This window comes from Dermacentor silvarum, chromosome 5, assembly GCF_013339745.2.
Source record: "Dermacentor silvarum isolate Dsil-2018 chromosome 5, BIME_Dsil_1.4, whole genome shotgun sequence".
Taxonomy (NCBI): Eukaryota; Metazoa; Arthropoda; class Arachnida; order Ixodida; family Ixodidae; genus Dermacentor; species Dermacentor silvarum.
In genome coordinates, this window is record NC_051158.1 from 65,609,200 (window position 1) to 65,681,288 (window position 72,089).

Consider the following 72,089-nt stretch of genomic DNA (forward strand, 5'->3'; position numbering starts at 1 on the left):
CCCGCAGTAATTCACGGCATATGAGGTGCATGCGCAGTGGTCCTAACACGTACGAAGCAAAAATAGAACTATTTAAACTCGCAAATAATCAGAGAGTTATGGCCGGAAATATATTCTACTGCGTCAGTACGTTATCTCTGTACGTCTCGTACCTTCGGCAGGGGTGCAAACGGGTTGTGAGATGGCGTGTAGTGTGTTTTTTATAAAAGCATTGAGACTGAATGAAAAAACTACAGTTCTTCTGCCAGTTGTTTCCTCGTGTTCTTCCTGAGAATGCCTTTGCACCTTCTTTTCTCATCATCTTTTCTACCCATCACTGTCGGCCAGTCAGGAGTTGCCAACGGGAAAGTTACTCTGCTAACCTCACCCCCTTTCATCCCTCCTTTTTTCTCCATCTTTCCCACTCTCAAAAGTATGGCGCAAAGAGAAAGTGCGAAATGGTTGAACGAGCTGTTTAAATGTTGTTGTTCAAGTCTAGTGAACGCAAAAAATAAAAGTTAGATGAAGGTGACAAACGGCGTTTTCAACATAAATACAAGTTGAGCGAGGCAGTTGAGCGCAGATGCTTATAATAGGCGAGTTACATACATCGGGTTTGAGGACGCTGGACAAAAAAAAAAAAAGAAAAAAAAAACATTTTGTGACGGGTTCGAGTCAGCAGACCCGTTCTTCTACTTCGAAGTAATGACTGTTTTCTTGGCTATTAAAAAAAAAGGGGGGGGGGGGGGGGGCAAGAAAGCAAGATCTGCAGCTCACATGCGCTGATGATGTTAGGTTTACTTACAAGCGTAGAATACTTGAAGCCCGTCATTTCCGAAGCCTTGTGGCAGAAAGATAGGTTCAGAAGCCATGATTTCGCGCACTTCGAATAATGACATTACTCCCGCTCATAGCACTCACCGAAGTCGCCGCCTAGCGCCGAAGTAAATTCTCTCCATTCCCCTCACCTCCGCCATCGGGTCTGACAGGAATGCGACGCGGTGACGTAATACGTAAAAGAAACAGCAAAGAGTAAACAAAACGAGAATTCACGAGTTACTCTCTCCGTCACAATACAGCTGCCGCCTCCGGTCCAGTACACGAAAGGAACCGACGGCGCGTGTCACGAGCTCGAAACAATAAATAAAAAAACAACAAAAATAGGCCTCCTCCTTCGCCTCTCCCACAGGCGTACCTGATCAATGGGTCCCCCACGAACTTCACCCCTCCCTCCCCCCCTATACACAATAAGATCGATGAGTCGCGGGCCACCGAATCACAATAGCCAACTACCCCCCCCCCCCCTTCCCACCGCCCTCCCCCCCCTTCCCATTTCATTCGCTTCACGACACACTCCGCCCGTATCTCGGCTGCTGTCGAGACGGGGACTTCGGACAGCGGGAAATGGAGAGGGGGTTCTTGGGGGAGGTAGGGGGAGGGGTGCAGGTTATCCCACCACCGTTCTCCGCGCGGCCATTCAAAAACGACCGAGGGAGCTCCGCAATGTCCTCTATACGTTGAGTGGGCTAACTCTCAACTCCGGATGTGACAGTTCACTGGAGCTATTATACCTCGAGACGCACTAATTCCGTTCAACACTGGCGAAACTCCGTGGGTGTGCGCTGGCACGGCTGCCTACGGCATGCTGAAAAGTTAAAGGGGGAATAAAGAGAAATAGTGAAAGAGTTTAGACTGCTAAAGCATCGTTGCTAAACTATGTTCGCATTCGTTTGGGGGAAAGGTTTCATTACTTGTGCAGAAACCTATCAGAAATTGCAAAAAAAAAGAACAATAAAGAAACTCCGAACGCCCATCAAGTGCATATGTGTCGTCAAAGATTTTAGAGGTTTCGGTTTTCACAAACAAGCTTTTTTCCCTGTTTGAACACCACTTTGGTCGGCATTGTGTTTTTTTTGTCTGTTTCCCAATATTAATCTACTTGCCGACAAGACGCGATGTCGTACAATTATTTATTGCACTTGTGGAAATACATAAGAAGAAACTTCTGTTTCTTGTATCTCGCGCTGCAACTTCAGCGCCAGTACGTCATTGTAGGGACTCTGATTTCGAAGTATTTTTTCGTGCTTTATCTTTCTCTCTCTCCTCTTATTTTTTGTTTACGCCATTCGATGCGTTTGCTAAAGCATGGTTTAGCAAACTGGACATGGGTATATCGGCGCCTGCCTTTTCGTGTGTGTCTCCCTCTCCCTCTCGTATTCGGTAGGTTTTGGCGCCCGAATTGTTCCAGAAACTTGCGACGTAATGTACTTGTGTCGATAAGAATGCAATGTACTTCTTCTTTACGAACAAACTGTTAACTACACCCGAGTAGGCGAGCTGGTGCTGGAATTTCAGGACGGCCTCCTCACCGCTCTTTTGGTTCCCGCGTTTTTTTTAGGTGAACCAAGCATTCTGTTGTGCTGAGAGTGACCACTTCGCTATTGCAAAACTGCAGTTTACTAATGCAACCTATCATAATTGTCACTTCGCGTTAATTTGAAATCTATGAAAAAAAGACACAGTTTCACAACAAAGGAAATTGGGACAAATTATTCACATTTGTTATTGGCCCCGGAGAGTACGTTTGTAGAAAAAAAATTGCGATTCAGGAAGAACCTCATTAAAATATAACAAATTTCTGAATTTTCGGACTATCTACCATTGAAAAAACAGTGAAGGTTTCATCAGGGAAGTACTCGACTTCTTATTTATTTATTTATGTATTTATTTATTTATTTATTTATTTATTTATTTATTTATTTATTTATTTATTTATTTATTGGGTTGACAATAGATGATTGACTTGATGCTAGCGACTAAAGTGGATGCCACTTGGTCACCTGACTAGGCCACTGTGATAGTTCTCGATGTGTCACCGTAAGATAAGTGCACAGTCTTTTTCTGCTTCGTGTATAGTTTTAAGAAGTACAGGTATTATGTCACAAGTAGAGTAATATACGTATCCTTCACTGCTTATTTGCACAAATAACAGCTGTCCAGTCGTGCTCAAAAGCCTTAATGCTTGAGAGGTGATGATATAAGAATGAGAATGATGATGATAATGATGATAATAATGAGTTTTGTCGAGTTATGCGAACATAGTTCAGATGAGACTTCATTTAGTGTGATAGAAATCAAGAAAACATGGAAAATGTCATAACATTTGAAGCACAGACACTAAGACCAACAATGCAACAGTTGCTAATTTCTAAATTACGTAAAGAGCAAGAGCTTAGATCATCTACGATGCATGAAGTCAGCATGTAAACTTTCAAGGTGTGTGAGGCTGCTGTGCATAAGTTCTTTGCACAAGTTATGCACAAATTGTATTCACGCACTAGCAGTATGTTGCAGAAGCACGTGTGAAATGTGTGTCTCGTATGTGCTTACCACTCTAAATATGTTTTTTTTAAACAGCGGAGCTGTTTATGCCGAGCGTAATCTGTCTGTCGTAGACAGAAAACTCCGCGGAGCGATGACGTGATGGCGCATGTGCGCGCTCGCTTCACCCGACACAGACACGGCTCCACCGAGCTACAGCCACCTGCGTGCTACTGCGCATGCGCCGTGACGTCATCCCTGCACGTCTGCGCTCGCCGCCCGTACACTGTGCATAGCTTTCACCCCACTTCCTCTACGAGTTCGCCACCAGCTGCGCACTACAGCGCATGCAACGCGAGTCAGACATGACGCCATGGCCAACTGTGCATGCGCTCCTTCGTTTCGTATGAAAGCCGGTGCGCGGCGGCGGCACGCCAGAGGTAGACATGGGGCAACCAAGGAAGGTTCGCATATCCGAGGAAGAAGCCGCTTACCAAGAATCGCGGCACGCTGCTAAGCGAGATTGCCAGCTTCGACGCCGATTGGACCCAGCACGGTTAGCTGTAGATGCTGCTGCAAAACGACGACTTGGCATTACTTCGGATAACTTAGCAACACTTCGTATAGCCAGGACCAGCTAGGAACCGATGAGCTCCGCTGTGTCTTTAGCGTTGCACTACTATAGTGCAAGCTAGCCCGATTTTTTTGGTGCTGTTGGGTTTTCAAAGCTGTGCAAATTTTAAGGTATCCTTAATTGGCAATATTTTTATATTTTACAACTGCCACAAAAGCATCCATAAATCAAGACATTCCCAATAGTAAATGTTATTTCCTTTATTTTTATGCCACACATTTAATTTCACGTTGCTGAGGTCGTTAGGTTTCTAGTGTTCTAGCGTACTTGAACAGGGCAAATAGGTGATGGGACGAACAACTTTATCTGGCATTGGCCCGTGTGTAAAGCTACTGCATCCGCCGTGGTGGATTAGCGACTATGGTGTTGCGCTGCTAAGCACGAGGTCGCGGGATCAAATCCCGGCCGCAACTGTCGCATTTCGATGGGGGCGATTTGCAAAAACGCCAATTTTGGTGCATTGGGGCACGTTAAAGATCCCTTGGCGGTTAAAATTAATCCGGAGTCCCCCACTACGGCGTGCCTCGTAATCACATCGTGGTTTTGGCACGTAAAACCACAGAATTCGTTCATAAAGCTACTGCAGCAGTTTACACACTTCAGTTAGCGCAGTTTCTGACTACATATTTTGTGAAGTGGCCCTTCTGTCAATTGACTAACGCGGCTAGGTTTAGAGATGAGTCACGAAGCAAGTACAACCGAAAGAAGACAATGAACACATTGCAGACTTGCAAATTATGAATATATGAATCCATCAATCAGCGTTTTTGTATTTTCCGGCGAATTATTAATTATAGATGTTTATTTTCGGGTGCAAATTGCACGTAACATGACTTAGCGCGAAAGAAATTATATGGCGCGAAATAGAGAAAACCATTCAGCAAAAAATCTGGTACGAAAACGATTTCTCAACGGGTATTGGACAGCAATGGAAGGATAAGGCATGGTACAATGTTGGGCCGTGTATACATGGAAAGTGAAGCCATACATGCTAGAAAAATATGGACCGAACATGTAATATATACAAAAACAAGTACAATATACAATAAATGTGACACACCATAGAACAACAGCGAAAAACAAACTGAGAAATACTGCAGTTTGGTTCTAAGACTAGAATACATACATAGTATAATGGGGTATACACTCAATTGCGAGAGGTCCAATGAAGAAAGAGAGATAAAAAAATCACCGCCCCTTCCACTCTGTGAAGATGCACAAACAGCGAAGCTGTGCTAGTTACACCGACTGTTGCGAGTGTTACATGTGCATGTGTTGCACGGAGGGCAATTGCGTAAACACAAGTAAACACAGATCTACAACATGTACTAATATAGTATTGAAACGTTGCGATGTGAGAATAGGCAGCGTCTTCCGACGCTACTCGACGAGTGCCCAGTTCTCTGGTCGAAACTTGCTCAGCCGCCGCCAGAGGCATCGGATGCAGTCACGGACACCGCGCGCCTTCGGCGCGAACGCGGGCAATCGCGGACGGCGTCGGCAGCAGTTCTGCGCGTCATCCGAAAGAGCGCGCCGCAGAGAAACACCTTCTCTTATCGCCACTCCTCCTCGCGCCCAGCGCGGCCGCTTATTGGTCGCCTCTTCCTTCCAGCGCGCGCTCCTCATTGGTCGCCTCCTCCCTCAGCCCGCCTCTCCTCCACTGCTAGTAACGTGACCTGCCTTCCCCCGGCGCGGCTCTCATCCTCTCCTGGTCACGTGACCTGCGTGACGCCGGAAAGACGGTGAAGGGTGGACTAAGAGCAGCTTTGCTGTTAAAAAACGAAGGAAATGGGTCTATTGAACGCATCGAATAATTAGAACGCGAAGACAAGCTCATGCGCTAGATTTTAGAGGCACTAGCAAGGGACTAGTTTTGTGAGCTGCATTTTATCATCCAAGCGTTAAGATGCTCCAGCAACTAGAATTTGATTGAACTTCTATTGCCACTCACATTAGCTACGTGCGCTTGATATTACGCGTCATTATGCATACCATGAAAATATATGTTCCGAGGACTCGCCTATAATAGTCCCATTTTTATACAGGCAAAGAAATGCTCGCTGCTTTTATACAAAACATGGCACTCCAGCCTGCAGCATGGTGATGCTACTAGCTCTGTCTCGCCAAAGACGTTGCAACGCCAACCCATTATCATCCAATCACAAGTGGCATTCCGTCATGGCATTCCGGCTCGTTGGAACTGCGGTAACACTCCACAGAGCTTCGGCAGCGGTCTCGCTCAGTTAGCTAGTCGACGACGCAGCTTAAACCCCGGTCGCGGGGTGACGGAAGTCGAGGACGGGGACACGGGTGGGAAATGTGACGCAGGGCTCGGAAAAAAGAAAGACGCGTTCTGTCCAAGCGAAATACACAGATGACCAGCGACTGGGGGCAGATTGAACGGAACCGAGAAACAGCTACTACGGGTGGGCACCAAGGGGGGCGGAAGTAAGTGACTGCGGCTATAATGCCGGACAGGCAGGCATACTCCCTCGAAAGCGATAACCCTCGGCCGCCGCCTCTTAGTTTTGTTCTTTCACTTCTCTTCTGTCCGCGCAGTGCGATGAGCGTCGGCTGTGGGGCCCATTGTGGGACCTGCCACTTGCGATTACAAGACGGGCATTCATCTCATCGCTGGACGGCGCGTGGCTTGGCGCTGTTGTCGCCGGTCCCCATGGCTATGGCATTGTGAGCGCACCCCCACGCCCCTGCACCTCCCCCCCTCCCTCCTTACCGTTCTCCCTTGCATTCACGTAGACGGGGAGGGGAGCAGACGACAGGTTTTCGCAAGCAGACGACCAGGGCTTTGCGCAAGCAGACGATGCAGACAACAGCCTGCGTGAGGCGGTCAATACACGTTGCCGGCGGGTGCACGAGGAATATTGCTCCGGCGAGCAACGTTTACGAAATGTGATATATAGCTAGTCCGGAACGTATACGAAGAGATTAAGCCACTGAGTAGTTCAACCTTGCGAGAGGAATGGGCTGCTTGCATGCTTGCCATTTGTGCGTGACAGTGCCGAACAGTTATTGCAGAAGTGGATTGGAACAGAAGGCGTGCTTGAGCAAAGCAATCGACAGTTGAACACCGTATTGAGAAACGAGGCAACAGGCGACGCTGTGAGCGGCGTCTCATTCTCCTTTACGCAACAACCACTTGAGAGCGGTTGCTAATACCGATATTGAACGAAAAGTTGCAGCTGTGCGCGACCTGTCTTGGGTATTTATTCGCAAGTGTGCGCTTGCGTCTTCGCAGAAGCAGTTCGTGCCCAGTTTTGTTTATACCGCATAGTTTCCATTATGCTGCTTTATTTGTCGGGTAACTCCGAGTGCACACCGTTTAAACGGCGTTAGTCGCTTAACCTCAACTAAGGTGTCGATGGGTGCTGTTGGCAGCAACAGTAGCAGCAGTGACAACTGCAACAACAGCAATTCTGCATACCTTGGAGATCGTCCCAATGAATTTACCAGTGGGAGTGGCCAATGATAAAATTTACGTTTCGTTAAATAACCACACACAGAAGCATATACACATTCTGCAGGCGATAAATCAAGTCGCACTAGTCTTGCAAAAACTAACTAACTAACCAGATAAATAAATAAGTAAAGTGGTAGATCTAATGCGCATGTCGGAATCAACGTTAACGAAGCTTTCTCGAAGCGTTTCAATTAAATGTTATGCAATGAAACACATGACGCGCGCCGGCTTCGCAAATGCAGCGCACACGTTAGAAGCCATACTTTACTTGGATGGAAACATTCGTCAAGCGGTTGTTCAAACACCACATAACTTTATTGTATGCATATGACTGTCTGTATTCAAGTACAATGAAACACATAATAATATCCAATGCGCCCCGCATACGTCCAAACTTTAATGTCGTGTAATGTTTACGTTTATGGGCTACATTGTTCGTAAGTAACGAAGTGCAACAACAGTCCACATGGGTGCATAATGAGATACGACGATGCACAACCGTCACTAGGGCGACGAAGGCGTCCAGGGAAGAATGAATAAGCACAGAATACTGGGGGAGTTTTTCACGTTTGTGAAAGGTGAAGGCGAAAGCCTGCCCGCTGTGGAAAAAGACGACAACGAACGCACGAGCAGTGACATGAGCGCCTCGCAGTGACCACGTGACGTGTGTAATCAGGCACGCACTGGGCACACCTTTAGTAAGCCAGAACCGTGGAGCAGCCGTGGCTTCAAGGAAGTGTGCTCGTCTCGCACCACGGAGGCCCGGGCTTGATTTCCCCCCAGACCGAAATGTAACAAACTTTCTTTTCAAAGCCACTAATTTACTTTGTTTACAGGAACCTCGCTGAGAAGTATGACGTCAATCCGAGTATTTTTAGACGTGTTCTTGCTCTTAGCGGCGTCGGCTAGTTTTCGTCACGGCGAAGTTTCGCTAAGGTCACTGCAAAGTCACTGCAAGGTCACCGCCAAGGGCACCTCCAACACAGACAACTAAGGCTTTCGCCTTAATACAATGAAGGCTTTTGGGCCGCTTGTATCGCAGTGGCACATACCCAATGATCCTTGAATGGGAGATGGGTGATAGATGGATGAACAACTTTATTAGTGTCCTTTAGGGCGCGTGCTAGCGCGCAGCGGGCCGCTCTCACGTCGGGACAGAGAGGCCGAGCCTCTCCGCTGCGTCGCGGGCCCGTTGGACAGCCCATAACTGTTCTTCGAGGTTGGGGCTGCGTAGAACCGCATCCCAGCGAGAAGTAGTGTTGCTTTCATCGCCGCGTAACGCGGGACACCGCCAGAGCATGTGAGGTAAGCTCGCTAAGTCATTGCATAGTGCACATGCATTTGTTGTCTGAATTTCGGGGTACATTTTGTGAAGAAGTAGGGGGTTTGGGTATGCCCCCGTCGTAGAAGCCTTAGTGTTAAAGCCTGAGGTCTATTGAGTTTACAATGCGGGAGGGGGTAGATCCTACGAGCCAAGTAAAAGTGCTTAGTAATTTCGTTGTACGAGGAAGGAGAGTCACGATTGTCAGTACTCCCAACGTCACGCTGCCCGGTACTCGTAGCTACGCGGTTGATAATCCCTCGCGCAGCATTGTGTGCCGACTCATTGAGGTTGAGCGGGGCACCCTCGATCTGTCCCATGTGGGCTGGAAACCAGATCACTGTGTGTGGCTTGATCTGCTTGCTTCCTAGTATCCCTAGGGCCAGCTCGGATATGGTTCCTTTGGCAAATGCTCGAACGGCTGATCTCGAGTCACTGTAGATTGATGTCCTCTTGTCGTCCAATAAGGCCATCGCTATTGCAGCCTGCTCTGCGATCTCAGAGGTCGTCTTCCGAATCGAGATTGAGTTCGTGACTTGACTTTCATGGTCTACGCTAACCGCAGCGAAGGCCTGTCCGTCGGCGTAGCGCACTGCGGCTACGAAACTGTTCTCCGAAGCCCGTTCACGAGCCTTTTCCAGGAGGGCCTTCGCGAGCACCCGACGTCTTCCCACGTTGTGTTCCGGATGGACGTTTCGTGGGATCGGGGCGACAGTGATGCGGTCCCGCTGCTTTCGAGGGATGCTGCAGAACTGAATGGGGGAGGCAAAATGTAATATAGGATAAGCAACGAAGGCGTTACGCGTGATGAACTATTAAAGGGAGAGGTCTGTACACATTAGATATACTGGAGCCGAGAGTATACTCGTATGTACTTATACGTTTAATGTAGTATATTGTAGTATATGTAGTGTATTGGACAAGGCAAGATGTATACACTGAAAGATAAGCAGGGTAATATCATCAGCAATTTTGATGACATAGTTTTATAATAGCAGCGGAAGAATTCTATACTCACCTGTACAGTTCCCAGAGCAGCCAAGCTGCGTTCATTCGAAGCAGTGACAGAGACTCTTTCTGTAACTAGCAATGAAGTTAGAAGGGCCTTGCAAGACATGACCAGGGGAAAAACTCCTGGAGAAGACGGAATAACCGTCGATTTATTCAAAGATGGAGGAGATCATCATCATCATCATCAGCCTATATTTTATGTCCACTGCAGGACGAAGGCCTCTCCCTGCGATCTCCAATTACCCCTGTCTTGCGCTAGCGTTTTCCAACTTGCGCCTGCAAATTTCCTGACTTCATCACCCCACCTAGTTTCCTGCCGTCCTCGACTGCGTTTATCTTCTCTTGGTATCCATTCTGTAACCCTAACGGTCCACCGGTTATCCATCCTACGCATTACATGACCTGCCCAGCTCCATTTCTTCCGCTTAATGTCAACTAGAATATCGGCTATCCCCGTTTGTTCTCTGATCCACACCGCTCTCTTCCTGTCTCTTAACGTTAGTCCTAAGATTTTTCGTTCCATCGCTCTTTGTGCGGTCATTAACTTGTTCTCGAGCTTCTTTGTTAACCTCCAAGTTTCTGCCCCATATGTTAGCACCGGTAAAATGCAATGATTGTACACTTTTCTCTTCAACGACAGTGGTAAGCTCCCAGTCAGGATTTGGTAATGCCTGCCGTATGCACTTCAACCTAATTTTATTCTTCTGTAAATTTCCTTCTCATGATCAGCGTCCCCTGTGAGTAATGGACCTAGATAAACGTACTCATTTACAGACTCTAGTGGCTGACTGGCGATCTTGAATTCTTGTTCCCTTCCCAGGCTATTGAACATTATTTTTGTCTTCTGCATAGTCATCTTCAACTCAATTCTTACACTTTCTCGATTAAGGTCATCAATAATTTGCTGTAATTTGTCCCCATTGTTGCTGAATAGGACAATGTCACCTGCAAACCGAAGGTTGCTGAGATATTAGCCGTTGATCTTCACTCCTAAGCCTTCCCAGTCTAAGACCTTGAATACTTCTAAGCATGCAGTGAATAGCATTGGAGAGATTGTGTCTCCTTGCCTGACCCCTTTCTTGATAGGTAACTTTCTACTTTTCTTGTGGAGAACCAAGGTAGCTGTGGAATCCTTGTAGATGTTTGCTAAGATATTCACGTATGCCTCCTGTACTCCTTGATTACGCAATGCCTCTATGACTGCTGGTATCTCTACTGAATCAAATGCCTTTTCATAATCTATGAAAGCCATGTAGAGAGGTTGATTGTACTCCGCAGATTTCTCGATTACCTGATTTATGACATGGATATGACCCATCGTAGAACATCCCTTCCTGAAGCCAGCCTGTTCTCTTGGTTGGCTGAAGTCAAGTGTTGCCCTGATTTTATTGGAAATTATCTTGGTGAATATTTTATACAATACTGAAAGCAAGCTAATGGGTCTATAATTCTTCCGTTCTTTAACGTCTCCCTTCTTATGAATTAGTATAATGTTGGCGTTCTTCCAGCTCTCTGGTACACATGAAGTTGAGAGGCATTGCGTATAAAGGGCCGCAAGCTTTTCAAGCATGATATCTCCTCCATCTTTGATTAAATCTACTGTTATTCCATCTTCTCCAGCAGCTTTTCCCCTGGTCATGTCTTTCAAGGCCCTTCTAACTTCAGCGCTAGTTATAGAAGGAGCCTCTGTATCCGGTTCATCACTATCTTGAATGAAAGTAGCTTGGCTGTTTTGGGCACTGTACAGGTCAGTATAGAATTCTTCCGCTGCTTTTAGTATGTCATCGAAATTGCTGATGATATTACCATGTTTATCTTTCAGTGCATACATCTTGCCTTGTCCTATGCCAAGCTTTCTTCTTACTGATTTAATGCTGCGTCCATATTTTACGGCTTCCTCAATCTTTCCCACGTTATAATTTCAAATATCCCTCACTTTTTTCTTGTTGATTAGTTTTGACAGTTCAGCGAATTCTATCTGATCTCTTGAGTTGGACATTGTCATCTTCTGTCGTTTCTTTATTAGGTCCTTTGTTTCTTGGGAGAGCTTACCTACTGGTTGCCTTGGTGCCCTACCTCCCACTTCAACTGCTGCTTCTGAGATCAACCTAGTTATGGTTTCCTTCATTACCTCTATGTTGTCTTTATCTTCCTTTTCTAAAGCTGCATATTTGTTTGCAAGCACCAGCCTGAATTGGTCTGCTTTTACCCTTACTGCCTCTAGGTTGGCCTGTTTCCTCTTGACCAATTTTACTCTCTCTCTCTTCAAATTGAGAGAAATCCTAGACCTCACTAACCTATGGTCACTGCACTTAACCTTACCTAACACTTCTACATCCTGCACTATGCTTGGATCGGAGATATCATGCTTTAAAAGCTTGCGGCCCTTTATACGCAATGCCTCACGACTTCAAGTGTACCAGAGCTGGAAGAACGCCAACATTATACTAATCCATAAGAAGGGAGACGTTAAAGAACTGAAGAATTATAGACCCATTAGCTTGCTTTCAGTATTGTATAAAATATTCACCAAGAGAATTTCCAATAGAATCAGGGCAACACTTCACTTAGTCAACCAAGAGGATAGGTTGACTACAGAAAGGGATATTCTACGATGGATCATATCCATGTCATAAATCAGGAAATCGAGAAATCTGCGGAGTACAATCAACCTCTCTATAAGGCTTTCATAGATTATGAAAAGTTATTTGATTGAGTAGAGATACGATCAGTCATAGAGGCATTGCGTAATCAAGGAGTCCAGGAAGCATACGTGAAAATCTTGGCAAATATCTACAAAGATTCCACAGCCCATTTGGCTCTCCACAAGAAAAGTAGAAAGTTGCCTATCAAGAAAGGGGTCAGGTAAGGAGACACCATCTCTCCAATGCTATTCACTGCAGGCTTAGAACAAATATTCAAGTTCTTAGAGTGGGAAGGCTTAGGAGTGAGGATCAACGGTGAATATCTCAGAAACCTTCGTTTGCAGATGACATTGTCCTATTCAGCAACAATGGGGATGAATTACAACGAATGATTGATGACCTTAAGCGAGAAAGTGTAAAAGTGGGGTTGAAGATTAATATGCAGAAGACAAAGATAATGTTCAATAGCCTGGCAAGGGAACAAGATTTCAGGATCGCCAGTCAGCCTCTAGAGTCTGTAGAGGAGTACGTTTATCTAGGTCAATTACTCCCAGGAGACCCTGATCATGAGAAGGAAATTTACAGAAGAATAAAATTGGGTTGGAGTGCACACGGCAGGTACTACCAAATCCTGACTGGGAGCTTACCACTTTTGTTGAAAAGAAACGTGTACAATCATTGCATTCTACCGGTGCTAACATATGGGGAAGAAACTTGGACGGTAACAAAGAATCTCGGGAACAAGTTAAGGACCGCACAAAGAGCGATGGAACGAAAAATGGTAGGCCTAACGTTAGGAGACAGGAAGAGAGCGGTGTGGATCAGAGAGCAAATATGAATAGCCGATATTCTAGTTGACATTAAGCGGAAGAAATGGAGCTGGGAGGCCATGTAATGCGTAGGATGGATAACCGGTGCACCATTAGAGTTACAGAATGGATACCAAGAGAAGGGAAGCGCAGTCGCGGACGGCAGAAAACTATGTGGGGTGATGAAGTCGGGAAATTTGCAGGCGCAAGTTGGAATCAGCTAGCGCAAGACAGGTGCAATTGGAGATCGGAGGGAGAGGCCTTCGTCCTGCAGTGGACATAAATACAGCCTGATGATGATGATCATTAGTAACTGAAGAAGATAGGTAGCGCTTACTGGAACTACTTTGTTGCTCGTAATTCCGGGCTACAGCGTAGGCCGGAGCACTCGATGGCACAGACACGGTTTTAATGCGATTGACATTCTTAGCCTATTCGCGCACATTGGCAAGCTGCTGCTGCCTGCTATCTCGCCCCCCGAAACACTCACTTGGGGTACGCTGTTATCAGTACATATCGTACTGATAACAGCGAGAACGTGCGCTCTTCTGAAAAACTAGTTTCACGCCTGAAAATGGCGCCTATGCAATCGCCACTGTAGCCCATTCGAGCTCAAAATAGGCAGAACGCCAATTTTACAGTGCCAGCGGGACATAACTGGCGGGGGTTGGGAAGCCGCGCTCAGTGAATCTTTCACTATTGCGTCAGAAAGCGTAGATGCTGCGCCGCGTGGGTGTATTCACGCGATTGACATTCTTATCCTACTTCCCCCCGCTAGACATTTTAAATAAAGGGGTCTTTATATTGTTTGAATGCTAATTGCATTAACGTTGACCGTCATCGCCAAATGATTGCCCAGCCCGCCGAGCGTTGCAGGTCACGTGATCTGCTCCAAGTGCTAGGGTAAGCATGCCAGGGTGAGTGGAGTAGGATGACACCTTGTTGCGCGTTGTCCTTCTCGCTCGGCCATTGTTGGTGGTCACGTGATGCTGATAGTTTTGGGGGGACGGTACAATTGAAGTGTTGAAGGGAGCGGCATCTCGGAACGTTCTCAGCGGGCCGAGCATTTCGTTTCCGGCGCTCCCTTATCATGCGAGCCTATCGAGCGCGAGTGCTCGAGGTCATCGAGTGAACTCAGTTCACACGTGGACATGTACGTGACACCGCGCGTTTTTAGAGTTCGTAAGCGAACGATTTCTGCCAATTATACCGCCCATAAAACTACGAGCCTTGCTCGGTGTACATTCTGATGCTTCTTTATCGCTGTTAAGGCTCATACCAGAACGAAACTGCCACGTATTTTTGGGCTTCACGTTTTTACCGAGACACGCTAGACCTCCTTGGCTATAAGAAAAAAAATGAATAATTGAAAACCGAAACGTCCTCGAAACAATTTAAAATCGCCCGTCTACGCGCTCGACTTCGATTCCGCGAGACGCAGTAACGACAACAGCTATACAGCAAAGCAGGGACAAAGCTCTTCCGCATACAGAGCACCTTCGGGAAAAAAATTAAAGAAAAAGCAAACGAAAGTTGCCGAGGTGACAGTTATTCGCCTCAATTCACGCCTCACTCTGGTACGTGCAGGGGCAGCGGGAAAATAAGTGGCCACCCACGTAGATTCCTTCTGTCTCGCCATTATCACTGCCGGACTTTCTCGCGAGAATTGGATTTCGCTTTTCTCCTCTTCGGGGCGAGACAAAAGGAACAGCTCAGCCAACCCCCCGCCCCAACATTGAGGGGGCTGCACTACACTACATACGCTGCTCGAGATTGCGAGGAAATGGGTAATTGAGGAACGCCCGACTTATTTTCTTCCTTTTAACGACCGCGTAAGTGCCTTCGCGAGCTTTATTTCTCCTACCCCGCGCTTTCATCGATTCAACTCGAGTACCACCGCGCGACACTTTAGCGCTTTCCCACCGCGATCGTTCTGTAAGCTTTTGAAGTCTATTGTTCTTCGTCATCTTCACTGTTTCTTTCTTTCTTTTGGTTGTTGCCTTCGCAACGGGTCAGAAATTTACAGCGCTTAGTTCGGAGAACTGTCGCGATGTAAAGGTTCGAGAAACCTAAACAAAAGATTGACAAGGACGAGTGTACAAAGCTGAGCTGACAGAATCGACGAACACTGTGCGGCTGTGCGGCGGAAATGTGTCCGCAATTTCGTTGAAAAAAAAAATTGTGATGTCTATTAAGTCTATGGGGCCGTCGAAAATCGCCGTTAAGTCCGGAAGCTCCTTTAATACTCCACGAGAGATTCATGGCACGAGTGTCCTCCAAAGTCCGTTGAAGTGGCGATTCAGCCAAGTCGGGAAAGCAGCCTCATGAGGGCCTGTTCAGCAGTATTGCTGCATTAGTGAACAAGTGCTCTAGCGTTAAAGATTAGAAGCAAAAGTAGGAAAACCCGGATGTGGATGCTTATATAAACGTAAGCCAGATTACGTGCGTCCAGCGCTGTCTACCATGCGGTTTGTACGGTGCTGACTATTCGACTCGCTGTGTTTGCTCACCACGTATGACTTTCTTGATTGCTGTCAGTGTGGTGTGAAACAAACCTGGCAACCCAGCAGCTATTGCGTGGCGCTGCTGAACTAGGACTCGTTGGTTGGGTTCCGCGGTGGTCATGGTTTAATGGATGCGAAATGAGTGAAAGCGCGTGTATTATGGTTTTGGTTCACGCTAAAGAATCCCAGGTGGTGAAAGTCATTCTTGAGTGCCCAACTACTGTGTGTCTCATAATCATGTCGTGGATATGGCAGGTAAAGCCGCTGAAATTATTTATTAGAATTTCCCTACCTTGTAAGACAATGTTATTCTCACGTTTTTGTTTGTTTATTTGTCTCGTGATTATGAACCAAATATGGCTCTTAACTTCCCGTCACGAAGTTTTTATTTTAGAATACGAATTTCTACACGAACGTGAAGAACGAACTTTTAACCGAATCTGTTTTTGTGTAAATACAGAAGTCGAGGCAGATTGATTGCTATATTAATTAGTTTATATTTACTAATTCATTATTTCATTGCCGGCTTTCGCTTTCCAGAATTTACTTAATTGCGTATTCAGTGTTCTGCAATTTCTATATTAGCTGACAACTTCAGAATACAGGTGAAAATACACCGCATTTCAACTCGAACGGATCGCACATATATCGCTAGCCAATTCTTTTTTTTAAATGCGAACCATTTCTTGCCGGCGGCTCTGTCCATCCGTCCCGCTTCCCACACCCTCACAGCGCATGCGCGTCCCCTCGCCCTCTCTCTCCTCTCCTACTCTCCCCCCTTTCTCTCCTCTAGGAATCCGGAGCGGCGCGCACGACAGGTGGTGCGACAGCTGCATACTCCGCTGGGGGCGCCACGGTAGTTCCGCGGTGTGAAAATGACGGCGCGCGCACGCCTCATTATCTCTCCTGTGCAGCGCCGCGATGAGCGCTCGGGCCGCTGCCGCGAAAACATCTCCCACTCAAGCTAACCATCTCCCCGCTGCTTCGCATCCACTCATGGTTCCCTTTAGCGGGAGATGGAGTAATTTTTTTCTCTCTCATTTTCGTTTGTCACAGCGGAGGTGGACTTCTCTCAATACCAGTGAACCTAGGAACCCCCTTTTAGAACGTGGTGGCGCAGATTACAAATGCACTGCGGTTTTGTGAGCTGATGTTATAACGAATTCATTGACTGCCACCTGGTATAGGAGCCGAGTTGTTGCCCCAATAGTGTCACTCCCTCTAACAGCTCCTGCTTAAATCAGCTGGTTTAAGTTACACTTCCCACATTACGAGGTGGAAGTCGTGGGTTCGTTTCCCCAGCCAGGGGCGCTATAACGTAAAATTATTCCAAACTGCTTTGATTCCAATTTCTGTAATCAGCCTCCACGATTGATCAAAACATTTTCGGGCCACTCCCAACTTCGCCTGTCTGTCACGCGACGTCACGAAAACCGCGATAGCTCCCCATCTGATATCACGTGTACACACTAATTATGCATGTATAAACCGCACAAAAGAAAAATAATCATTCCTGATTCGACGGCTTTTCACCATTAGCCCTCTGCTATTGGTCCACTGTTTTCTGGCTAAGCCCACTTCACCTGTCTGTCACGCGCCCTCACAAAACTGCGAAAACTCACCACGTCCAAGTGACGTGTACGCGAAAAAAAATGCATTAATATGCCGAACAAAACTGAAAGTTTTTCTGAATAGCCACAGACTGCCCCGTTCCGAAAGGAATAGAAGATGGCTGCCCGCCGATCACTCAGGCCTCGCTACTCGCACCTAGCTGCCGGTGAGCATGTATATATTTGCGCATGGCAAACCTTTTTGCGTGGAAGTAAAACGTTATCGGAGCCCTTTCGGCATGAATACGACAACGCTCTGCCAACTCTATCTTGCTAAAGATCCGTTTTAACGGCATTTTTATCCTTCCGTTTCACGCCGCCGCGATTATCGACCAGCCACTGCCAGTTAAGTTAGGCGAAGCGGACCAATTGGAGAAGCCGCCACCACCCTCTTCATGCGGTTATCTATTTTCACTGTGCTGGCTCAGGCCCCATCGAAACCCTCTCCACTAGTGCGGGTTGCCCCTTTTTATTTATTTATTTATTTTCCCAACTCCGGGGCAAAGAAAAAGCCACTAGTGCGTGCTCCTCGCCTCTTGTCAGCCAATTACATAAGAAAAACCGCTGAGTGTAGACAATGTTATTGGTTTTGAAAGCGAACAAAGGTGACCTCCTATAAACGAGGAGAGTGTTTAATTGGGTTGTTCAGACAACGCTCCGGGTAACCGCCCGATGCTTGCGTCGGTAGTTACGTAAATTTGACGTCAGGATTTTGGAATCAAAACAGTTTGGAATCATTTTACGTTATAGCGCCCAGACCCGCCGGGGTGGCTCAGTCAGCTAAGGCGTTGCGCTGCTGAGCACGAGGTCGCGGGATCGAATCCCGGCCCCGGCGGCCGCATTTCGATGGAGGCGAAATGCAGAAACGCCCGTGTGCTTGCGTTGAAGTGCACGTTAAAGAACCCCAGGTGGTCAAAATTAATCCGGAGCCCTCCACTACGGCGTGCCTCATAATCAGAACTGGTTTTGGCACGTAAAACCCCAGAGAGAAGAAGAAAGAAGACGTTATAGCGCCCCAGGTAGAATATTCCTTCAGCGTTGAAGCGTCTTTTCCTTCTTTTTTTTTTTCTAGAAACATGTTTGGGCTACCAACACTACAAATATTCGCAATTTTACGGACGATATGTGCATAAAAAAGTTAAATAAATGTGTTTAAAAATATAGAAACACTCCGTTAAAATATGAAAGGTGCTTCCGTTTTAAGTTTTAATTACATTTCACATGTAATAAAACAGTGGATGCTCTGTTCGGGACGAACCAGATAGAAGAGCTTATTTGTGTGATGAGAACATCCCTATTATTCTTTCCAGTGAGATACGTGTGGGCATGTTCAACGACGTCCCGATACTTTACTTGTTCTTTTTTCACAACTTCACATATTTTCCCTCGACGCTTCTGTGAAAACGAGAACGTGAAATAAGTCTGCAGTATAGAGCCAGTTGGTGACGTATAGTTCTCGTATAAATATATATACACAATCATAACTACTTTCATATCTTCTAGAATGAATGACATTATATTCACGACAACTTTCTTGCTTGTTGTTTTACCTACGTCACCATCATCATCGTTTTCATCGTCAACATCATAATCAGTGTAATCTACATCCACTACACAATGAAGGCCTCTCCCAGGATTCTCCTCCAAGTACCCTTGTGTAGAATAAACTGACTATATTCAAATTTTCTAATTTTATGACACCACTTAATTTTCTGACTGTCCAAGACTACACTTCTTTAACCTTGGCGACCATAAGTAACACTAATAGCCAACCTGTTATCTGCTCTACACCGTACATAGCCTGCCCACCTCGACTATTTCCTCCTAATGTGAGCTGGGTTGACTGTTGCTGTGTTTTCTCGTTATGAGGAAGTATCGTTTAACACGATTGTCATGTTCATATACCATCTACAAGTCACCCAACCGACCATTTCTTTCTACAAGTGGTTACAAGATACCCAGATTCCAGATACGCCAAACCCGTCTCAAGTCCGCTAAGAAGACCTTTTCTTCGAAAATAGCAGTGCGTGAGGAGGCTAACTGCACCGCTCGACGTCTACAGCCTCCACAAATCAGTGACCCTGTGGAACTGAAATCATAGTCGCCACTGTAGTTCAAGGGTTATCACGTTGCACCGAGGGGCCTGGAGTCACGGGTTCGATCATGGCCGCAGCCACGGCATCGTTCCAATTGCGGCGGAGGCCTCCACTACGGTGTCCCTGATAACTCACTGTGCAGTTTCGGAGCTTCAGCACGTTACACCTCCCTCTTTCAACGCGCACACGCAAAAGAAAAGAAAAACACAAAATCATGTCGGATAAAGTAATGCAGCAGATCGAACGAGTTGGAATCTATATACAGCGACACACACGCCCGCACGCACACACACACACACACTAGCGAGTACGACGGACGCCTTGAACGCATCATTGTTTCAGAGGCCGCATGCGCATACCTGCATAGCGCAATTAAAGTCCATTCGGCCCGCAAGTGTTCACTTGCTCATTAGCACGCAGTCGCGGATGCGCGAGTGCGAGCTGTCCGTCAGAAAAATCATTAAATACGGCTCGACCAGAACATACAGACGTTGTAGCGTCGGATTGTAATTTGAATATACGAGAAACATAATTCACTTGCCGGGAAGCCTGATAAGCAGCCAGGGATACTTGAACGCCATCGCGTTCCACTCTTAAAGGCGAAGCTTAAGCGTCCTCCACATTTTTTCCTCCCCGCACGGTCCCGTATAGGCGAGCGCCATGTTGTGGTGCTGCAAGGAGTCCAGCGGGACGCCCGTGCTCCACTGTGATTGGTTGGAACACTTGGCAAGGGAACAGCCAGGCCGCTACGCCTATGGTCACGAAACGTTTCGCTTTTAAAATCGGGACAATAAGAGAGGACAGCAATAGGCGCTGACTGTAGCAAGGAGTTCGTTTATTATGCAACTGCAATATATATATATATATATATATATATATATATATATATATATATATATATGCCGAAATGAACCACGACTGCAAATACAAAGGAAAGCTTACTTGCAGTTCTTCACCGACATGGTTTTCTGCGAGATTCTGCGCGAAAAGCGAATCGCACCTCAAGCAAGCAGGCTTTTTTCTAATCTTTTCTTTTTTATTATTTTTCTCCCCGAAAAGAACAACGCCGAGTGTTCACGTGTTCGCCTTCCTCCGCCAATATAACGGCGCCACGAAAGCGGACCTTGTCGTTTTCGGTTGCGGTCGTTCTTCTCAATCCTGTGAAGCACTCCGCTTCAAAGTGTGAAAAAGGTTAACCGCTCAATATCGAAAAAAAAAGAGGAACGAGAGAAAATGCCAGAACGAAAGCGGTGAACTAGGTGCACGCTCGAAAGCGCCACGCGCAGGGGGCAAGCGCCCGAGCGATGCCCAATAGCGGAAATCACGAGGAATCTCGAAACCTCGTCACGTTCGCGTGAATCTCGCGCTGCGCTGCTGAGATTGCTCGACAGCGGCATGCTTTTGGAGCCATCATTTTTTTTTTCGTTCGAATTTTTTGCCACGTTGAACAACGGTGCGTCGATGCGATTCGGATTTCGCTTAAGTGGGCTTGCCCTGTAGCGTTCCTGGCTTCACTGTAAGGTCGTTTTTGGTGGCTTTATTTTTCAATGTTCCCTGAAAGTTGTTTTGTTTATTGTACTTTTGCAGAGGCTGGGTCGGGGGGGGGGGGGGGGAGTGAGAGAGAAAGCAGAAACAAGCAAGCAAAATAGCGTTCGCTGTTCTAAAAAAAGTTATAACAGAGGTGTGAAGTGGGAATTGATATATCAAGGGCCTGATTTATTGATGTTTTCTTTTTTGATTTCGGTATGTGGTGATGAAATTGCAGTGACAGTACGTAATAGTTTGGAGCCAGCTTTGCGCCTAGTTACTTGAAGTGACATTCAAGATACCTAGCCTGTCTGTGAGCGTATCACTGCTCACAGGATGCCGAAATACCAGAGAAACAGACGTGCACAGCAATTCTGGTGACGTCATTTGCCGGTACTGACGTAAAGTACTGCGCGAACAACTTGATTTGCAACGATCGTGTGCTACCTACCCATCTGCCGGTAAAACACGCCAGGAGCAAACTTGATCATCTTAAAGGATACTTCATTTTCCTTCTTTTCTTTTTTCCTTTCAGCGAAAAGAGAGACTCCGCGCAACTAAGTTTCCAAATCATTATGCTTGAAGAAAGCGTCGTTAGATGGCCCTACGAGCATTGCTACTGCCGTATATGTCTTCAGTTTTCACATATTACGTAAACAGCAATGCATTTGCGGAGATTGTTAGTTTATCATGTCGATCGATTTGTGACCATCGGGGATTTTGCTTTTAGTCCATGGTCATTGGCTAATCCAGGTGCAGCGCACGTGACGCAGTGAATAGCCCACTTACTACAATCGCCACCTTCAGGTGCTCCAGTTTTGCAAGCCCAGTCAGGTTGGTCGTTATGACGACATCCTTGGTTAGGCTGCGAAAAATTTCAAGTTGCCATTGCGCTAACCGTTGCGCGACCCGATGTAGGAGCACAACAGATCACCGAGCGAGCCAGAGCGAGAGCCATAACGCCGCTATGTCCTGATCCCACGTGACCACTTTCTGTGCCATGACGTCACGAAGCATGCACCTCCTGGGAAACAAAACTAAAACTTGTTTGTAGAAAAGCTATCATAGTCAATTTTAGGGTTGTCTGAGGCCGTTTTAGGGTTGCACTAAACCCTTCTGAACTTCTAGAAGTCGAAATCCTCCTAGAGTTTCGACGTCCAGTACCTTAACCTAACGAAAAAAAAAAGGTCATTGTAGTACGTTTGATATTACTCGTGTGTTGCTTTGGCACAATAGACCCCATAATATCGCGTTATCTTTTTTATTATTTATTAGTCACACCTAATGGAAGTGACGAACCTCGATAAGATCAGCCGCGACCGAACCTTTCGGTGCGGAATGCTTTGCTCATACCGGGCGCAACGAATTATACATTTCCGAATTAGAAACCGCAAGTGGGTGTGGCTGTACGTTCACAACTCAGACATATTTTAGTTAACGATGACGTAGAACGTAGGTTCGAGACAACGAACGTTTCATTTCATCAGTAAACCTGCAGCTACACGTGGCGAACGTATATTTTGGTGTTACGAGAGCGTACAAGACCCCTGCACTCGGTTAGAAACAGCGAACACTAGATTTCCGAAAACGGGCCAGCAGTTCTGACGAACGTGCGTCTGTGGAATCGCCAAAATCTTCGTTCGTTACATGGACACGTTCGATGTACATGTAGCTATGGCCCCGCATAAGAAGCTCCAGGCCGCTGACGGTGAGATGAGCCGTTCCCTCACCAGACGTGCTCGAAACGTGCCTCCGAGGACCGCGTCTCGAAGTAAATCTAGCCAAGACCAAAACAAAAGCTTACGGAGGCCACACGAGCAGGGTGCGAGTAGCAGGCCAATCCCCGTTCCGACGCATACACGGCAACTGTGGTTTCGAGACGCGTTTTATATCGAATGAGAATCGACGGTTGCCCCGCACTTTCTGCGGCATCGTTTACTTTTCCAGTCAATCCCACTGAACCCATCCTCGTCACTTGAATGCCCCAGTCGAAGAAGGCGAAACACGCCTGTCTTGTTTTTGCGAAACAAAAGAAGCTGGGGGGGGGGACGAGGATGGCCCCGCGGGCAGCAGACTTGGGAGTGAGAGCTGCGTGTTATGGGAGGCTCCGCCGCGGCCGGGAAAATCCAGCTTCCCCCCTCCCCGCGTTTCGGATTGGACTTTGGCTATAGGCTTGGATTCGCTCGAGTGAGGTCGGGACGGTCAGAGGATTCCTACTCCCATGGGAAGGTGGGGGGGTTGCGCGTGGTCGAAAGAGAACAAACGCCGGGACGGAAGATCGGCGCTTGCTTCGGAGAGAGGGAGAGAGAGACAGAGAGGGGAAAGCCGGGTCGACTGATATTGGCCACGCTAAGGCAACATTGAAACTCTCGACAATCCCCCAGGGGATTTCTTCAGGAAACGAGAAAAACCCGCCAAGTCTAGACGCATGCTGTATCTCTTTCTTTTTTTCTTCTCTGTTTTGCAGCTTCTCGAGGACCTCCGCTCACGTCCCGAGCTGTGGGCGCATACGCGAGGAGGCACGCGGTCTTACGTTCTGAATCCAAAAGTCGGTACGCATTCTCGCTTCAAGTTCCGCAGCCCGGCTTGGTTTGTTTGTCGTCTGCTACGCCGCGAGCCGGAATCGTCTGCGTGCAGCCCTTCCAGCCTCTTTAGCGGCACTGCGCATCTTTTCGATTCTGCCGTCTGCTTGCATAAGCCAGGCTAGTGGTCGGCTACGAAGCCGGCTTCCGTGGCGTGGCAGACGATAAGTAGGTGTTTATGAAAGCAGGACACGAGCCGAGTTCAACGGCTGACCCGTGTTTGAACGCGTTTTCGGAGACGGCGGCCGATTTTCGGGGGAAGAAGAAGAAAATATCCCCTCCACTTCACGCTCACTGTAACCTTAGCGGCGCCGTTGCTAAAAAAAAATGATACCAGATAAAACAAACGTTACGTGGTTGTGAGCTCTTCATATTTTGTAGGTCGCCGTCGTCCTATAGCTACAGTTGCCGTTCATTTCTATGCGAAATCTAGCGTTTGCTGAACACCCGAGTAAGAGTGCTTTTCTTAGAAGTATTTCAGTCACGTTCAGGATATCGGATTTCGGGTGACGAAAAAAAAATTGCGGTACCCCAAAAGTCAATATCGCCACGGCGTGCGATTCTGTCGCCGACAGAAAAAGAAAAAAAAATGCATCGAAAGAACGATACCGCTTGGTTTTCAGTTCTTTCAAAGCATTGCGGGGAGATTTCAGCACAACGGAGATTTCATACACTGCGTTAAAGTAACAGCTTATCCGCGAAGACCAAAGACCACCGCTGCTCGACTTTAACTCAATTTAGTTAGGTTGACTCAGATTCGTGTTCATCAAACACGCGGTTTGGAATTCAGAAAAGAAGTTCCGCAAACACCGAAGCACTGCTGCTTATTTTTAAGAGCTTCTCTTCTGAAAGCCGAGAGAGAGATTGGAAATGAGGTTTGTTGCAGGAGATTACAGAGTTCCTGTACTGCGTCAATGACGTCACGGATGTTCCACGGAAGCGCTTTACGGAACGCGGCTGCGTTTGTGGCGACAGCGCTTTTAGTGCGTGACAGGGCCCACGTACTTGTAAATGACGCTGACATTTCGGGAAAACAAGGACTCTCGCGCTGTGCCCAGCAAAACGAGAACAGCGAGAGCACATAATGTTCCTGGTTATACGGGGACACCTGACGAGAGCGACACGCGATGTCCCCTGTACGCACGCGCTCAAGAATCCAATACGCATTTGCGAATGACGTTTTCTTCTTGTAGTATTTTGCGCATGCAAAAGTGTCGGTATGCGTGCATGTGTGTGGGATTGTATTCGTGAGGGCGTGTGGTTTGTGCGTGTGTGTGTGTGTTTGTTTACGCGTGCATGTATTTGCGTGTGTGTGTGCGAGTGTGTGCGCGCTCTATTTATTTTTGCCTAAAACAAGCGTAACATTTTTTTTCTTCGTGGTTGAAGTGATTATCCGCAAAGTGTTAGTGGTGTTCATATAAACGCTAAGAGACTAGTATTTTTTACAGTCTATATAAATCTCAGACTGGGTGGAAACTGATAGATAACGTTTTGTGTCATTCTTTTAAGTTGCTACTGACTGCCGTGGGTTAGGCAGCGAACTGTTAAATACGTGACAGGTTTCACTTCACCTACCATCATCTTTCTATGATAGAATTTAACGCTGTGCAGAAGCCGGCGGCATACTGTATTGTTGTCAATGCGTCGAATCCATAATAGTTGAATAAAATAATTAAAAATTGGGGCGTATTCATTATGATTGAGGACTCTAATGCTGTTAGCAGTCCAACAGGAAAGACGACCGATACATGGTGGCGCATACACAGTGACCAAGATCTATGTGAAAGAGGTTCACTGAAGAGCGAAACACACCCGGTGACACCTACCTATATAATTACCCAAGTTCGCATTAAAGTGGAAGGAAGGAAGGAAGGAAGGAAGGAAAGAAGGAAGGGAGGAAGGAAGGAAGGAAGGAAGGAAGGAAGGAAGGAAGGAAGGAAGGAAGGAAGGAAAATAAGAGGTTAAAGGCAGAGAGGTTAACCAGGTTAAGTGCCTGGTTGGCTACTCTGCACAGGGGGATGGGGTAAGGGCAGAAAAGATTAGAAAACAAGAGAAGATTAAAAAAAGAAACGTACCAGTCCGCACATTCTATAGTTTTTCACTAAGTCCTGTTTCTTTTAAAAAGCGTACTAGCGCTTTTAAAGCAGTTCGTTCCGACGTCGGCTAGGACCAGGGACCAAGAATTCTGGCTTCCGTAAGGGGACGGCTGTCTATCTTGTGGAGCGTCGCATTAAAGTGGTTTATTCAAGCACACCCCGTACCCAGCGTTACGCTACATACGAAGCGACCCAAGTTGGCGTCAAATAGGTTCATTGAAGAGAACCACATACACGAGCTAGGGACCTATTGAGCGGAGTTGGTTCGGTGGTTGCTTTTCAAGCCGGTTCCCCCACACAGCTGCGCTGTGAGGAAGGAGGAGGAAAAAGAAGAAAGGAAAGGCAGGGAGGTGCAACCAGACGCACGTCCGGTTTGCTACCCTACACGGGGGAAGGGGATTGCTCTACAAATTGGACTATGGGCTACCTAGTGAAAGAAGTTGGCGGTAAGGATTGTAGGCGCAGGCATAAATAGATAGATAGATAGATAGATAGATAGATAGATAGATAGATAGATAGATAGATAGATAGATAGATAGATAGATAGATAGATAAACAATTATGGGATTTTACGTGCCAAAATCACCATCTGATTATGAGGCACGCCGTAGCGGGAGTCTCCGGAATAATTTTCGACTACCTGGGGTTCTTTAGCATGAACCCAAATCTGAGTACATGGGTGTTTTTGCCTTTCGCCCGCATCGAAATGCGGCCACCGTGGCCAGGATTGGATCCCGCGACCTAGTTCTCAGCAGCCCAACACCGTAGCCGCTGAGCAACCACGGCGGGTTAGATAGAAAGATAGATACACAGAGACATAGAGACATCACAAACTGGAGTAAGCTTCCAAACAATGTTAATAGTATTGATAAATCGGTAGCGTTAGCACGCACTCAGCGCCACCGAATGCGAAACGTGCATATATAATATATCTCTGACCTTTATTTCTGAGGAGGGTGAGCTGTGGTCGCTGTAAAAACAAAACGAAACAAAAAAGAACAAATGATAAAGAATCGCGCGTTTAATACCGAGCGATACGCGCGCATGCATACAGCAAGACGAATGTCACAACTTTTTTTTTCTTTCCATGAACTCGAGTAATCCAGTTTCGCAATCACCGCAGCCGGGGATTCACACGCGAAATCGGTTTATAGCGTGGACGAATAAATAAAAAATAAAAGGTGAAATTAAATTGTTCATGCCTCATGCTTGGAAGGGAGGACTTGTGCGCCGTCTCCTGAAACGTGCGCGAGCCGCGTGTCGCTTCCAGTCGAGTGGTTTTCAATGGCTCCCAGGGGACAGTTCCACACCCCGCGATTGCCTAATGGGCCATTGAGATCACGTGAACGACGTGGTGCCCTGATGTAACTTCGTTGGATCCATGTTAAAAAAAAAAGCGAATGATGATGCGTTCTTTTTTTATCTACGCTGCACGTGTCCAAAGAGCACGAGCAAGCGTCAGTTTGTTGACTGATGTGACAAATGGCATTCTGGTGGCAGCAGAACAATAATGTAACGAAAATGAGAGGCAGGAAAGAACGAGAGAAAAAGAGCAAGCCATTGATTTGAGTCGTCGACTCGGTGGTTATTCAAATTCTTTGCGGTAGGTTCTGATTGAGTTGAAGAGAATGCGACGTTAGGATGAAGGGTGACATCATCTCTCCGACAGAGAAAAAAAATCAATCCTGACGTTCTTAAGAGTGATTTGTGGTGTGACAACGGAGGTAATCATATATAGTGTAAAGCCGGAGACGGCTGTCGTGAGAGTTCGGTGTCTGTGTGGAGGAACTTCAAACATCTAGGAACAGTTCAACAACGTTAACCAATCAAGTGATCAAGGAGTGGTTATGCAAGACCAATAATGCTGGTATTATGTAATGTTTTTTCCCCTTCCTTTTCCTGGTGCAGCACACTCATTATAACCACATGAAAGCGCTCCGCGCATTCCTTATTTATGGTGGTCGCCAGAGGTCACAAGGTTACGAGTGCAGCCAGACTCGGCTCTTCCTGCATAACAGCCGAAAATTTCATCGCAAAGTCCATCGCAATTCCATCGCTTTCCCTTGCTTAGGCTTGCGATGGCTCGTAGACGATCATGGCGGCGTGCAACTAAGCGTTAAAAATGCCGTCAGGGGTGATGCTTAGTAAAGAAGAGTTGGCAGAGCGATGTCGCGTACGTACCGAAAAGGGATCAACAACGTTATATCAGTTATACTGCTACGCAATAGTATTATAATACGCAAAGACATCCATTCATACTGGCAGCTTCGAGTAGCAGGTGATAGAGCGATCGGCGGGTAGCCGATAACTGCTCTTTAAAAAACGAGGCACTCTCCAGCTATTTTTTTAATATTGGGGGACGCTTAAGCTTTGCCTTTAAGAGTGGAACGCGATAACATTCAAAGTTCATTGACTGCATGTCACACTTGCCGGCAACTGCAGACTATGTAACCATGTTTATCGGGAAACGCTGGCGGAGAACGCTATGCACGAATTAATTAAGGCGTGCTTTCCGGTGGAAACGCGGCCTCTTGCGTGGGCCGATATTCTGTTACTGTTTCCAACTTTTAATATTTCAGTCTGAGAAGAGAGAGAAAAGAGAGAGAAAGAGAGAAAGAAAGGAAAGACAAGGAGGTTAGCCAGTGTAAATACCGGCTTGCTACCCTGTACTGGGGAAAGGGGTAAAGGGAATAAAAGGTGATAGAAGAAAAAAAAAACAAATTGAAGTAAGAAAATTCGCGCAATAAGAGAGAGAGAAACGTGGTGGGAAAGGCAGGGAGGTTAAGCCGAAAAGATTCTGGTTTGCTACCCTGCACTGGGGGAAGTAGAAGGGGAAATGAAAGGCGGAAAGAATAGGGAAGAGAAAAAGCAGTCACGAAAAAGAAATATGAGGAATAAAATGAACCTAACATAAATTAACATAAACATAAGCATAAAAATAAATTTACCACAAAACGCATGCGTTGTCGGTGTTTCGTTGCACGACATTTGTTTGAGGGCTGTCATTCTCGGAATACCGAGGAATAGCTTTGTAAAGAATGTAAGACAAGGTATGAGCAACTTTAGTGATAGTGCAATTTAATTTCGAAGAATCGCAAGCGGCACTGGCGGGCGAATTCTGCTAACCACGCCGCCCAGCAAACTGGAGACATTGTAGGAGCCTACATGCAAGTACATGCAAGTACAGCGCTTGCATGTAGGCTCCAATTACATCGAACGCAAGCGACAACGGCGGTCTGCGGTAATACCGTCAGTGACGTCGTTCTCTCCGTCGCAGCCGAACGTGTGTGTAACCTCATAATTGAGAAATACTTTGATCAACCCTAGGAATTAACCCAGCGATTAACACCGGGGCCGCACTTTTAAGCTCGTTATAACCAACCTCACGGAGTGGATAGGCCGACGAATTTCTTTTTGCTTTCCTTTTCGGGGGACGCGCGCAACCTTTCCAAAGCGTTTCGAGACTAATCCTCCACTGCAAGGCGCAGGCGCCACCACGCCGTATAAAAGACGGATTATTCCCTCGCTTGCAGCAAGATCAGTGGCACGTAGTTACTCAAGTTGGTGAGAGCTTCATTGAAGAGCGACACGTACCCAGGGCATTCATGACGCAGCTCGTTAAAGCGTAGGCGTGACTGGTGTTCATTGAAACGCGGCAGATGCCCAGTGCATCTTTTGGCACAGCCCTCTAATGCTTCGGGTTGCTAGCCTTGAGGAACCCTTGTGACGTGGGTTCGATTCCGCTCAACATTAGTGAAACTTAAGGGATCTTTTTCGTCATTGTAGAGCGGCACATTCCCAGGGGCACATACCTAATTACCAAAGTTGGCATCAAAGTATGCAATAAAGGCCACCGCTTACTGAGTGACACATCCGTCAAAGAGTTTATTCGAACAGCGGTACCTACCCAGTCCCACATCTCAGTAACCCAAGTTGGCCCGATGGTGGGCTTCGAGCGCTGTTCCCTTCGCACAGCAGACCGACGCGCTACCCATACGACCATGGACTATCCAGTGGCCCAGGTGGCCGGGAAAGTGGTTAGCTACATACATAGGCCCCGGAAACGCATTAAAACAACATGTGCGCGGATATCACGCAGCCTGTTTATTTTGCACTCTCTTCTTTGCCGTCTTTTGTGTAATAGAGCCGTAAATTAGCGCAGATAAGTATATAAGGTCCCAAAACATAACGGCTGTCACCAAAGCCATGATTGAGTGCGTGAAATGCCTCATTGGCTCGGTAGGTGGCGGGTGGTAGCAAAGCATTGACCGCCGCCGGTGGCATCTGTAGCCCAGGTTGGCTCCGATTGCGAGCCGTGATCATAGGCCAGAGGAGGTGAGTGCCAGTGGAGGAGTGTGTGAGTGGTGAGTGAGTGAGTGAGTGAGTGAGTGAGTGAGTGAGTGGCAGCGGAGGTGAGTGAGTGAGTGGCAGTGACTGTGAGTGAGTGCCCGCGGAGGTGAGTGATGGCCAGTGAGTAGCAGCGGAGGTGAGTGAGTTCGAGTGAAGGCCAGTGAGTGCTAGCAGAGGTGAGTGAGTGTGAGTGCCGGCGGAGGTGAGTGAGTTCGAGTGAGAGCCAGTAAGTGCCAGCGGAGGTGTGTGAGTGCCAGCGGAAGTTGTGAGTGTGAGTGACATGCAGCGGAGGTGAGTGAGTGGAGGCGAGCGTGAGTGAGTGTGAGTGCAAGTGGCCGTGATGGTTGGCTCGTGGGCCCAGTCCGAAACAGTGCCACTTTTTTTCTTCACTTCGTTTGGCTGAGATTACGCCACTCCTTCCGGCAAAAATCTGACGGGATCATTGGCGCTAAAGTGAGAGTGAGAGATTGAGAAGGACCGCGCAAATAACAGACAGACAGACAGACAGACAGACAGACAGAGAGACAGGCAGACATGAACTTTATTTGGTCCTTTTTTATCGAAGGTCCTTATCCCAATCTATAGGAAAGGGAGCCTTCAAGCGCGCGACTGCACGCTTGAACGTCTGTGGGCATCAGTTGGCATCTTTCTAATTATGTGGCGCCGGTTGCAAGGTGTGGAAATATTTTGAGCAAATGTGGGAAATGTTAGGGGCGTTAGGCCGGCAGATTTAGAAGTGTCCGTGCTATTCTGGTGATAAATAAAATTTTTAAGCCCTCATTTCTTACCCGTTCAGAGGCGTTAGAACACTCGCAAAGTTTTCATACTTCTATGGGAGGGCCAAAAAACGGCAGATATTTCATATTTCAAGGCAATTGGGACCACTCCATGGGTTGCATGTTCTGAAAGTTTGAATTGTATATGTTAATTATGGGTCTGATAATAATAACTGAATTCTTGTCCATTCGTAATTTTCTCGCATTATGGGAGTTATTTAGTTGATTTTTTTTCGGTCTACTCGGTAAAAATGCAAACCCGCTGTTCATATTTGTTGAAGTAGGAAGCATGTTTCGAGTGACAAACGATAAATACTGTTTGTGTAGAGTAATTACGACCTATGTAGAAAATTGCGGTCCATCACATTGCCATTATCCGCAATGTTTCCAAGTGTCCTAAAGCTGCATAAGACACCAAGTTCACATTGCTGACTTAATTAGAAGTATTGCAAATAATTACTGAACCATCGTTCTTTTTTCATACATTCGGTGTCCTCGCTGAACAAAACAAAGCACCTTGTTTATTACCAGCGATAATAAGGCACACGTTGTGAATAATGTGATAGGCAAAGTTCGAAGTGTGTGGGCGAATTGCAGCCTTTGAAATAAATTGCGTATGCAAGTGCTTCGGGACGTTACGAGTGTGTATACGAGCGTCCCAAATTTGAGCCCGCTAACCTTGCATAAACACTAATACGAGCAAAATAAAATGTAGCGAGCATTGGGAAAACGCTATGGCAAATTCATGTCCCAAGTTTAGTGTCCGTGAAAAAATTGATGACTTTGTAAAAAATAATTAAGCAAGTGGTCAAAAGTGCTGCGTTGTCGTTCTTAGCTACGTACGTTTCCCAACGTTTCGAGATAACTCTTCGTTATACGAAGTTCATAGTTAGGAGAAACGGGAGGAATTTTAGTGAAGTGTGTCACGAAATTTTAACGTTACTCGCTCAGCTAGAAACGTTACAGTTATTTTGTTCAACCCTTGTATGTTCAGCACTTCCATGCATTATACAAGGTTCGTCGGGTGTCCTCGGTGAACTAAACGATGCCGCTTGTTTACATTTGAGAAAAGTGAGGCTCACGTAATGAATGGCGTGTAGACATAGCTAAATGTTGGTGGCCTGATTGCGTCCTATGCTATAAAGTAAGCTCACAAGCGTCACTCGCTGCTATGAATGTGTTTCACAAGCGGCGCAGAATTTAGCCGATTGCACTGGCAGAACTGCTAGTGCCATCATTTTTTCCCCCTCAGTCATAGAGGCGATATTCTCTACTAATTAGCTAGAATCAGTGCTATTGACCTGCAGTCTATCGCCGAATAGTTACAGGGCCTTAGACGTAATGCATTTTCTTTGGGAGATAACCAAAATTCGCATTCAGAAGAGTTCGCAAAAGACGCTTTTGGCTGACCCGGCACTTCAATATTTCTTTCGTCAATACAAACTTCACAGCGAAGCTGTTTTTCCCGGCATAACTAGGACTGGTATAGTTTTCCGCAGCACTTAGGTCGCACAATATATGTTTTTGAGCAAGAATTAGAAATGGTTACTGGACCTGCCCGACCGAACTTACCTGAACCCACCCGCTCGCAGTTGCTCTTAGCTACAGTTCTAGCGTGATCGCTTTTGCAAACAGGCCTAACTAAACCTATTGCTCACATAAACAAAAACAAAGGTTCTTACGTTGTAAATATTCGCACGATCCGGTATGAGTCAAACATGATTTTTGGCATATTGGCACTGACGGCACATGGCCAACGGTAACAGTGGTCACGAACGGTGACTTCGTCAACAGCGCCCGTGTTCGCAAATGTTTTATTACGTAACACTGTCGCCTTAGAGTAGCAGTTCATGCGACCTTTACTCATAATATGTATCTGTGGGATAGCTAGATGATCGCCTAGACAACGGCCGATTGCCGGAACTACATACGCGGAGAATTAACGTCTGTATTAAGAAAAAGTTTTGTCGTTAGATAATTTCGTATCAACAGCTACCGGCCTATAGGGACAGCGAACAGACTACGCATTAGCGAACGCGGCTATAATAAAGAGCTCTTTCGAACGAAAGTCTTCGTGAATTCGGCCGCCTGTTCGCAATAATAAACGTACTGTTTGCGGGCATTTTATGTGCTCCTCACGTTTGAGGTGTGTTGAGAATTTTCGTGAGATTATATTTTTTTCGGCAGGATGCCGAAAAACGTGAAGACGTATCTCGATTCGTGCTTCACACGGACATTCATAAACGCACACAGGAAGCTTAGCAAAGGGGAATGGCCAGACGCTATCTCCCGCTCAAACTTTATTCACTCCGCCCGCGCAGAAAGCAATAAATCACGAAGAGGCAGCGGTGTGAATTACGTTGCGGCAACAGCATCAGCCGAAGCGTCGCGCACGGGGTGGCCTTACTTAAATGAGCCTGCGGTCAAAATGCGTATCAACATTTGCATTCATGAGTCCCCTCCCCAAGAAGCCGGTGGCCCTTTTAAAAGGATCCCAAACCGGAAATTCGTCTATCGCTTGAGGATCACCCTTCTCCTGCAATGCGTTCGTTCTTTACCGTTTGGTTGCTGTTACTTTCCGTGCCTTTAAGCGATGCATTTGCCAGCCGAGATAAATCCAGAGAGACATAAGCGAAATAAACATAATAAACAAAAACGCGCACCGAATTACCGCACCGAAAGGTGCTTAAAATGACAATGACGGGACTGGCTGAAGCATTGTCAGCAATTCAAAATCGAGAGAGGGAGTCTGCGTCTGTTGGCGCCAGCGTGCAGGTTTCCAGAGGAAACAGAAGATAAGAAAGAAAAAATAATAAAACATGGCGGCAGCGCGCGCAGATTGCATCGGTTGTGGCTCGGCGTAGCAGGAGAACAGCCCGACGAGCGTTTGCAAAGCGAAAAAGCCACGATGAGTCAGGGTCAATGGCTAATCCATGCAAATGGCTGCCCGAGGAGATCCCATCCTTCCGCCTGCAGGCTTAATCCGCGGAGATTAGGGGAAAACGTGCCAACAATGGCGGATGCGTTCCGGAAACGCCCCCTCCGTATCGGAACCTATCGGGGTCTTCCTCTCAACGCTCTCGGCAAGTGCACACCCAGATTACGCTCGGCGTCGGCAAAAACAAAAAACAAAAAAAAAAGACAAAAGCTAGTTCCCCGTTCATGGGACGGCGGGGGAAGAAGTAGCAGGGCAAACAATGGATGAATGTATGCGTAAAGGGAAATGACGTAGACTAATGATGGCAGTGAAGCAGACTACTTGCGCTGGCGGCAGGGCTCCAGCTTGAGTTTTTTCGTTGTATCGAGCAGACGACTTTTGCAGAACGACCGTGCAGACAACTTTACGTGTCGTCTGCTATCACGTGTCGTTGCTACTATTTTCTTATTTTGTGTTCTACGTACGCTAGCTTACGTAAGTTCGCTAAAGAGAAAACATTAAGTTTGCAAGAATACACAAGGCGATGTATTGAGCCTTAAGGCGATCAGGCTTAGATGCCACAGTGATTAATGACAGAGAACAGCATAGCTGACGCGTCGGGGAGAAGATGGCGAGGATGTGTTGGGTGTTGTGTGATGTCGCATCGGAGATCGGAACTAAGCGCGAGATTCGAGACTTATTTCTCAATCATGCCATCGTCGTGAAGCGTGTACAAATAATTTTGAATGTATTCTTTCTCATTTTATGTCAGCAGGAAATGGACGCCAGTAAAATGGAACCTCTCATTTAAAAGAAAAAAAAAGAACTAAAAATTATCGCGGGACATCTGCCAAGTTGGAAGAAGGAAGAATCTTGAGCAATACTGCTTGCTACACTGTCGTCATAAGTCTGACAATCCATTTTGTTCTAAACAAATCAGACTCTGCGCATATGTAACGAGTTCAGCGTATGGAGACATCTGATACTTGAATTCTTTGATAATCGAAGTCCCCGCAAGGATAAAACAATGTGATCAGCTGCGTATGAATGTTACATTTCCTGCATGATACATTTCAGACGAAGTCAGAATTCATAAAGTTAATATTAAATTTCATGAGGGTTATAATGAACTATGAAGGAATTACAGAATAGTTTTGACCCTCTTCGGGTATTTCAACGCGCGCTTAAGTGCTCAGGATTACTTGAAATCGAGCTCTGTTTAAATGCGACCCTAGTGGTCAGAAATTGTGTAGGGGACCTTAAATAAAGAAAACAGAATCACCTAGGCATTGAAGTAGAGCGACGGATCTTAAGCAAGAACGCAAGGGCAGAGGCAATCTCAGTGACGTAACCTGACACTCCACGGCAAGAAGAGAAGGCTATAAAATAAGCCTCACATTTCACGAGTACAGCGGAAACATTTGAAATAAATGTCACATTTGGTACTGAAACTCACTTTGAGATTATTTTAAAGTCTATGCCTTATAGGTAACTGTGACAAAGCTCGCACAACCACCTTAATTGTTCTGAGCGCAATTATTGATAACTGGTTGCTTCCGGAATCTGCAGCAGGTTAACCTAAAGATGCACCTTTCTCGGATAACGCCGTTGCAACGAAAGCACCGCACGATGCAGCGCGAACGGACGAATGACCAAAGTATTGACTGCAACGGCAAGCGGGAGTGCCGTTTTCCGTGATGAACGCCAGGAGCGGCAGTGGCGCTGCAGTCGCGCTTCCTCCTCTCCCGATAGAGATGAGGAGGATAAAAAAAAAGTAAGGAGCAAACGACGCAAAACGGCGGGGTTGGGAGCTCCGCCGAGTTTCGCTCCGAGGCCCGCATCTGTGCCAGTCGGTGCTCGAGCCGGCGATGAGAGAGGTCTTGAACGCTCTTTCTTCCAAGGTGGCGATGCGCTGTGTACAACGCGATTCTACACCTGCGGCATAGGGAGAAAAAAAAAGATAAGGCTACGAAAATGTTCTCGTCTGTGAAGAGCGTTCGAAAACGCAGGATTATCAAGCGTTCGTCGGGAATGATGCTAGAAACGTGAACTTCGAGTTGACGCGCTTCGAGTCGAGGGAGTTTGACGACACCGAAGCCGTGCCTCGCAGCGTCCAGCGGTACTAGCGAGCGGAAAAAAACCATGACAATCCTGGGACCCCAAAATGCTACGCAAACAACCAATGAGGCCTCTTCAGCACGGTTGGAAATCACAACGTGAATGAATAACGTTTCGATAGTAAGTTTTCATTACTGAAATTGAGATGCCGGTGATACGAGTATGTGGTGGACAGTGGTGTCGTCTGCTCTGCTGCTACTCTCTAGTGCTCGCTCTCGGAAGTGGTGTAGCTTCTTCGATGACGATGATGCAGAAGCAGACGACGCTGGGTGACGGAGCAGACGATGTCGACGGTAATGACGTCGGGGCCTCGAGCTACGAAACGGCGGCCGAAGATCCAGACGGTCGCCGTCAGAATGGCGAGAAAATAAACGGGCAAGAGGAACGAAGCAGCGACTTTGAGAAACTGGAGAAACGGTTACCCAGCGCTCTCATTATCGGCGTGAAAAAAGCCGGCACGAGAGCGCTGTTGGAGTTCCTGAGGCTTCATCCCGACGTCAGAGCTACGGGCCCGGAAACCCACTTTTTCGATCGTCACTACAACAAAGGCATAGAGTGGTACAGGTGAGCGTACGTTTGGCTGTGCCTTGTGCGCTTCTTACTTTTAAAGAGTCACTGGAGTTTCACATGAGTTCGGCATGTGCCTGTGAAGCATGGTTCAAGCAATGCAACAGAGTGGTCTAACTTGATGTTCGCCGTGGATGCGGAATTATTTGAGCCGGTGCTACTGAGATGTACGGTACCTCGCAAACCGAAAATATGCTGTCTCAGACTCAAAGATGTAACACCGAATTTTTCTTATGTCATTTTAGTAAGGCTTACAGCAGCCGATTGCCATTTCCATATTAACCTCTATATTATGACAAAAAGTCGTGAAAACGTCGCAAAATAGAAACTGGCGCTGGTAGCAGACGTCAATGATATGGTGTTCACTTGCAGAGTTCTTTTCGAATGACCACTTGGTTAACTAATAGCAGAGGTGTAAACCACGTACCTGTATTAACGCGACAGCGTTAAGGGCACCGTGTCGCGGAAAATCCGGCGTTGGTGGCGTCGACGTTGGTGTCGGCGTCGGCGTAAGCATAGGCGTACGGCGGAAAAAACCATGCCGAACCACATCATCCCGCACCACCCCGACCGGGCGGGCACTTCGCGTGGCGCAGGGTGTTAGTGAACAAAAATTGAATTTCTCAAAGTAAAATCCGTCAGAAAAATCGTAATGTACGACATAACGACTACCTACAGACGTGATAGCGTCCGATTGCAATTTGAATATTGATTGCAATTGAATTTGAAAAGCCTGATAAGCAGCCAGGCATCTTTGAATGCTATCGCGTTCCACTTTTAAAGCCGAAGCTTAAGCATCCTCCAATTCTGATGGTGTTTCGCTGTAATTTGCTTCTAGGCAACATTGAAGGGAATGTGGAAAACCAAGCCTTTTGCAAATTTTGATCGGGCCCCATGTCGCAGAAAATACAGTGTCGGCGTCAACTGCGTCCAATAACGCTATCGCGTACCACTCTTAAAGGCGAAGCTTAAGCGTACTCCAAAATTTTCTCTGAGGGATCGTTACAGTACCTCGAAGGTGCATTAAGGGACTGGATTCAGAAATAAAAGCGTAAGCTGCCGACATTATTGGCGGCACAACACTTGGCATGAAGTGTAAGTTGTGCGTTCTCAGTTTCCCATTGTCATCAGTGGAAAATCAAGCTTCCAATGCAGGTGTTTCTTTCAGAAACATGTACTGTGGGTGCATGTTTGAAGAGACCCAGATATCTTGCACGCTCACGTGGAACAGATTCTTGCGGCATTTTGTATCAGCTCAATGCTCCTTCGGGAGGACACCTTTAAAAGTTTCGTTCCAGCGGGAGACCATGTATGTCGACATTCAACAAGCTCGGAAATTGAGTGCATAGCTCTTGTCTCCACTGGTTTCGGTGTACGCTTTGAAACGTTTCGTGAACAACGTCAACACAACACTTATTGAAATCTGATGCAAATACGCCCGCGACTAGTCTCTCTTTTACAGAGCGTGTCACTCGAGCTAGTAATCAGAAAGAGCTGTGCAATGAACAGTTCGTCAAAGTAACGTTAACTATTAGGAATATTTTAGAAGCATGTACTCGCAAATACCCAACTGTGTACTTATTCGCTACGATTCCGGGTTCCAGAGTATGCATGTTCAAAGCGAGGATATCATGGTGCGGTCATATGTTAATGGCTCTCGTCACTAAAGTGTCTTTAGCTAATAGGTTCTTAGAGACGCTCTTCCCGTTTAAGTTGAAGAGAAATTCGGGAGCGTCGAACAGCTGCTAGTGTTCGCGTAGAATATCAGAAGGCTAACTCATGATCTGTTGTTTAAGAACGCTTACTATTTCTTGGCAACATCTGTTCTTTCGGTTGTATATCAGTCATTTATTTATTGCGTGTTTAGACTGGCGCTCACGACATCAATTTGATGATTTAAGGAAGCGGTGAAAGATTGCGCTTGCATATAAGCCCCCGCAACAATGGCTTTCTTGCACTACTGTTCTACTCTACAGGCAGAGCACGCTTTACAGGTAATCGTGATGCGGCGCATTTGCGTAGCTTATGTGTTGGTAAAACGGCTACTTCTGTTTTCGATGAAATGACGACGAATAATTATATTCATGGTTGAAAACGGTTGAAAAGCTTAGTGATAAGGTACAGTGTGCTATAATGATGATAATTACGCGCAAGCAAATGAAGACATTGAACTGAGGACGAGCAGTGAGAAAACATCGAGCTAAACACGAATGGTGCGAAATCGCTGATTTAGGCTGCTAAATATTAACAAAAAAAGGCTATACCAGCATATATAGCAGTAAATATGCAAACTAGACATGGAGCGTTTGAAGACCTAAAGTACAGGAGCGCTTTAACTGCGCTGGTGTCACAAATTTGCGTCGCAAACGAAGTTGTGGAAAAGTGAAGACGTGAGACGTTTGCGCTAGGTATACTGCAATAACCTCGAATATCCGTTGGCCTTGGCTGCGAGTTGCTAGGTCTGACTTTATCAATACTTGCGTACGAGAAACGCCAACAGTGCTCAATGTTTTTCGTGTTTCAAGTTTGTTATACCTTTTTTTTCTTTTTTTTGTATACCAATTAAAATACTACGCTTGCAGGAATTGGTGTAGTTAGCCATCGAACTTAGATCTCAACATGTTCAGCATAGTAAAATTACGCGAATGATAAATAAGAAAGGCAGAGCCGCTAAAGCAAAGGTTAATTGTGGCACTCCTAATGTGTAGCATTTTTGGCAGCATTACATAAGTAATGACCATTCTTTGTTTTACCTTATCTAGTAGGGCAGCTAAAAGAAGTACCATTCACAGCAATGTCATTGGCGATACATTTCTGTGCCAAAAACCTGCTTTAAAAGAATGGAGGCATTAATTAAAAAAAGAATGCATGTGCTTTGTTAGTATTAGCAGCGGTTAAATCTTCATGTGTAACTTGAAAGTATTCTGCGACATGCGCGCTTATTTTTTGACGCCTCTTAGACCTCGCTATTACTTCGTTCATTCCGTAACATTTAATTATAATTGGCAAGAACATATTCTAGCACTACATCTTGGAAGCTCTCTTCGAATTTTCGCCGCTATGCAGCTCAATAAGAACGTCTTTCTTTCGCATTATGATTAAGAAAGGGATCCATGATCCACAATAATACGGAATCAGCTATGATTTTGTTCAAACTCAAATCAAAACTTCAAATAATCAGAACTCACTGACCAGCTTCAGTTAAGACCAAATCTTCCAGCTTTGCTTTACCGACGTCCGCAATTGTTGCGCCCACGGAACAGGAAGCAACTACCACATTTTTTTTCTTGCAATGCAATAATAGCAACACCACACAATCAAGGCAAAAAAAAGTAGGGACTTAGCCCCATTTCATCTAGGCGCCTAACAAGAAAAAAGCTTTGAAACGACGTTAGAGACAAACTCCACGGCAGGAAACCTCGCTCCTGCATTCGCGTTTCCTCACGTGACCCGGGCAATGAAAAAAGAAATCACGGCGTCTGGAGACAGCCGAGGAGGGCAGTGCCAGAAGACGCGGCGGCAGTAAGCAAACATCGAGTGTGCAGAATCGGGCTCCTTAAGGCAGTGCGAGCCCTGATTAAGTAGTGTAGGAAGAGACGGGGGGTGGAGGGGGGGGGGGAGCAAACACGCGGGAATCAAATACTCGGCGACACGGCGTTCTACCCTGTCGCAATGTCTAACCCGTGTTGGTGAACAGCCAAGGAGTACAGGGGGTGGGGGTGGGAGGGGAAGAGGGAATAGGCGGTAATCAAAAGGTGCGTTGCGTGTAGCGACCGTCAGCTTGGGCGGCGATTAATAAACAGTAAATGACACGCATTAGAGGGCAGGGCGCGACAGGTCGTAAGCGGAAGGGGGAAGTCGGCCGGCCTGTCGGCCTTTATGACACTCGCCAGCGCCACCCCCGTTTCTTTCTATTGTAAGCGTTGCGGTGATTTTATCAGCGGTATTTTTTGTTTCGTTTTCTGGTTAGTTGTTTTTTTTGTACTCTCATTGACCTGCGCCGTCTCCTCGATTTTCTTCTCTTTTTTTTTCTTGGGCCCCTAGAAGCAGTCGTTTAGGCGAACCATTTAGGAGAAGCGCAATGCTTCAATGTGGGATGAAGCGCCTAAAGATTCCTGTCACCCCTTTGGTAGTTTATTCGAGCTTCTGGAGAACTTGGGAGTCCTGTGGGCCACCGGTGAGAAAGAGATATTACGAGACGTTTGCTTTCCTTTTGCCAATAAAGGGCAGTTCTTTGTTTTATTTATTATTATTATTATTATGTTTACGATAGCGTTCCGCGCACGTTTGCTAAGCTTTAGCTGTTGCCAGGGTACTTGATGTCATATAGGGAATAAGGAGCATTGAAGAAAAAAAATGTCGCACTGCTCGGCTTTTAAATTTTTTAATTACTCGTTTGCAAGCACTCATTCATCGCACTTGCTGAACTGAAAATGCATAGCATACTCATTTCGACTATGTTCGTGTCATAATCACTCTATGCTGTAGTAAGGACGCCTCTCAGCAGCGAACACGATATTTATGGACGGTTCAGTTACAGTCGCTTTTTATTTGTTCAAGAGTTGGAAGCGTTAATAATACTTCGATGCTTGGCTTAGCGAATTGATGCAAGGATGTCTGTTCGCTTGGCCAAAATGTCAAAGTGGCAAATACTTGTCTCGATCTCCGTTAAATGTATCCCCCTGATGCGTGAACGCTTTCACTTTCGTCGCTAGGTCGATTCCTGCTTTTTGTAAGCGTAAGTTAACTTTCCGTTGCTACAAATAGACGTGGCGCATTAAAATCCTGCGTCGCACCGGATCAGTCCATAGCTACGGTGTTGTAGCTGCTGTGTTTGAGTTTCCGGATATTCAATGAACTACACACATTTGTAGAGTGGCTTGGAGTCGAACCGAGGCCTTTTACCTTCCAGAAACGTTTGTTTGTCTTATCGTGAGGTTTTCCATGTCAAAACCTTTTTAACGATTTATGTTGGCCACCAGTAGAGTCCATGTATCTTTGTTGGATTCACAGTGACGCCCTGTTGAGTTCCACCACCATTTACCTGTCACTTATTTTTCTTGGTGGTGTTGTTGCTGCTTCATCTGCTCCTCCAGGACGTCTAGCCTTGCATGCAGGAACTGCCTCGGCCAAAAACTTATTTCCTGTAAAGAATTCCCACACTACGTATGGGGGAGGGGCGCTCTTAAAATACACGTCGCCAGAAATTGTTCGATGCACACTGCATCATACTGATCTGCGTGTCCATCATGACGCTAAACATAGGTAATAAATACTATAGAACTCTACGCGTATTATACAGTCACACTTGACTGAAAGCCGATGCTTTCTGTCGCTCATGCAGGAAGGAAATATTGCATCCAGGCCGGCCCTCAGTTACGCAAGATTGTCTAGAATTCATCGTTCCTATTATGACAAAAAAGGTGGTTTGCGTTACAGAAAGGACAGATACAGTACAGTTCTTTCAGCAATGAGTACATCACAATACAACAGAGGTCGAGGTGGGGACAAGAGCTGTGGATAAACAGACGCATGTGCTGTCACTCAGTTCTAGCGGCTGAAAATTTGACAGTGAGCTGGGAGAGAGTTTCGCTTGTTAAACAGCGTTGGCAAAATGTCGGACTGCCGCACACTAACCAAGTGATGTGCGATCAATATAATTGGCTACGAGTAGAGTAAGTTATAATGGAAAGAAGGGCTCCCAGTTACAGCGTGCTGGTGTTACATAAATGGTATAGATGAAACTGATGTTACTAATAGAACAAAGTACAAATGAACCCGTTAGCCGCGAATAATATACGCTTCCCATTGACTGGGCTTTAATAATAGGAGGGGGCGTGAGCTAACAATGCCTGAGCGTTTAGTAGGAGTCAGTGAATAATGTATATGGGGGCGGATTTCTAACCTGTTTTGCCCGCCGCTCCTTCGTTCATTCTTTATTCCGTGACGCAATAAATAACAGGCAATAGAAGAGCCATTCGGGAAATACCCTCCCCTTCCTTTCCTGCCAGAGGGCGCGGTTGTTCCGCGTGGTTGCGTTGAAGAAGAAAATATACAATAAAGTGTCTTTGAGAAAGACGTTACGTGGCGACCAATAAAAGAAAAGAAGCGCTGCAGACGACGATATCTAAGCAGCAGGGAAAACCCTGGTGGTAGGAATCGGAGTAAATGTGCAGAAAGAAAGAAAACGCGAAGCTACAAAGACAGAAAGCATCGCGGGTGAAAGTAAAATTCGAAGCAAGCAGACGATGTTACATTGCCATAAGCAGTGGAGGCGTAAGCATCGCGGAAAGAAAAATAAAGGTAGAAACATGGGCAGCAGACGAAACAAAGCCAGCAGAAGACAAGGAATCGAATGAAGAGAAAACCGGTCGAAAGTGACAAAACAAAAAAATAACAAAAAATATACTTAACGCTAATAAAATAACGGCAAGCAGGCTGTGGATGAACAGAAACAAAAGGGGATAAATCATTGCCCCCAAGCGTCGTGGGGGACGGAGCATTTCGCGTCTTCATGGTCGGGGCTCAGTCTCCTTGTTTTTTCTAACTTTTATCATTATTTTTTTGCTACTGCCAGCTACTGAAGCGAACCCTCCCCTTCCGTCTTCATCCCTTTCACCCTCGTTGGAAGGGAAAAACAAAAGGGCAAAGCGATGGATTTACAAACGCGCCTGCAATACGAAACGTGGCACGCCTGGAGGGGTGACGGGAATGAAGGAGGGATGTAGGGAAGGGGTGAGGGCAGGAAGTGTACAGGGGCGTAAAGGAAAAGGCATTTTCAGGCGCGCCACGGACACGAAACTCGGGTTCCAAGCAAAAACACGAAGCAAAGAAACAGGGGAGGTGGGCTGCTCGCCGCAATCAATGCAGAGTCACGTTTTCTAATAAAGCTGTTTCCTTGTTTCGGGAAGGGAGAAACGGGGGGGGGGGAGAGGGGAAAAAAAGTCGGGAAAGAAAGGTGGGGAGGGAATAGGGCAGAAACATGGCGCTTTCGACAATGACGTCACATATCATCGCCGTTGCATAACAAAAGAATGTCGCAAAAATGCGGAAAGAAACTAAGTACGATAAAAAAACGGAACGCAACGTACGAGAAGCTGGCAATTGAGTTCTCTTGTGATGCTTGTTACTCTGTTCTTAAATTCCGCGTCGGGAATTTTGTTTAGCTTTTTTTTTTTGTCAGTCGGCATGCGCTTGCCTTTCTTTCTTGTATTCTTTTTTCATCAGTTTTATTTTCCTTTTCTTTTCTTTCTTTAGAGCTTCCAGCCAGAGCGTCATAATACAGCTTACCGGAGGTCGCCCCCGAATGTAGCCGTGTCGAGACCCCGAAAACAATTCTTCAGGCCGTATCTGAGCGCTTGCTGTCTCAGCGTCGTCGCCGTTGTGTTTCTCGTTTGGTTGTTTGTTTGTTTGTTTGTGTGTAGAGCTGCAGTTCGCGCTTCAAACACACAGACAAAGCCCGTTTCCCGTTCTTCGCCTGTTGTTCGTGGACGAAATTATTTTGCGCCGTTGTCGTCGGTCCGCTTGTCGGTATCGTCGCAAATGGTTTCTGGTTCCACGGCACGCTCGCTTGATGCTATATACAGATATGGCGGAAGCAATTTCGGTAGCAATGCGTGATTTTCTCTTATTTTCTTTCTTTTTTTTCTGTCTCGTAAAGTTGACGGCGCGGAAAATTAAAAGTGAGAGCCTATCGCAGGCACGTTCCTGGTACAAGCGAGTATCTTGTAAGCGCGTTTACAAGTTCTTTAGAATCGAGAGAACGAGGACCAGTATTGCCGCTCTGAAAGATAGGGTCTGTTTCGGCCAGAGAACTCGTCGCGTTGACTCTGGATTACTCAGCATGCGCTTAAGTTGAAAGCCAAAGGTAGAGATTAGTTCATGAGATTAGATGCGCGTTATCGTTGTTTCATGATATTTCCTTCATGTACGCCAAAGTCGTCATGGAATATTGCTTTGAAGCAGACGTTGGTCCAATTTCCTGTTATGCTGAATAAATTTCAAAGAAATAATTAAAAGCCCTAGATGTAAGAGCTCTTGTATACCTGCTTGTAGTAAAACAAGCTTGCGTCTCAAAGTTGCGAATGGTTTTCGGAATTACACTAACAAAAACGAAATGCATTGAAGAATGTGTGAGACTAATTTTCATTTTTTTTTCTCCTGTTTAACAGCTCAAATATTGGCCCTCGTATTGTATTCAAGTTAGTATTACACGCGGCATCGTGTTAGGGCTACCAATGGCGTGGTAAGCCCACTTTTGAAGTGATGAAGACGTGTAAACCATTTTAAACATTATAGTGAGAAATGTAGGAGAAGCACGTTCGAGCCACACAGTTGTGTTGAGAAAAGGTTGAAAACTGTTTCAGCACTTTTTGGGCACACGACTCACAACAAACCAACATGGACGGTTTGATATACCTCTGCTTTCAAGGTTACTAGAAGTTGAACAATGTATTCTGTTTTGCGGTCAGCGGATATCACAGGCCACTGAGACACTTTGGCCATGCGTCTAAGTTCTGTGGTGGTAAATGATGAGTCAAAGTAGCTCTCAATTTGTTTCGATTCTAAGGCGGTTTCGCTATTATTTTCTTTACTATAAATTAAACATAGGCGGCTTGCCCACGAAAGTCGATGTTTCCGTTCGCCACGTGCGTTGAACTCTGTAAATTCAGAGTTCGTTCGCACCAGAGCAAGCACAAAGGCTTCCGATTTCGTAGAATCGTATTGATTCAACTGCAAAGGTCGTGCTTGTTGTTACAATTCACCTAGCAGGCACTTTACACGTTTCTCCGGCAGGTTCACTCTAATCGATACCTGTAAAGACCACTGGCATTCTAATCTACTCAAGAGAAAAACCGAACGTCCCTTGAGCCCGAAATGTCAGCCTTGTGGGTAAAAAAACAAAAACCAGAACAAACGAGCCAAACAAGTTCTTATAGGCAGGATAGCATTCTCCTGCATAAGTGTACGCTTTCTTCGTATACACCCCCACTTCCATTATATATTACTCCTTTTTACCCTCGTTATTCTTCTTCTTTCTTCATTCCTCACCGTTTATTCTCCAGCCTTCGCGGTGCCGCCACTCTTCCGCATGTACAAAGCGTTTGTTTGCTACCACCAGCTTCCTTCGCGACTCTCAAAACTTTCCATGCTCCTGACAGCACTCCATGCTCTCAGTCAACTGTCCAACTTTCCTCTGTTCTTTTTTTCTTGTTATTTCTCAGCAACGCCACAGCTATTCCATCTAAGCGTTCTCAAGAGGGTGTCAACTTCTTAGCCCGACTGGATGCCTTAAAAAGCCAGGAGCACCGAGGCCTGGCTTTTCCTTTCTTTTTTTTTCTCGTCTCGGAGCTTTCGTTCTTCGAACGTCGCCCATATATCCATCCCGCCCTTGTTTGTCGCTGACACTACGTGTGGGACGCGTGTGGCTGGCGTGGCGGGAAGGCGTGCGTCCATAGAAGTGTCGCATTGATCTCCGATGAGGGAGAATCGATAAACGGCCGAGCCAGATCGACTCCGCGGGTCGATTCGGCTGCCGATAAAAGGTAGAAGAATGGTTGTTTGAGCAACGAATCGATGCCTCTTCTGACAGGACAGGCCCACACCCGCGCGGTCCCTCACTGCTTAGGCGGCGCTCCTGCGTGCCGGTGAAATGTCCGGCTGGTGGCCGAACTCTGAGGTTTCTCCGACAGGGAACTTGGCGCCTTTGGTTCTGTCTCCAGCAGTTTCGCATCTCGCGCCCGGGTATTTACGAATTAGGTCTTGCCGGAGTCGTTTGATTTTTATCGAGGGTCTATGGTCTTACCAGGAGGTGATGGGGTTGGGTAGGGAGAGGTTATGGCAGATAAGAATGTGCAAGAACGATCGAAAACAGTTTTTTCCGGGACGCAGTGGAGGGGACGTGGTATTGGTTGGTGTCATCCTATCATTTGTAAGTATACCAGAATATGAAAGTTCAGCCAAAGCACTTCGCAACATTGTAACTATGGAAGTCTCGAGTGGTCCTCTTTGCTGACTGTATTACTGCTGGGGCAGTGCTGATTTAAGGCTGGTCATCTATACATAACATCTGTAAATGCAACGAATTAATTTATTCGTGTGATAATTTTCATGTGAGTTTACTTTCTTACTACCATGTTCTATGCGAATCATTACGAAGTGTTGCTCCATGCGCTGGCGGGAAGCCTAATGCATAGAGGCGTGAATGGAATCATTTGTGTATAGCAGCGCCCCACGGTAGTGTGAAGATATCCGCACAGCGGACAGCAGACTCAGCAGGTTGGAACGCGGGTGAAGTCACTTGGCATGTCATAAGCAGCCTTTCTGGCTTCGTTCTTTCAGTTCATTTTGACTGTGAACCATGGAAAAGACGTTACAGCACCTCTCAGTGCTTACGATTTCATGTAACGCGTCAGACTTCTTGAAACGTTCTTGCGTGCAGTACAGTGATTATGCATATTTCGTTTGCTGTTCATAAGAAAATGACGAACGTGCCGTATACTTGCACAGTTGCACGCCATATAAAATCTAAGGCACGAGCGTCGCCCCCTCCAATAAGTATACCGCCGGAGGGCGCTGTCGGCACGGCGGAGACGAGACTGGACAAGACTAGCGCTTACTCTCTCTCTTTTGCTGTTCTTTGCAGCTGTCATTATTCCCAATGAGACGGTCCCGTTACCTTTCTCCGTTTGCTTTTTTTTTCCTTTTTTGGGCCAGTAAGTTTAATTTATCATAGCCTTGAAGTGAGATAACGTATTTTCTCTCAAGCTTTGAGCAGGCTGTTGCGTCTCGTTTATTCACGCATGCGCTAATACCGACGGAATCGTAATCGTGTCTCCAAGCCATCCCGCAGCTCACACAAAACTTAGGCGAAATAACATACATTACTATCCTCTAATTATTGCGATGCAAGTCCTGCATTACTTTTCAGTACCGTCATGTCACGCAAGACTAGAGTTCTCAATAATAATAATAAACGCACACAGATCACGAAAGTGCAAAAAAAAGAAGGAACATATATTAGGAGTGCATCTCAGCGGGAGTGGCGACAGCTGCAAAGAACAGCAACGGTGTGAAAACGTGACCCATGGTCTCATCCGAGCCTCGTCTATGCCGTGCCAAAAACGCGCTCCGACGGCACATTTACTGGAACGCTCGAGGTTTGCGCTTTCACCTCCATATCGCTTGTCATTAGAAATGCAAGCCAACACTTTGATCACAGCGAGAAACATTTCTCCTTCGTTTTACGATTCGCAGGCTCCAGATGCCCCTGACCCTGCCGGAGCAGATCACCATGGAGAAGACGCCGAGTTACTTCGTCACCGAGGAAGTGCCGGCGCGCATTCGAAGTACGCTGCCGGAAGCTCGTCTCCTGGTCGTCGTTCGGGACCCGGTCACCCGGGCGCTCTCCGACTACGCCCAGACTGCGTCCAAGCGTCCGGACACCACGCTCCCCTTCGAATTTCTGGCGTTCCGCAGGCGCAGAAGAAGAAGAGACAGTGACATCGCTTCAAACCCTCGCCACCAGTCACCTCGTAGAAGGCGAGCCCGGGCTAGAAATGACACATCGAGTGGCGGAAGAAACACCACCACTCGCAGATCCAGCAAAAGCGAGTTTCCAGCAGCACCTCGCTACAACACACGCGAAGGCGCTACGAAAATCTTTATTGGGAAGCTGAATGACCGTGATGGTTCTCAGCGGAGGCACGGAACCTCTGACAAGGAATACGCATACCATGAGAAAAACACGGAAGACCGCGAAGTCACTATCAGGAGCAGCGAAGCTACTCGCAACGAAGAACAAAACTATATATCATACAAGCCGAGCGGCACGCCTAATAAGGCTTACGCAAGTCTGAATATGACGGAATACAACCGGGTGAGACACACTACCACTGTCGCCCTCCAGGAGAACCATCGTAGCAGTGGTAATGCTATTCCTGATGGCGTTGCTGTACACCAAAGCCAAGAAGAAAGGTGCGTCCTCATCATCTAGAGGCCGAAGGACTGACGCAGTAACTGAAGACGAGAAGAGGGCCTTCAAAGAAGACACTGACCATGAGAACATTAGCAGGGACTGCGGTCAAGTCGGTTACAGTGCCAACGGTACGTGCACGAACGGAAGCAATGACGTCGACGAGTCATGGTCCGGCATACGCATCGGCCTGTACGCCAATCACCTCACTCACTGGCTCAGGCACTTCCCGCCGTCCCAGATCCACGTTGTCAGCGGAGAGGAGCTCGTCAGGAACCCAGCCCGCGAGATGGCCATGGTCCAGGACTTCCTCGGCCTCAGGCGGCTGGTGTCCGAGGACCACTTCTACTTCAACAGAACCAAGGGCTTTCCCTGCTTGAAGAAGAGCGAAGGCAGCGGTAGTCCTCATTGTCTCGGCAAAACCAAGGGCCGCACGCACCCCAGGCTAAGCGAGGAGAACGTCAGGAGGCTGAGGAAGTTTTTCGAGCCGCACAACAGGAAGTTCTACAAACTGGTGGGACGTGACTTTGAGTGGGAGCGCGCGAGGTGAACGTCGAAGATACTAGTTGATGTTTGTTTTCAAAGAAAGAAAGAAAAAAAAGCATTGAGGAGTGACGTTTTCAGCGTCTGGCCGCGTGCACTAGCCGTTCTGACTGCCGGCTTCTACGAACACCGAGATAGAACTTGCTTCGTTCAGTGACGTGACGCTACCTTATCTCGCTGTCCACCGAAGAAAGGATTTAGTGAATTTTTGAAGCATTTCATGTCACTGTCTCCTTCTATTGCAAAGCAACAGTAATGAAAGTGTGCACAAACTGAGCTGACAATTAATAATGCTGTGCTAAAACGTGTGAACGAATACGCTAGTTATAATCAACTTTACCGCATATTCTGATACCTCAGACGACACGTCGACTCTGCCAACATATCGTACATTTCTACGTCAACGTATCGTGATAAAGCCGTAGAAAGGTACTGTTTGAGGAACATCAAATAGGAACGATTTTATTGAGCAATCAAGGCAGAATCAAAAGTCAGAACAACGTATCACTAGTCTGGTTATGCGCCACAACTGAAATACGGACGCACAGTGTGTGCATTTAGAACCACCGCTGACTCAGAGCTCACCTAACGCTCAAGGACAGCTGATAAGTTTTCAAAACGCCAATATCAAACTTAGATGCATTTAGAGTTCAAAACTGCGACCGGTATTGGCTTTTGCTTTCTAAAGAGCTGCTAAAATGTAGAGAAAGGTGACAATAAATTGAATACACAGTAGTTCACTTCATGGCGGAATTTAGCACCGAAGCGACAAGAATTTTCCACTGTAGAGTATAGTGAGCTAAGTGTGACTTCAAAACACGACAAGCCCAACAGCAAGCAGTCAGCCGTACAATATATTACGCGGAGCAAATGTTGCATGTAGGACGAATTCAGTACTAACTACACTTGCGAGCCCTTGCCAGTAGTCATTCACAATTCTACCAGATGTTCGTCCCAAATCCTTCGCAGCGATATTGTCATCTTAGTACTGTTCGTGTTGCACAACGTGCTCGTTTCAAGCTATATAGTCAGGACAAATGCGTGTATTTGTAGTAGTAGTGAAACCAGACGGTATTTGGCTTTATTGATCGGAAATTTAGCAGGATGTGTCATTGTTGCACTTCACAAACGACAAAAGCGCAGATATGCAGTCATTAAGCTCATTAAGTCTAGTCCTGACCCCTTGTAACTTGATAATAAAATCAAGCTAGCAATCTCCCAAGATTTCTTCTAACCTCTATAGTCCAATTTACAGGTCCCAATGTCCCCGCTGAAGGCGATGGTACAATTTTAGGTTGTTCGATGATTCCTGCTTCGAATGAATCAGCATCACCGCCATAATCTCATCGTTAGATCACCAGCTCACTTTAAGTCCGCTTTCGGAGGAACGCATCTTAGAGAAATAGTAGATAACCGGTGGCTTATTAGAATAATTGATTGGGTGACAATGGAAGGAAAACACAGCCGATGGTGGCACAGGAATACATGGAGTAATCTGATTAGTAAATGTTCATGCATGAGATGAGCCTAATTCAAGGAGCACAATTCTATCGTCAGCAGCACAAGCAGCGGTATCACTACATCATGACCATCAGCAACAACGTCATTACCCATATTGGATTTAAGGCCAACTTCAGCGACATTTCACTTCGACAAAATATTTTATAAATTAATAGCCTATACCAATGAGCCAATCTTGGCGAAGCTGAACGGCTGGTAATTGTATAGTTTTCTTGTTAGCAGGGTTTAAACAGCACCCAAGCGTGCACCTGATGGCTGTCGATATGAAAAGCCAAAGCACATCGACTCCGAGATTTTATCAGTGCCGCGGGCGCCACCTTATCTCTGAGGTCATGCTCAGCAGCTGTGCGCCCTAGGTCGTGCACCACTTCTGGCGAACGATGATGGCGGCGGTATCTTAAGTTTCGGTATCGAATGCGGCTACATTTGTGAGGGTTTTGTGACGCTTCCGCTCGTATTTCAAATGAAAAATATTTCACAGATGCCTGTTCTATATCTACACTACATTAGGTGTTTTACAAGGCCCAATATTTTGTTGCAGTTGGGCATTAAGAGTACAGTAAATGGAAGGCGTCTCCAGTGGCCTCAAATTACCCCTGTCATGCGTCAGCTAACCATAGCCCCTTTTTCCTAATCCTCGATTTCATAATGTTCTTGGTCCATGCCCTCGACAGTGCGTCCTTTTCCTTGTCACACTATCGTTTATTCTAACGAGCCGCTGGTTATCTGCTTAGTGACCTAACATGCTGCATTGTGCGTTACGATACTCCTTCACTAACCGTTTTGGTATTTGCAAGCTCACGTTTTTACACTTCAAGCCAGGTCCTGCAGCTTTCTGCCAGCGTCAGGCAGCTTAACGTCCTAAAGAGGCCGACCACGTCTGTCCGTGGACACATTCGGCGAGAATTCCGGGCTAGTCAAGGTACGTTAAGTGCAATGCCGTTTTTCGGACCCAGGGCATCACACCGATCACCCCATGTCGGCGCGCATGCAACTGAACACAGCGTCAGTTTGTCATGTTTTGTAAAATGAAGCTTAATCTATACCTGCCTCCGTTAGGCTGAGGGCGACGATGCAGAAAGGCTGCCGTCGAAGTCATATGTTATTTTCATTTGTAGTTTAAGTAATCGTGCGTAGTATTCTTTTGTTATGTCCGTCTTAGCGGTTCTGGCGGGAGCGTGCTGGATAGAGGCATCCCGAAGAAAACGATACTCAGCAAAAAAAAAAAAAAAAAAAAAGCTGTACTGTTCAGGAAATTCTGTGGGAATCCAAAGTAAACCAGAACAACCAATTTGACACTTTAACTGGGCCAGAAACTTCTAGCACTGCACGTTCGGGAGGTACCTCAAAAATAAAAAAAGCAGGCCCAAAAAAAGGACACCATTCCACGCAACGAGTACATTCGACAAAAGTAGTAAAAATTACTATTTTTAGTAAGATATAGTGAATTTGTCAATGATGATTTCTGTAGGCAGAACACTGCGATAACGTTTTTTTTTTAATTTCCACTGTCACAAGAACAGCTCATCGTGTTAGCACAGTATTGAAGCGGGGAATATTTTCTACCGGCAGTGACTCATTCGACTGTTCCAGACGCTAGCTTCGGTAATGCCTTGCTCCCAACAGGTCTACATCTGCTATTTTCTGCGGACAAGGCTTCAATAAATTGACAGTTCCCAGTGCACAGGGTCAGTTCCGTACCAGTGACATATACGTTAAGAGATTAAAACTTTGAGCATCCTTGGATCTTTTACCTAAAGCTAGTAGCAGTTAAAATAAAGACTTGTTCGGAAGAAGAGGTCTCATTGTGGTGTTTCTCTTTTTCTGCGTTTATTCGCCAAGTGCTGATGAATTTCTCGTCGTGACTGAAGACAATCTGTTCTTACCATGATAATAAAAGAAAAACTGTGTCCGTTTCAGGCTCCGTATTTTTCTTTGAGACATCGAGAGTGGCCGACTCTTCGTTGTTATTCTCACGCCAATGCTCCGATCCTCGCATTTACCTTCCAGCCCTGCGATGGTAAACAAGCTTTGTCTTCCATGTGCCCGGTAAATCTAGGAGGAATCCTTACCGAGGACCGAACTCAGAGTTCCCTATTCACAAGCATATAAAACACAGAATTACCGTTTTTACATAACCGTTAAAATTATTTTAGCAAAATTTGTTGGATTTAGGAGAGGAAGAATCTAAATCATAATGACTGTAGGAGGTGAAGCGTTAATTAAGGACTTGAAACTTTTTGTGAAAATTGCCGAAAATTGGTCTGTTCATAAAGACCTCAAGCACAAAACTTATACATGCGTAACGCTGCACCATAAACAGACACCACAGTTTTGTAAAGCTCATGTTTTAGAGTACCTAAAGCCGACAATTGTTACGTATAAGTTTTACAAGTTATGCGAAATTGATGGAATACTTGAAAGGGTTTTGCAAAAGTTAAAGGTAAAAAGTAGCGGAAGTTAGTGGCGGCATTCATCCACTGGAACAAGGCTTCTTGAGAAAGACAAGATGGACACGCTCATTAGAAAAGCGTACAGAACGGCACTGGATCTGCCGCAATACACTAGAAACGATAGGCTACTACAACTCTGGGTACCTAACACGCTCGACGAGATCTCGGAAGCACAGAGGATAGCGCAACTCGAAAGACTCTCCGGAACCAAGGCGGGCAGAGAAATCACGGAAAAATTGACATAAACTACCACGGGATGAAGGGCCCCAAGGTACAGACAGATTCACGCGAACGTCCGAGCCGCAATAAACACGAAAAACATCTCGAAGAACATGCACCCCGTGCACAATGTCGAGAGAAGAAAATGCCACACGAAAACGATCCTCAAAAACCACGGTGCGCGGGCGGGGGTGCTCTTCGTAGACTGCCGCCCGGTACCCCCGAAACCGGGTCGACAATGGTGGTGCCGGCGGTGGTGTCTTCGCAATGGCGGTCATAGACACGAAAGGAAAGACCGTGACGGCGGGCTCTATCAGGAACAGATCGTCGGAAGCAGCTGAAGAAACGGCAATCGCATTGGCCGTAATCAATGGTAGGAAACCAGACAGAATAATAATCAGCGACTCCAAGATGGCCATTAGGAACTTCACAAAGGGCTGGGTCCCCCACGGAGGCGGCCAAAATCCTGAACTACAGAGCAGTAGACTTCAAGAACGGCAAAATCACACCCAAATGCCTCAAATGAATTGCGACACACATGGGGGAAGTAACCACAGAAGACCCGAGCACCCCTCGGCAACCTCAATGAGAAGACCCACCGAGCTGCGCGAGAACCAACCCACCGCGACTCGGACAGTGACGGCTCGACACCCCGCAGCCCCCGCGGAAGGGGTGAGGACTGCGGCGGAGGTGATGGGGAAGACGGAGTAGGTGACGACGACGAAGTAGCGATACAGGACGACAGAGACAGACTAGTCACGTACCACGACATACTGACACAGTATAAGAAACAAAGAGAAGCATACCCACAACTGCACATACAACTAGACAGATCTGAAGAAAGACATTGGAGAAGGTTGCAAACCAGTGCCTTCAGAAACCCAGTACACTTCTTAAACAGAGTAAATTCCACACAATACCCATAAGCGAGCTGCAAGCGCTGGAAATACGAACAAGCAGACATGGCACACGTCTTATGGAAACGCACAGAGATCAGAGCAATATACAGAGAGGACAACATAGGACCGGACCTTCTCAAGGAGCGATGGCTAAGCGCTCTGACTATAGCTCAGATCTACACGACCAACTATGGGCAATCCAGCGGGCCCGGGCAGTGGCGGAAAGGCTATGCCTTACCGCAAATAATGCCCGAGTAGCCTGAGCCCGGGCCGACCACTTTGCAGGTGCTTCTATCAATAAAGTTTTTTTTCCGTCCGTCCGTACGTTTTCGTTTGCGCGTCCTTGTTGTCATTGGCCAGCCCCGTTCGCTAATAGCACGTAAAGCATCGCGAATGCCTGGAATTTATTCTTAGGAACAGTTCCAGCTTAAACTCTGGCTCAGTTATATCTATACAGGCTCAGAGTGCCTATACGCACTAGCCCTTCGTACGCCGAAGCGGCTCGGATGAATTGGTGCCAGCCACCCGTGGTAGGAAATTTCGCAATAGCGAGAGCGAGAGATAAGATGCCGAGCATTGCTTACAAAAAAATTCTGAATTTGACCTCAGGGCCTGTGCTCCCAAACATATCTTGCCCTAGAATTGCTCGTAAGAGAAAATTCCACCCAATCATGCAGCTGGACGAAATATTATTCCGATAGCAATTGTACGGAAACTCGAGACCCACTTGCGCCGTCAGCGCCGCTGTACGCCGTCGTCGTGATTTCCCGCAAAGGCGCATGAATGGATCGCGTGCTGAGAGTTAAATGGTCTGGTTAAAAATGGCTAAATGGTTAAAAGACACCAGAATGCGTTTGGCTGCTAAAAGTCTACGAAGCTAAGTGGACGCACGGTCAAAGTAAAGCTCAATCACTTCGGCGGTGCAGGAAGACAGCGTTGGGCGGTTGGCATTGTGCGCACGCCAGTATAAACGCACTAGCGCCACTGCTGAGCTTCTTTCAGTTTGTGTGCTATGGCTTGAGCAGTAAACGTGAAGCTAATGTTATCTAATCTTCCATTGCGCGCTGGATAATGCCGACGCTTTCATGTAGGTCACATCACGCGCACCGTGGAGGTGAAACCGACGACTGGATCATTAGTGTTGCCACGGGACATGAAGAAATACGAGTATATTTTCACTCGGAAAATCAGTGGTAAGCAGTAGATTGTTTTTCCAGTGCAAGAGATTTATTAAACGAAGACTTTTGTTAGCATGGAATCTGTGCTTGAATTAGTTCTACATTATGCCACCTGCGAGGTAATAACACAATGTAATCTCCTCAAACATTGTTAGCGAGGTGCGTCGTTTGACAAACCACACGGCATAAAGGGAATCCGGAACAATATAAATATAAAATACATTACTTTTTCCAACATTCAAACCCGTTTTGGAAAGACCTAAAATGACATCTGGTACCTGAAGGACGACGTGCTTTGTGAGTTTGGTACTAAGCTTAAGCGCATACATGAAAAAAAGATCACCATAGTTGATCGTGCACAGTAACAGTTCATCACGCTTTAGCAGTTATCTACTAATAAAGTAAGAGTATAATGTGATCTAAAAGTGCATACCATAAAAAGAAAAACAGTAAATTTTGCCATCCCTTCTCTGAAACGTGCCGGGAACCAGTAGATTATGAAGCTTTATCACTGAATCAATAAACATGTGAAAGTCAGTCAATAAACATGTGAAAAGTCAGTAGATCTACCCAAAAATCAGCCATAGCAGCATTGTACATGGAACACCATCCAAGGAGTTCACACGCAATGCTGGACCTTGTTAAAAACTGCAAAATTTTTAGCCAGCCAGAAGATAGTAAGAACACTTACGAACGATGATCTTTCTGAATTGAGACGACGCCATGTTTGTTCACAAAAAGCTCCTACGCTAGAATTGTTAGTAAGAAAACCTTTTAACTATTCCTGACGTTGGAGATATCATACGAGAAGGCGGCTGGGGCAATGGCCAAGATCACTTACGGAAGAAAATTTTCGTAAATGCGGCCCCTGTTCTTTTTTTTCTTCGCCTCCAGCATCCAGGATGTTATTGGTCATTGATACAAATATGATTTTAAATCAGCTCATTGCTCGGCTTTAACATTGTGCCACACGAGTTATTTCTGCCGGGTTAAGGGGACGAAGAAGGGGGACTGATTTCTGTATCTTTTCTGCTTCAGCCATAGACTAGGGAAACGGAATGGGACTAGCGGGCTATGACTAAGCAATGCGCTATTACTAGAGAAACGAGAAGTGATTGGCTGCTACGCAATCCCACGCATCGGCAAGGCGATTGCCCAAGGGTTAGACGCAGAGGGCAAGGCACGGTGTTCGTTGCGAACTCGGAATTTTTCAAGGATCGTTATTGAATCTATTATCGCACCTTTTCGTAGAATCGTTATGAGAGAAGGCTGTTTAGGAAACGGCAAACAAATATGCAATGTCCCCAATGAAATTTACGAACAAGCGCACCTTTGGCTTGCGTGGACAAAGTATTGTTTCTCGGTCGCGAACAAAGCTAGCGCTGCTGCCACTATAAGCGTATACCTCGATCATTTGTCCCATAAATCAATCACTACCAACAAACAACTTTAGATAGAATCTAAACAAACAATAATGACTGTTGATGGCGACAAAGAGAACTGTCGCCCCTCCCCCAAGAACAAACTATACATTGAGCGATAGCTCTCACCCAAATAACCCCCTCTCTGTTCACCACATCTTTCTTGCTGCGAACCCAAATACACAAGCTATATATATATATATATATATATATATATATATATATATATATATATATATATCAGTGAAGTAAAGAGTAACCGGAGCCGGCACAGAAGTAGTTCAAAAAATAGAAGCACGTAGGAAAAACATAAGACTTTACTGACGTTTCGGCCGGACCCCGGCCGAAACGTCAGTAAAGTCTTGTTATGTTTTTCCTACGTGCTTCTATTTTTTGAACTATATATATATATATATATATATATATATATATATATATATATATGGATGAGGGTAGTATGAGTGTTACGAGGCGTCTACGAAGCTGTAAGCAAATGCTAACTTGTTAAGGCAAGCTTTCAGTGAGTATCTTATACTTCTCTCTCGAACACGGATAACCTCACAACTAAAATCGCCCGTTTTATATCGCCGACGAACCATCATTAAGGGATTAAATACGAGTGCGGAGGCTATTAAAATATTTGGCAAGTTGTCGGCAGTATTATTACACTCGATTTCGTAAACTATTCCTTATTATGCAAATCTCTAAGGAATCAGGAATGAATTCTTGCTTTTTATTCTCCATAAAGGACGCGCATACTCAATTTATAAGTGTCTCGGCAACTGTGCTCGGTGCTCACAGTAATGGCTGTAGCAAGTGGCGAACACTGAAACTTAGTGCTGGCGCTGACACAGTCGCCAAAGGTTGGCTTAAATTCTCATCTAAATGCTAATGTAACAATAACGTGCCTAGAGGGTAAGCGAATGGAAGCAATTGTGATTGTCGCGAAGGTATAAAAGCTTTTACGACCTATTGCAGAGACTGTCATCGCAAAATTCTACTAATGTCACAGCGTTATCGAGCGGTTCCAGAGTGTGCGTCAATTTTCACGCATACAAGATCTGCTTTCGGGTTCATAAATTCAGCCCCATTCAGCTGTAACGCCAGCTTTCCCTCTAGTTTCTGCCGTGTGACACCCCCCCCCCCCCTCAATCCCCTCCCCCCCCCCGCGAAAAAAAAAATGGAAGAAGAACCACGCTCTACCAATTCATAGATTGTACTGCATAACACCGCAACGTAATAACTTGCCTCGCGAGTTCTTCCATATACCCGCATAAACTGCCCGTGGTGGAGGCGCTCGACTGCATCCTTGCAATAATAGTCCATAAGAATGAGATTTTCGCTGAAAGCGCCTCCATAATTGCGCTCGTCAAACAACGTTGACTAACGGGTGCTAATACGCTCCGTGTTTACGCGACATAATACGTGAATAAGTTGGAAAGTCAGCCTTGAAAAGGACAGCCGACTAGAACTCTAAACAATAATGGGTGAGTGGCTTCCGTCAAAGGGAATTTGTGAAATTGCTGATTGATTCATGCAGTTTAGTGTCCTCAAGCAACAACGCGGCCATGAGTTACGCCATAGTGGAAGACTCCAGATTAATCTTGACCCACTTGGGATTCTTTACAGGGCACGAAATGCACGGTACACAGGCGTTTTAGCATATCGCCCTCATCTAAACGCGGCCGCCACGGCTGGGATTCGATCCCGTGACCTTAGGCTTAGCAGCGCCACGCCAAAGCCACCACGTGAATACGGCGTTTTTTTTTTTTTGGGGGGGGGGGGGCGGCGGGGGCTGTTGCCTGAACATCTAGCGAAGGCAATTTGCTCTGAAAACAGAGAATTACGATGGCGTGCTCCTGCGTGCGGTTAATGCGCGAAAGAGTGCGTTGCCGCTAGCCTTGTGTAATAATCTTATTGGCACGATAAAAAGGACGCGCGTACAGTGCAATGGAATATGGTATGCTTTCGATGAAGGGCTGGATCTTGTACCAAATGACGCATGCGAACAGTAATACAGCGGCTTATTAGTACATGAGGGATGGTTACCCAATTAGACACGCGCAGCAGCAGCGCAAAATTGATTGCGTTTGGAAGAGTCGAGCTTATCCTGGTAAGAGACGATAAAAGATAAGCTTGTGCACAAACCACCGACGATGTTTCTCAATGTAATTCAATACCGCAATTACATGTGTACATGCAGAAATCGGGGACACAACGGCGTTGCATGTAGGCTCCCTAGGGGACACCAGATAATCAGGCCTCCTACCGGCCAGTTCTAACATCTCCCGCGTTTTCAATGGGATGGGCTCATCTTTGCATGACAAAAAATTTGTAGAGATGCAATTCGAGAAAGTCACGTAGAAAGGCGCTTTCTGAAAGCTGTACGACACTTTACAAATGCAGCAGTGATGCCATCGGGGCTTTAAAAACTGTTTCCACGATGCGTAAGGTTTAGACCCTATGGAAGCTACTGAAAAAAGTTGTCGCAGTTTCACCTGAAAGGCGAAGCATCAATTGCGATAGCACATTTGTAGAGAGTTATACGGAGTAATGATATTAGCTTTATCAGCTGTATAAACTTGGACATGCAGCAGCACCGGCAACACGCAGAACTGCTGTCGACGCCGTCGGCGTTTTGCCCGCGTTCGCTCAAAATGCGTGCGGCGTTGGTGACTGCTGCCGGAGCCTTTGATATAAATAGGCAGTTGGTGCCGCAGCTAAACGTCGCCTCCCTTTCCTCCGCCTCCCCTCCCTCCCCCACGGCCTCTCGCGCGTCGGAAGAAGACGCGTTTGCTATACATATATGGTGATTGTAAAGGAGGAAAGAGACACCTACTTCTGCAGCCCTTAAGCGAGCACGGCGCAGAACGCGCGTTTGTTCTCCGCCGTACGTTCACTCCCCGTGAAAGTGCGCGCCCCTCGCGCCCTTTCACTCGCACATACAGCGTTCGGCAACCGGCGACGATTTCATCTCCATTGACGTCATACGGAACCTCACGGCGACGGCGACGGCGACGGCAGAAATCTGCTTTTGAGTGTCCATATAATTGCTATCACAATAAAATTCACCAGCCTTTCCCCTGTCGAGAAAAGGGGGGTAAGCAAAGCTTTTCGTGTGTGTACCTGACCTACTACTTTCCAGTAGTTATGAGGCGTGCATAACCATTGTAGGGTTCCTGGAGGGCAATTAGACGACGCTGTCGCAGGCGTTCCACTTCGTTTACTCTAAACTCAGGGTCGGCGGCTCTTCGCTCACGTTTAGCCTCAACATCACGCTCACACAACTCAGGATTTGCGGCTCTTCACTGACGTATCGCCTGAGCTTCGGGAAGCCCTACGCTAGAATCAGCACGTCGACGACGAGCCCTTTCCCGAGTGAGTTCGCGGCGCCATTGCTGAAATGCAGCCTGTTCCTCGGCGGAACGCACCACGCGAGGACCTCCCACACGTTCGCGGAGGGTGATCTGATGAAGGGAAGCCTGGCGGAGTGCCCGCCAACCCCCTTTCCTCCCCACGACAAACCAACGACCCTGATTGGTCGCGCGCGTCACGTGATCCGGCGCCGGCGCAGCGTTCCCCGCACCTACTCTACTCTGGGAGCAGCCGGGTTTTTTAGCGTGACCACCACTACCGCCGACACTTATGAGGCTATACAAGCTTCGCTTGAAAAACACCTCGTTTTCCAGCACAGAAACTATCCATCTGAGAAAACTGGACGGCAACTTCAAAATCGCCCGGGGATGCACGCAGTATGAACACGTCACACATAGCTGTCATTTCATCCAATCATCACGTCCTCGCCTGAAAAAAAAAAAAAAAACTCTTCCCAAAACGACGTTCACGAAATATATGTTGCAGCACCGTTCCCGCATAAGTATATGCGGTCGACGGAACGCATTGAAACTGGCGCGGCGGCGTTCCGCTGTGAACGATCTTGCGCGACTTTCTGGTAATGAAACGCGCTGACTGCAGATAGTTAATCCCATATTACCGTCCAATGCCACATTCTTGCACGAAATGCGCACAACGTTTCTATTTAGTGAAAAGAAGCAAAAGCTGTCATTCAACTGGGGACTGCCACAAGCCTCAAAATCTCTGTTACGGCACTTCATCGGTGCTTTTTGGTTATGGTTACTGTGTTAATACTGTTGCACCAGTTGATAATATGGCATACCAAACTGCTTTAATAAAGTCTGTATTCCTGTACAACGAAGTAAAGTAGCAAGTTAGTGCGCACTCTACATCACCAATTGATGTGCACTCTAAAGCTCGATTTCTATTTTTTATTGCGATATCAATTATATGGACACTCAATTAAAGCTAGCCCATTTCTGCCGTCGTCGTGATGTTCCGTATATGTATCTGTACACATATATACTGCCCACCTGCTATGGTTTCAGTAGAGCTTGGCAGTATGGTAAATAAAAATAAATAAATAAAAGTCCAAACAAGATGGCATAGTCAACCACTAAGCGAGGGTCGTGTGATAATCGCAATTATCATAATGGAGCTACTGTACGATAGCGCGTATGACGAAATATGGTATACGTGAAGCCTTGCGACTCTTTTTTCCTACCGTTCAGTGATGTGCACACCACCCCGATCATGTTTCATGACATCGCAGAGATAACGGATTGATCAACGCATCGTGCCATGTCACTAAATTGCGGTAGTCACGCCTCGCAGCTACCACTTCGTTTATTTAAAACAGGGTGAAAAGGCTCTTTGTGATGTTCTCGAAACACAAAGCAATAATAAAATTGCTATGATTGTGGTGAGTGGAAGGTGCCGCAGTCACACATCGCGCTCTTGACACGGGCTTTCACTGATCTTACTGCAGCGCAAGGACAAGAGCCTATAGCGCTATATGCTTTTCTACGCCGTCAAAAATGCGGACCAGCACTTATGACTGTGTGACAGACGCGGATGAACCGGCCTTTAAAGATATGCACGCCGTACAGGCACATGTAGTGCCTACCAGACGGCGCGCGGCGCAATCCACACTATCGGTGGTTCAGCCAGTGCCCACCAAGCGGCGACTCTGCTCGATCTCGCGGCCAATAGCAGAGTCGCGTCTTTGACCGTAGTATCTGCATAATCACTATTGCGATTCCTCTCGCATTTGACAGTAAACGCCCCCGCATTTTTTTTTAAACGAAGCTTTCTATGTCTCACTGATTCGTTCATGAGCACCAAAAACACACTGCAGGAAAGCCAACTTACACAATGGAGCTATCTGTGCAACTTCGCACACAATAGAACAACTGCTCACGACGTACATATCGTAGAGCACTACAGTTTACATTCCTAGTTGCACCAATAAGAACAATGGGAACTGGAATGCCATGCTACCCAGACAAACTGTATATACCTGCATTGCATTACACGCGTCACGCAATCCATTCCGAGCCGTCACCATGCGTAGGCCACGGGTGCAGCGCACGGCAGAAGAGGCTGCCGTACGCGAATGTAAGCGCGAGCGTGATCGGGCCCATAAGGCCGATATCGTGTATCGGCAACGGCAGAGCCTCTGACCGTCTACCACAGCGATCACAAGGCAATACAGTGCAAGTGTGAGCGTGTGCGTGTAATCAACGGTTACATGATCTAAAATAAAGGCCAGGCAACTTAACGAAATGTGTCTTCTTTCAACTTCAACGTTCAAAAATTACAATCCTAAAGAAGCAATCATATCACATATGCATCGCATTGGGTCACTCAGCATTTTTTGGATTCATTGCCTGGTCGCTGACTTTGGACTTTGATGCAGTTTGCATGGGAGCAAGCTTCGCATTCAACCATGTTTCTTTGGGAAAGGGGATTTGATTTTTTTTAATTTATACTCATACCCCACCCGCTGCCATTTAGTTGACCATTGTGCGAGGGGGTATGAGTGTGTTTCTTAATGCGACCAGTGACCTAACACAATGATATTTATGATGAGAACAATAGTGTAAGTACGTGAGCACATCTAATAGAAAAACCAGACGCTTAATAAAACATATCCAATAAGTATCACGTTACACCAATACAACATTAGCTGCCAGAAGTTATCGCTTGCCCGAGTGCACTCAGTTTTTCGTGGACAGACTACGGAACCTCCACTTGCATATCATATCTGGTGACGGTGACAAGAACTTTATTTGGTCTTGAGAAACTGTGGCCCGGGGGAGCCGAAGTAATTCGGTAATATTGAAATAATAACATATGACTTAATTTGAGTGGCAGGCGGCGGTTAGCAGTAACTTAGTGACAGGCTTTAAGAGTCAGTGTTGCCTGGCGTTTTTTCTTTCGTTCTTTTTTTTTCATGCTCTAGCTAAAACCCGGCAGGCAAGCGCACACGACTTAAACCTATCAGAGATTAAAAAGGGATTGGCGATTATCATTTGTGCAAGAGTGTCTAAGAGCAATCTGTATACATATTCGAAACGAGCAAACCAATTATTATTTGAACCCAAGAGATATGAATTTTGATGTTTAAAATTTATGCATTTCCGTCCGCATTGGACTGAAGTAATTGTAACGCCCAAAATACCAAGCCAAATCAATTCACTTTAGCTTACCGCTAGAAACCTCGTATAAAATTGTTGAAATTTGTTTCTGTACAACGTGATTTTTGCAATAAAAGGTCGCAGTATCGCCAGCAACGCATAGAATGATTACCGGAAGTGGAGAGGAAAAACGAAAAGAAAATGTGCCATTCGCAGACGTAAGCATTTACTGTAGCCGTGAAATCATTTGCTGCAGCGGCAGCTGGCCAGCAAAAGCAGCCATCTGCTAAAAGAAAAGGAAAAAAAAAACGTCTTTGCAATACACGCAACGCTGCAGGATCACCTACAGGGGCCTCCGAAATGCACGCACACACACCGCCACTCTCCGAGTTTATAGGGCTGCACGGGAAACCTCGCAAAAATTGAGTGCTGCGGGCTCACTTGTACGTAAAATATTATGTGTAATGAATTACCTCTAATGGGTTACAGTTTTTGGAAATGTTGTGATTGATCGATTACTTTTTTAGTGGTTAACTTCACTGCAATTCAATTATTTTTCTTTCAGTAATAAATTACATGGAACCAGGTATACTTCATTGACGAGACAAGCTATAAGAAAGCGACGCTCGTTTGAGAGCTTGAATTTGGCGGGAGCCATAGTGAAATGCCTGCTGTCGTTCCGCGCATCAGACTCGAGGATGCGTATGTTCAGACAGGCAAACCCGCGTGCCCAGTACCTTGCTCAGTATTTGTTTCCTCATAAATAACGCGTGACTACGTGTTGGTCGAATACTATTGTGATAGCAATTATATAGACACTCCAAGCGCGTTTATTCCGTCGCGGTCGTCGTCGGAGTGAGGTTCCGTATAAAGTCCAAAGGCGATGAAATTGTTGCCGCGCGCCGTATGCTGTATGGGCGAGTGAAAGCGCGCGGGACGCACGCTTTCACGGAGAGCGAAGGCACGGCGAAGAGCAAACGCGACGTCTTCTGTCGTGCGAAAGGCCGTGGGAGTATGGGAGAGAGGGAGGGAGGGAGGGCAGGCGACATTTAGCTGCGGCACCAAATGCGTATCTTGGGACCGGGCGCAAGGGGAACTGACGAGTGACGACTCAATCTCCCACGCGAAATGAGGAAAGCGGGAAGGCAGCGTGGGAGGGAGAGGGCGCGGCTTCAACTCTGCCAGCAACTGCGTACTTGTACTTTGCGCGGCTGCGGGCTGTCGCGCGCACCGTATCTTGAAAGCGATCTCCACACGGCTCTTACCTTCATATGCGTTGTGCTTTCGCCGCTCAGTTTCCGTTGAAGCGATAGACCACACGAATCTTGGGTCGCTGCTGCTGGCGCGCTTGCTCACGCCAGCGTTTTCAGAGTGGCTGTTTGCGGTCATCAAGTGTGATCTATTCATGTTTTCTTGTGCGTGCTGACACCATATTTGTTAATTCAGTTAGTAAGCAAACTTGTCCAAGTTTACGCTGCCGATAAAACTAGTATCCTTACTCCGTATAGCTCTCTACTAGTAAATCGCAATCGCAAGACATCGCAATTGATGCTTCGCCTCTGTCGGGCGAAACTGCGACTTTTTTTTTAACCGGCGCTGCATTGGCTCGGTAGCGATGTCCAATGCGTACGTTGGGGCCAGGTTGAAGCCGGCATTAATTGGTCACTGTAATCAATTCAATTTCAAAATGAAGTAACTTAATTGTAATCGGTGCTATACCACAGCAAGGACGCTACGGCTGAATGCCGTGCATGGGCGTGTTCATAAAAAGGTATACCTTGTTGACGATGGCGACTGAAAGTTGTTGAAATTAGGGTGGCCTGAGGACGATTTTTGAGCTTTTCATTGGCGCTATAGGGATCGCATTCTCCAAACAAAAGCGACATAAATGACTCAGACGCGAGATCGTGGCATTGAGTGACCCCAACTTCTAGCACAGGGTGTTCGGACGTTACAGCATCGTCCTGCGCCCCAGCACACACATTGAGGAAGTTTTTGGTGTGTGGTTGCTGTTGACTTCTGAAAATGAGGGAACATTACGATCAAAATTATTGTTACTTAACATAAACACATGTTGTTACTTAACATGTTGTTTATGTTACTTAACATAAACAACATGTGAAGGGCTGCCGGGGACGCACTGAAACAGCAGGGCCCGATCGTTCTATTTACAGTGTTCTATTTACAACGCCAATAAAGGTTGTGATGAAAGGAGCATAAAGGTAATCTATTACATTTCAGTGCATACCCAGTACATACGCAGTGCATACCCGGCGGCCATTTGTCGAACTTCAGTGCAGTGGCCCACCGTAACTCAATGGCAGGTATTGAAAAAAAAAGTGATATTTTAAAAGGCCGCCCTAATTTAACCAACATTCTGTTAGCAAAGTTGAGAGCATACGCCCTTCCAATAACATGCGTATAGGCGGCCCTTATTAATAACTTTCTTGCTGTGTTTTAGCTGTTTTTTAATCCTGATTGGGTACTGCCGGATTAAAAATCCGGATGCAATGGTTCACTGTAATCAATTACACTTAAAATGAAGTAATTGTAATTTTAATCAGTGCTATACAACAGCAAAGACGTTACGGCTGAATGCCATACATGCACATGTTAATAAAAGGGCGTATGCTCTTTACGTTACCGATTGAGAGTTGTTGAAATTTGGGCGGCCCGCCGTGGTTGCTTAGTGGCTTTCGCGTTACATTGCTAAGCGCTAGGTCGCGGGATCAAATCCCTGCCGCGGAGGCCGTACTCCGATGGGGGCGAAATTAAGAAAATGCTTGAGCTTTGGGTGCGCGTTAAAAAACCCTATAGGTTGTCGTAATTAATCCGGAGTCTCCCACTACTGCGCACCTCATAATGATATTGTGTTTTGGTGCGTGAAAACGCAGAATTGAAGCTATTAATTAAAAAAAGTACTGGCAGTTGGGCGAGTTAGTAGCTATTCATTATGAAACTTCAGGGCGCACACACAAGAAAATAGAACACAAACCAAAGTTAACACATAAACTGAGTTGCGATCCAGGGCTTGTGTATTATCTTGCCTTGTGTCCTCGTTTATTGTGCGTGCGCTGCAGTTTCATAATTAATGGAATAATTTGAAATACAGATGAACTTCCGAAATATAATTTTTAAACGTTTATCACTGCGTTACGCTGGTGCACTGCGGCGAAGTTTGACAGATGACAGCAGGGGCAATGTCCAATATTTCTTGACTTGATTGAGGGGCCATTTTGTTCACTGTAATCAGTTACAATTTGAAATGACGCATTTTTAATAGCAAACGGTTACATTTTTGCTAATGTGTACACATCTGGCTTCGGGATAGCTGAGGAATTGGCGCTTCCAGGCCCCAACTGCACATTGCTACAGCAGCACTTGTTCGATCCCTTGCTGAGTGAGTGGGCCAAATAACGTTTCTATTCGCCAGATGGCAAGGGAGAACTTGTGAAGGAGCAGGTGAGCCTTACTGTGATGACAACTTGACGATGAAGACGCGGGGGCAAACAAATTCGCAGTTTTGCCCGAAAGGCGAAGCATCAATTGCGACAGCAAATTAGTAGAGAGCTATACGGAGTAAGGACGGTAGTTTTGTCGGCTGTATAAACTTAGACGCATTCGCTTACTAACTGAATTAACAAGAATGGTGTCAGCGTGCACACGCAAACATCAATAGATCACACTCGATGACCGCACACAACCGCTGTCAAAATGCTGGCGTGAGCAAGCGCGCCAGCAGCAGCGAGCGAAGGTTCGTGCCGTCTATCGCTTCAACGGAAACTGAGCGGCCGAAAGCACAGCACATACAAAGGTAAGAGCCGTGTGGAGATCCCTTTCAAGATACGGTGGGCGCGATCGCCCGCCGCCGCGCAAAGTACAAGTACGCAGTTGCTCGCAGAGCAGAAGGCGCACCCCCTCCTTCCCGCGCTGCCTTCCCGCTTTCCTCCTTTCGCTTGCGAGATTCCGGTTTCGATTGCGCCCGGTCTCAAGATACGCATTTGGCCACCGCAAAACAATGTCGCCCCCCCTCCCTCCCTCCCTTCTATCGCCCCCACGGCCTTTCAAGCAATGGAAGACGTCGCGTTAGCTCTCCGTCGTGTGTACGCTCCCCGTGAAAACGCACGTCCCTTGAGCGCACACAGCATAGAGCGCGAGGCGACGATTTTATCGCCCTTGGACTTTATACGGAACCTCACGGCGACCGCGACGACGACGGCAGAAATCCGCTTGGAGTGTCCATATAATTGCTATCGAAATAAAAAGAAAGCGGGCAGCAAGTCGCAGCGAAGCCAGCTTCCAACAATTAATTGCTGTCTCAGCAAACTTAAGGTAACTCGACGTCCGTCACGCACCTCCGCAGTGGCACACGATATCACGAAATCTATTGAACCACTGCTGAGAATAATTCCTAAAGGAGACCAAACATCTTGCAGCGCAGGCGAGGCCATCGTATTGACAAAGCGAAAATTCTACCGTTTGCTTTTCTTGAATCAACCTGCAGCAACTTCAGAGTTTATTTCCAAGGGAGAAAATCAATGAAATCAATAACGTCCGCTTGAGTCGGCGTTACGGCCGACTGTTGCAAAGAAAACCTAAACGCAGTTACTGCCTGGGAACAGCTATGGGAATCTCGCTCACCTTCCTTGAAAGATTGGGGGGCATTAACGAGCTAAAGACGCGCAGGCGCCGGTGCGAGCGAATGTAAACTATGAAAATGGCAGCACTGAAGTAGAATCCTTCACACCAGCCCTGATACCGTACTAACGGAAAGAAGAAAAAAAGTATTTCAAGCGAAAATGAAAGTGATCCCGGAATAACAGTTCATTACGGCCACGGCCGTCATTGAATCCCTGGCATTTAATTGGAAACCGCTGGCAAAACTCTTTCGGCTGAGAGCGGCTTTCGAAGATTACTTCTGACGACGAAAAGAAAGAAAAAAAAGGAAGAACAGTTGGGACTTTCCTACGGTTCCCTTTCCTTTACCTATGAATGAAAAAAAATATTTATGACAGTTGATAACATAAAAAGAGAGGGATTGCTGCACTAATATCTTTCCTGTTCGTCTCCGAAGAGGGCAGCCGAAGCCGGAAAAGAAGACTGAATTCAACGTGCTTTTATTTTTATCTTTTTTTGTTCATCAATCAGGCTATCTATATGTGGATTTTACGTTGTAAGCATGTACTGCATCATGGGCGTGTGTTTCTCTGGTTAGAATACTATTTTGCCCATTTATTTATTGTACAAAATTGATAGCGTGCACGTAGCCACGTCTACGGAGTTTTGAAGATCCGGCTTGCCTCTCCCCAACATCCTGACTCACGGGACCCTAAATATTGCTAAAAAGACAAGTACGACCACAAGAACGCCCACACAAGGCACTATGTCTGTTCACGTCTTTTAACGCTATTTTAGGATCCCATGCCATATAGCTCAAAATACCGCCTTGGTTATCCTCGTCTCGACTACTCTCGGGAAAGGGAGCCTCTCAGTTGGTTTTTTTATTGCGATAGCAATTATATGAACCCTCAAAGAGGATTTCTGCCGTCGCCGTCGCCGTGAGGTTCCGTACGACGTCAACGGCGATGAAATCGGCGCCGCGCGCAGGACGCTGTATGTGCGAGTGAAAGGGCGCGAGGGACGCGCGCTTTCACGGGGAGCAAATAAATGCACGGCAGAGAACAAACGCGCGTTCTGTGCCATACTCTCTGAAGGGCTGCAGAATTAAGCGTCTCTTTCCTCCTTTACAATTACCATATATAGAAAGCAAACGCGACTTCTTCCGTCGCGCGAAAGGAAGTGGGGGAGGGGAGGGAGGGGAGGCGACGTTTAGCTGCGGTACCAAATGCGTATTTATATAAAAAGTAACAGGCCTGCACGGCACACGCAGCACAGTCACAGTTCGTAAGCTGGTTGAGTGGCGCAAGAGTAGCTCCAATTTCGGCACCACGCACAACAAGGTCTTCGCGGCAAAGTGTATTCGCTTCGATTTTGACGAGAACGATCTGAACTGTCCGCCCGGTGTCGGCGGCGACGGCGAGCTGCGGCTTGTAATGCTCTCTGGACAGCAGTCTGCTGAGCCCCATAATGCCTGGTTGTAGCCGCGCACGTAGCTCTACGATTCGCTTCTTCAGCAGCGATTCGTACCTTGCGAGGAGACGCCATGTCGTACCCAGAATACTTGGAGCACATCTAACATCGGGATAGCGTTGATTGCGCATCTCGTCTAAATTCCATCGCGTGTGAATCGCACCTTGTCGCACGCGGCGGTTGCAGGCACGTTAACTAGATGGCGCCACCATACTGGCGGAGGCTCTGGTCGTCTGCGCCTGCGCGCCTGCCTATAGGGCGCGTATAAAGCGAATTTTTCTTCTGCCCGATGGCAAGTGCTTGCGTGGCTCAGTGGTAAAGTATCCGACTCCCACGCAGCGGCCCTGGGTTCGATCCCGCCGGAAAGCTGCTACTTTTTTTCGCATTTCCGGCGATAACGGTTACGGGGCGGCGGTGGCATCATCGCGGCCAGAAACGGCTATTGTAATGAGCCCATAACAGCTTACGCTGTAAAAGGTTGCGAGGCGAGAAGGTGGTAAAGGCTTCCGACGCTGCTCGACGGTTTTCCCGTTCTGATATCGTCGAAAACCTCCAAGCCGCCCCCAGAGGCTCTGTCAACAGTCACCAACGGGCAAAACGTCGACGGCGTCGGCAGCAGTTCTGCGCGTTGCTGGCCGGTGCTGCTGCATGTCCAAGTTTATTCAGCAGATAAAACTACTATCCTTACTCCGTATAGCTCTGTACTAAGTTGCTACCGCAGTTGATGCTTCGCCTTTCGGGTGAAACTGCGACATTTTTTTAAGTATCTACCGTTCTGAACAATCAATTGTCTCTCAAGTGCAAGGCGTCCGATGCTATATATTTACGAGATTTAAAGTTTCGCAAATGCACAGTGTGTTGTGAAAGCAGCTGTAGTGGTGGGAAATTGATAGATTTTGACCAGCTGGGGTAATTCAACTTTCAATCAAGCCACGTTGCAAAAGCATTTTTTGCTTTCCGTCGCCAGCGGAATGCGGTTGCCATGGCAGGGATTCGAATCCGTGCGCTCAGGCTCGGCAGCACAATGCCACAGCCAATGAACCTCCGCGGTGGGACCCTGTTGATTAAGTAGTAAAAAATAATAGAGGTCGGTTGAACGGAAATCCCCACTGCGAAGTTTAAATGCATGCTTACGCTTCTTAAAAAGACAGGCTTGGTGCTTGACGATGTTGGTGCATGCATACGTACATTTATGAGCGCGCATGTGTGTGTCTGTTTAAGTGCGTAAGGGAAGTGAGATGTACGTGTGTGTTGAAGTGCGCAGGTGAAAAGCACGTGTGCGTGAGTGCGTTCGTCTGGATGCGTGCGCTTTATCAAAAGGGCTTAAAATGGCACTCTGGTGCCGGTGGAAGGCCAGAATGCCGGTGTAACGTAGTTCGGGTGCGCACTGAAGATCTCTAATTGATGAATACATTGCAGAGCGCTCAAGTACAGAACCCGTGAAATCCCAGTGTGTGCTTTTAGCATGTTGAATCCAACGTTTCTTTTTTCGGTAATGAATTTTCACGAACGCGCGCGAAAATATCAGCTATGTTGTATGCTTGATAAGGAGCCGAGAGACAGAAAGGGAAGGGAGTGGTGGGAGAAGAGAGGAAAGGCAGGGAGGCTTTCTCATGAAAAAGGAGAGGTCGAGAGCTCTAGACGAGGCAAACCGCAAATTTCCGCCCACGGCACCAGCGCCGATTCCTCCCCTAGCGGGCAGATTAGAACGTCATCGGTGGCCTCCCCTCCATTCCCGGCGGAGCAACCGCGTGCCGGTTTGCGTCGGGGCATGTGCAAGTGGGGTCTCTGTTTACACGGTGGCCAGGGCGGCCTCATGATCGCGCAAGATTGGTACATAGTTTCTTTGTCTTCTTCAGTGCCGCAACCTGCCTCGAAAACGCGAAACACTGTGACCAACAAGCCCGGGAAGCTGCTTATTGCGTGGAAATTCGCAAACGAGACAAGCGCTGTGGTGTGCACAGTCAAATCGCACATAGTTATGTTCACAGGCACTCTTTTTTGGTACGTGTCGTGCGATAAAGTCCAGGTGCATGCAGTTTAGTAAGCTTTGTACATCCGGGAGTCTTCTTTCGATGCTGGCGCCCCTTTCGAGAATAAGCGCACAGCAGGAGCAGCCAATGAGAAACGCTGTCATGGTTGAGTGCATAATGCGGAAACGCAGTAATTGTAATGACATGTGTTGCCAACAATGAAAAGGGTAAATGTCATGGGTGTTTTCCGGAATATCTACTAGCACTCTTCGGAGTCTGAGAGGCAGCCGCTTGAACGAACGACGGCGGTCATAGTTACACAATTGGCGATGGCGCACTGTTTATCATAAAGGCCCAAGCTGAATTTTTGCGAGCTTTTGGGAGTCATCACAATAATAATTGCTTGTAGCCGTCGCCTACTAAGCCACGTGAATCGTTTTTGAACAACGCAGGTTGGGGAGTACAAGTTGCTTACCGTTTCCCCCCCCCCCTTTTTTTTTTGCCGTGAAAAGACGTCATAATTGCAGAAGTTTCTGTGATGAAGTTTTCTTTTTAATGTGATTGCGCCTGGTAATAAATGTGACTTGTATGCACAAAGCCATTGTAATCGGCTGCACAGAAGATTGCGTCCATGCTTTTGGGACAGACTAGCACAATGAAGTCATCGTTTGCATACTGATGCACCTGCCAAGTAAATGAATGACACGCACTACGCGAGTAATATGGTTAGGGTTCTTCACACCGAAAAAAAATAAACAAACAATACTCGTTTTTGTTTCACTCATTTATAAGCACAATGGCTGCTTTGGCATTGTATTGGCGTGCACTTCATGCTCGACGTTGCAGATCTTGTTACTGATGTGCGAAACATGCTCCGGGAAACATGCTTGGCATTTCACGCCCCAAACTGACAGGCACAGCAGACGCTCAGCGTTCTTGGTGTCCTCACCACAAAAAAAAATAAAAAAAAAATAAAAAAGAAC

General features: G+C 46.6%; 1 protein-coding gene across 2 annotated transcripts; it reads left to right on the forward strand.

The window, feature by feature from the left end:
• The first annotated feature begins 35,539 nt into the window (after positions 1-35,539).
• LOC119452431 (heparan sulfate glucosamine 3-O-sulfotransferase 3B1) lies at positions 35,540-52,259 on the forward strand. 2 transcript variants are annotated; one of them, XM_037714592.2, is made up of 3 exons: positions 35,540-36,338; positions 47,598-47,821; positions 48,453-52,259. In XM_037714592.2, the coding sequence occupies exons 1-3, from the start codon at positions 35,920-35,922 to the stop codon at positions 48,863-48,865; spliced, it is 1,056 nt and encodes a 351-aa protein (XP_037570520.1). In that variant the 5' UTR covers positions 35,540-35,919; the 3' UTR covers positions 48,866-52,259. The 2 variants fall into 2 exon arrangements, with proteins under 2 accessions (XP_037570520.1, XP_049524099.1); XM_049668142.1 differs by having other exon boundaries at positions 47,598-48,454.
• Positions 52,260-72,089: the final 19,830 nt, after the last annotated feature.

Excerpts from the sequence above, each read along its gene's own strand:
- LOC119452431 (XM_049668142.1), top strand. The coding sequence starts at position 35,920 with ATGCCGGTGATACGAGTATGTGGTGGACAGTGGTGTCGTCTGCTCTGC. Across the intron at positions 36,339-47,597 it reads AAAGGCATAGAGTGGTACAG|GCTCCAGATGCCCCTGACCC; the intron begins GTGAGCGTACGT and ends TACGATTCGCAG.